Source organism: Capsicum annuum, chromosome 9 (genome assembly GCF_002878395.1).
Source record: "Capsicum annuum cultivar UCD-10X-F1 chromosome 9, UCD10Xv1.1, whole genome shotgun sequence".
In the NCBI taxonomy this organism is placed as follows: Eukaryota; Viridiplantae; Streptophyta; class Magnoliopsida; order Solanales; family Solanaceae; genus Capsicum; species Capsicum annuum.
Window position 1 is genome coordinate 143,805,999 of NC_061119.1, and position 72,089 is coordinate 143,878,087.

The 72,089-nt window shown below is 36.1% G+C and overlaps 2 protein-coding genes across 3 annotated transcripts; one reads left to right on the forward strand and one right to left on the reverse strand.

The window, feature by feature from the left end:
• The first annotated feature begins 4,144 nt into the window (after positions 1-4,144).
• LOC107842463 (UPF0690 protein C1orf52 homolog) lies at positions 4,145-6,526 on the forward strand. Its single transcript, XM_016686317.2, has 3 exons — positions 4,145-4,278; positions 4,358-4,498; positions 6,006-6,526. The coding sequence occupies exons 2-3, from the start codon at positions 4,375-4,377 to the stop codon at positions 6,386-6,388; spliced, it is 507 nt and encodes a 168-aa protein (XP_016541803.2). The 5' UTR covers positions 4,145-4,278; positions 4,358-4,374; the 3' UTR covers positions 6,389-6,526.
• A 4,276-nt stretch (positions 6,527-10,802) lies between these two features.
• On the reverse strand, positions 10,803-43,876 carry LOC107842464 (homocysteine S-methyltransferase 2). 2 transcript variants are annotated; one of them, XM_016686318.2, is made up of 7 exons: positions 43,405-43,876; positions 40,680-40,736; positions 40,317-40,546; positions 19,188-19,317; positions 18,726-18,929; positions 14,867-14,938; positions 10,803-11,278 (listed from the first exon to the last, which is right to left on the reverse strand). In XM_016686318.2, exons 1-7 carry the CDS (start codon positions 43,594-43,596, stop codon positions 11,129-11,131), a joined length of 1,035 nt encoding a protein of 344 aa, XP_016541804.1. In that variant the 5' UTR covers positions 43,597-43,876; the 3' UTR covers positions 10,803-11,128. The 2 variants fall into 2 exon arrangements, with proteins under 2 accessions (XP_016541804.1, XP_016541805.1); XM_016686319.2 differs by lacking the exon at positions 14,867-14,938 and having other exon boundaries at positions 43,405-43,856.
• Positions 43,877-72,089: the final 28,213 nt, after the last annotated feature.

The window sequence follows — 72,089 nt, forward strand, 5'->3', positions numbered from 1 at the left end:
TCACTTATACCCCTCAACTAAGTCATGTTCCTATCAGACACTTCAAGTACTAAAATTGGTACCTATCAAGCACAAAATGTTGATTTGGCAAGTAGAGTGTAACACACTTTGCTTGAGCGCGTGAATAGTAGAATAAATAATATTTTATTTTTTAATTAAAAATTAATATTTAAATTATTTTATTAATATAATTTTTAATTATTATAACTTTTTAATTTTTAGCCTTACTGTCCTCTAATTCATTCTTACTCGAAAAACTAAACTTTCTTGAAGCTAATTCAGATCTTACATCATTCAAAGCACTTCTTAACAGTCCATTTTCAGCTTGTATTGTCTCCAACTGCTGCTTCACATCCTAACAAGCTTATGCCAACTTGACATTTTCGAGCAAATTCTTCTTCCCTTTCTTCGACTCATCTCTCGATACGTGCCTGTTCATCAAAACAGGCCTTTCCAATGTGCACGTAAGGTATTTGATAAAATGAGTAAACCAGATGTGGTTTCTTGTCTTAGTCTTATAGTTGGAAAAAATTGAGAAAAGGCCTCGTGTTAATGGAGAAAAGGCCTCGTGTTATATGTATTAGAGGCCTTTTCTCCATTTTGAAGCATAAAATTAGGAAAATCATTTATGGGTTCATGCAATAGAACAATTTTAGAATTTTAGAGTTGATTTTTCGGCGAGTTTCGTCAGAAAATATCTACTGTGTTGCTGCTCTCGTGTGTGTGTGTGAACTGTGAAGGACGGCGACTCTCTGTGTGTGTGAACTGTGTGTGTGAGTGAACTCTGTGTGTCTGTGTGTGAACTGTGAAGACGCCGGGGGAGGGGGATGTGAAGATGACGACTGGGTGGGATAAGGGTGCTTTTCTTTTTTTTTTTTTAATTAAAAAATTATTATTAAATAAATAAATAAATGAAAAAATAGAAAAATCAGCAATTCCACATATAATTTTTTTTTCCACGTATTTTTTCTAATTGGTTAATTTTGCCACGTCAGGCGAGTGTATTACCCACACTCTATGCTTGTTGCTGATTAGGCAAAATATGCCTAAATGGATCAAAATTCGGGTGGGTTAAGTGTCTGATAAGTACAAGCCTTAGTTGAGGTGTCTAAGTGAATTTTCGGGATAACTTTAGGTGCCTAGTGATGACTTAAGCCTTTTACGTTTTATATTAAACTAGTCTAGATATACGCGCCTCGCCCGTGTACCTCAATTTAATGAGTTCAATTTTATAAAATCATTCAAAATATATAAAAAAAAAAAACATGATGGTCTTTCAAAATGTTTATTGTATTTTTTGTTTGTTTAGCATCTTGACATTAGGACAACTTTCAGTTATTATCTAATTCTATGAAAAAAATAAAAATTTACCATCACCTCTTCTCTCTTTCTTTAATCTTCACAACCTTTTCTTCCAGCAGCTTCAATCAGAGGCGGAGCTACAATGTAATACGGGGATTCGGGTGAACCCAATAATTTTTGCGTAGGCCGTATATTTGTACTGAAAAAGCACGAAATATATAGTTATATAGCTGGGAACACACATCAAAATGCAAGCAGATGGCTCAATGGTTACGTGCGCGCAACAAAAAGTCTTTTTCCCCAAGATTGTGGGTTTGAAACCCACCGTAACATATTTTTTTAATTACTTTTGTTTTTTGCTCTTTGCGCACTTTGTATCATTTTTCTCTTTCTCAATTTTTCCATTTTCTCAATATATAGATCTTTCGTATTTTGATGAAAAAACATAAACTAATATAATTGAAAGAAGTAAAAAAAAAAATGACGTCTTCTACCATTTTGTTAATCTTTTAAAAAAAAAAACAGAAAGCTTATAATTAAAAAAAGTAAAAAGAACGACGTCTTTAATCTAAAACAAAATTATGTAATTTTTTTTTTTAAAACATAAACACTTATATTTATGTAGTGTTTAGGTAGTTCGTGGCTTTCTAATTTTATCAAATATCAGTACTTGTTAGTTAGTTTGGAGGTTTATATATATTAGCTTGAAATCGTTGTTTTGTTTTATAATTTAGAACCCCCATACCTCAAATCTTGGCTACACTTCTGTCTTCAATTTCATATCAACACAATTATCATTTTGTTTGAATTAGTTTCTTCGGAAGCTTCCTCAATTTATTTGTTCAACCCAATTAATTTTTCAATAATATTCAATATATTGAGAAGATTCCTCAAAAGATATTTTTATCAACTAACATTTATAATCAGAATTTTATAATAGTAGGTAGATAGACTGAACTCAATTTACGATGAATGATGTACTTGATCTGCTTTCAAACTTAATTAGTAAGCCCAAAATTGAAATCTTAGACTATAATCCTAAATTTATATGTTCATCATTCAAACAAAAGTTATGCATCATCAAAAAAAAGTCATAGTTCAACAAAAGAAGAAAAAAAAAGAAAGAGATAAACCTTTTATATTTTTGACGACTTCATTCGGTGGCGATATGCTTATTTCTTCCAAATTTTGATAAAAAATCTTCCACTGAAAGAGAAACACGAGAAATTATCAAAAAAAGAAAATTCATTGTCTTGTTAATTATTTAATCATAATTTATACATAATCTTTAAAGTTATTAACTAAAAGGAATAACAAAAGATGAAGAAGATGATAATCATGAATACACATAAAAAAGATGACTTGACTTAATAATAAAATAAGACAAAAAAGCACAATTAGAGCTATGTTTTTCATAAATTTTGATTCAAAATATTAGTTAAATAGAATTGTAAAAATTCTTTTTCTATATAAGGTAAACTTCTAATTGATTTAGACGTGTTAATATTAAGAATTCTTACTTAGATTAAATAATCAAACCAAAAAAAAAGATATAACTAAAATTATTTGTGAACACAACTTTTATCCAAAAGCATACGTACGTGATTTAAGGAAAAAATGCCAAAACAGTACTATCAATTAATTAAAGGTTTTAAGGATTTTCTTAAGATACAATTTTAATTTATTTAAAATTCTTAAATTTTAGATATATAATTCAAATAAGGAAAAGTTTAAGAACTAAGTCTTAATGAATTTTTAAGAAATAATAAAAAAATGATTTTGTGAATTATTTAATGAAGGGCAAAAGTTCAAATCACTTTTTAAGGGTCTTCACACTTCTAATATATTATAGATATAAATTATAGATAAGTGCATAAAAAAACATATCATCCATTTCTAAATATTTAACATTCTTACCTAAAAATAAGTATTTTTTAATATTTATTATTTTAAAAATTAAAATAATATTAAGTATATTATGCTTTCTTTTATCCTTAACAAACTTTTTATTTATCAAAGAGATATTCAGTTTTCATTAATTAAAGAGCGATGATTAAAGAAATTAAATATGAATATTGTGATAAAAACACAATATTTTGTAAGGAATGTAAAAATAAAAAGTGTGACAAGTATTTAGAAATGGAGAGATTAGTAGTAAAATGTCGAATTTAGTTACTCCATATGTCCTAATTTATTGACATTCTTTCTTTTTTTAGTTCATCTAAAAAATGTTATATTTTTTTATTTAGCAATTACTCTATCCGTTTCATTTTACTCGTCCTAATTTGACATTACATATTGATTAAAAAATAATTAATAACATGACTACTTTATCATAACATTCGTATTAAATGATGTTTATATTTTAATTTGGAAAAAAAATAATTAATACTAAGGATAAAAATGAAAAAAAATTGTCTTGTCTTGATTAATGAAAAATTACAGGTAAAATGAGAAATCAAAATTAAGAAATTTAGGAAGAGTAAATAGAGCAGTGGAAATATTTAATGACATCATTTTTATTTTGTTTTTATTAAAGGTTAACTACTAAAAGGTAACATTAAAATGACCTTATTAAGAGTAATTTAATAAACATAACAAAATTTTCTCTTATTTCTTAAACATTATATTTGATTAAATGATGTCACATAAATTAGGATGAAGAGGGTATTTCCTTCGTTTCATTTTAGTTGCCCATTATTAAATAAATTATTTTATTTTACGTATCTAGTTTATAAATTCATAAGAAGTTTATTATGTTGGAAACTGAATAAAGTATTTAATAATATGAGTAAAGTAGATATAAAATGTTTTTTTTTTTTTTTTTTTTTTTTTTGAAATTAGACAAGTAGTAAAATTTATTTGAGTGAGAGCAAATATGACCGAGGCAAAACCCTCTTTTTGAACCATCCACATTATTTACCGGTCCTCTGAACGAACAAAAGCCTAGCCAATTTCGATTGACAACACTACAAGGTAATTTGTTTCTTTAAATACCCACTAGCTTGGACTAGGGCTGTTTTGTTAATCAATTTGCGTTTTGTGGGTTTTGTAGTTTAGTTGAGGCTGAGGATGAAGAGGGCAATGCCATGGAGTGATGAAGAAGAAGAAGAAGACGATACATCCTCCTCCTCCGATGATACTGACGACAATTTGGGGTCTGCCAACATCAATGCTAAACATAAATCTTCTCAAGGTACCAACTCTTTTCCTTCATTGACCACTAGACAAGTATGTTTTTGCTACCAAAAAAAGGAATACTACTTTGAAAGCAAACTACAGGTAACTGCTTGCATAGCTAGAAATGTAAAAGAGAGCAAGTAATCTGGAAAATATGATCATTTGTGTCCTACCGTGTTGTCGTTGATGTTGTTGATGTGGATAAAATACTGATACCCCAGTACGTTACTACTGCTTGTTTATTAATGTTCTTCGTTCCAATTAGAATTGCTCCCTATTCCTTCGCTGAGAATTCTAAAGAATTATTTATTTTTAAGGCTTTCTAGCATAGTTTAATCTGGTGATGGAGATCAGCATAGACGCATGAAATAAATCACCAAATCCTTGAATTTACTGAGTCTCAAATTCCACCAAGGATCTTAATTCAAGCCATTTTGTATTCTAGCATCAATATTGTTATAAGTCGGTGTGTATGGGATTCTACTGCACTTACTAGTTATTTGCTAAGTTACTCGGACTCTTCACTTTCGGTGCCGCACCCGTGTTGACACGATATGGGTGTGGGATCCGTACCCGATGTGGTCAACCGATTTTGGGTACTTTGACCAAAATCGATTGGGAAAGTCCGGACAGATTTAAGAAATTCTATAATCAAAATAAAAGCTAAGGTGAAATTGAAGAAAATGAAATACCTTGTATATAGAAATTTCTATGTTATTGCTTTTCTTTTTATCTCCTTTCAAGATTTTCTTCTTGAAAAATATTTTCTCCTTAAGTTTTTCACATAATATATCAAAATTTATGTTTTATAACTCTATTTTTAGATATTTAAATTATTTTTCACCGAATCCCCGCACCTGTATCCATCCCTAGATCCATATCCCCAAATCTTTAAATTGAGACCGTGAAGGATCCGACCTCTAGATCCGTGCCCGGACACCCGCACCCGAGTTCGAGCAACTTAGGTTATTTGTGACATTGGGTGCAAAGTTAGTATAAAAATATGTTCATTTAGGGTCTTTTGCTTTTGATAGCAAGTTTCTACAGCTTCTTCATGCTCTTAAAGTTATTTGGTGCATCCTTCTTTGGGAATTGTAGTGAATCTAGCACTTATTTATTCTAGTGATGGAGAACCACATAGATGCATAGAATAAATCACTAGAGACTCCATGATATCCATGAATTTACGAAGGCTCAAATACCTAGGATTCAGAAAAACTAATTTTAATTCTAGCCTCAATATAGTAGCTCTGGTCATATAACTTAACTGCTGTGCCTACTGGTAATTTGTGACGAATGACAAGGAGTGCAGAGTTGGTATGAACATGATATATTTTCAAAAGTAATTTCAATATGCATACACAGTTCAAGCCAAAGGCTATTGATGTGCTCCCACATACTACTGTAGGCTATAGCTACCACTATATAAATGACATAGGAGAGTAACTTTGTTGTTTCGTCCTATATGCCAGAAAAAAAGTGTCAATACTTGATGCGTAATGGTTAATATTGCCTATGTTCAGTTGAGTCTGCAAAGCGGAACAGAAAAGGTGTGGACATTGAAGCTCTAAGCCGCCACGGGTATAAAGGTGGATTATCTGTCCTGAAAGTTCCACCACCCAAGGAGCCAGAACAGGAACAAAATTGGTCTTGGTCAAGTGGGAAGGAAACTCGGGAAAAAGAGAAGGAAGAAACTTATGAGGAGCGTCAGAAGACGAGGGCTTCACTTGCGGAAGCAGAGGAACTGGTTCATGCACGAACTCAGAAAGAGAGGAAGAACTTTTCTTTCTCACAGAAGGAGAAGAGGAAGAGAGATCTTGGTCAGGCTAGCAGAGGGAAGAGTTACGTTGAAGAGGAAAAGAGGCTGCTAAGGGATAATGGCGTTTACTCTGGGTTTGATTCCTGATTCACGAGCTGTTCTTTTTAGCATTTTTATCATGTAAAGTGTTGTAACAGTTGGTTATGACTACCGTGCACTCCAGAATATTGTTGTCAACATGAAAATGAATTTATGATACCTCCATGGTCATTGCTTAAGTACCAACGGATAAATCTAGTCAAAGTTGATGGTCAAATATCCATCTGATGCGCTCAATATTGTAGTTCTGTCCAGTGGCTTTGTCTTTGCTTGTTAAGTGCTCAAGTCATAAGTTTTGAAAAAGGTGTTAATGCCAACTTCCTCAAGTTTTACATATTAATGCACCCAGGGACCTAGCTGCCCCTTGTGAAGGGAACTTGTTTACTTTCTTCTCTAGGACGGGAGAGTATATTGTGTTAGCTTAAAGTATTCTTCATAAATAGCTACCCCCTTGGCTCAGTTTATATAATATACTGCTCTTTTCATTTCGAAATTACTGTTTCCGCTAAGGCAGCCTTTCCTAACACTAGCATTTCTGGGACATCCTTATATTATTTGACAGTTAACATCATTCAAATTTTCACAAATGAAGTAAAAACTCTTTAAATCTGGTACGGTGACTTTCCGCCAAACTAGTTCTTTAATAAGGGAAAAGGTCCTCTATTTGAAAAATTAGCTGGGTCAAATTTACCCTCATTATCATATTTTGAGGTCAAATTTACCCTTGATATCATACTTTCGGGTCATATTTATCTTCAACGTTAACTTGCCCAATTTTTAAAAATAAATCATACCCTAATTGAATTCGCACGATTCGGCCCACAAAGAGTCACAAATAAATATACTCCTCCCTCAATTCTGCTGATCAAATCTTTTCAACGAACAAAATACTTCTATTTCAATGTGCAATAGGTTGTTTACAAATAAACAAAACGTAAAATGAAATGAGATAATGTAGAAGCATGGAACTACAGAAACTATCTATTACAAGCTCTACTTTTGTACGATCATGTTCAAATTTCAAAATTTGGCATGAAATTCTATGTGCATCTTGTGAATAAGTTTCTGAGCAAATGACATGATGAAAAATTTGTATAGATCTAAATTACATATAAAGATATATGAATGAGGAATGCCACAATTGATAGATAGGGAAACCTTTTAACTCAATGAATCATAGAAATATCCAATGGGCCTAATTTATTGCATTTGACCGTCAAATGCAATTTTTCTTGGGCTCTGCCTTGATGCAAATTCATGAACTGGGAGACAGATATATTTTTTTGTGTTTGCACTGATGCAGATCAATTTTTCATGAGATATGCACTGGTAAATATCCAATGGCTTAATCTCGTTGAAAAAATTTGACCAACAGAACTGAAGAGAGTATATTTATTTGTGTCTTTTTTGTGGCTAGAGTCGGATCGGAAGGGTTAAATTAAGGCATGTTTATTTTAAAAAAAAAAGAGCATTTAACGTTGATTTGAACTTTTTCTATTAAAGAAATGATACATATGAACAGTTTCTTATAACGAGGGTAAATTTAACTCAAAAGTATGACATCAAGGATAAATTTGACGCCAAAGTATGACGAAGGATTTATGTAACTAATTTTTCAAAGTAGAGGGATAAATTTGACCCCAAAATATGACAACATGGGTAAATTTAGCCCCAAAGTATAACGAAGGGTACATTTAGCCAATTTATCAAAATAAAGGAGTAAATTTGACCCTTTTCCCCTCTAATAATTATTTTAGGAAAAGAGTCAAATTTACCCTTCTACTTTAAAAAATTAGCTAAATATATCTTTTGTCATACTTTGGGATTAAATTTACACTCGTCATATTTTGGGGTCAAAATTATACTCGATATCATACTTTGGGTCAAATTTACCTTCGATGTTATACTTTGGGTCAAAAATACCCTCGTTGTTGAGAAACTTTTTACATGCACCCTTCCTATAACAAAATAATCCAAATCAATGTTAAATGACTCATTTTTAAAGATAAAACACATCCTAATCTAACTCGTCCGATCATACCACAAAAATACACAAATAAATATGTTTCTCTTGCAGTTCTGTTGGTCGAATTTTCTTTAGGAACAAATATACTTTTTTCCAATGTGTCGTGCTAATTGGTTATTTACAAATGAACAAAAAGTAAAATAGAATGAGATAATGCAGAAGCATGAAACAACAAAAATGTATATTACAAACTTTGCCTCTGTTCCAATTATGTTTAAATTTCAAAATTTGGTGTGCAATTCTATGTCATTTAGATTCTAGAATCCGTGGATAAATTTTCTAAACAAATGACATGATAAAAATTGTGTAGATCCAAATTATACATAAAAACATAAAAATGAAGAGATGTCATGATTGATACATAAGGAGACATCTTAACTCAATCATCTAGACTAATATCTAGTTGGTATACTCTGTTGCATTTGATTGCTAAGTTTCATTTTTCATGAGCCCTGAATTGATGCAGATCCATGAATTGACGGAGGGATATATTTATTTATGTTTGCACCAATACTAATTCATTTTCCATGAGCTATACACTGATAAATATCTAGTGGCTTGATCTTATCAAAAAATGTGATCAACAAAACTGAGGGGTTGTATTTGTTTGTATCCTTTTTGTGGCTCGAATCAGATCAGACAACTTAGATTAGAGTGTGTTTTATTTTTTTAAAAATGAGGCATTTAATGTGAATTTGACTTTTTCTATTAAAGTAATGGTACATGTGAAAAATTTCTTAATAAGGGTAAATATGACTCCAAAGTATTATATCAAGGGTAAATTTGACCCCAAAATATGATACCGAGGATAAATTTGACCTCAAAGTATGACGACAAATATATTTAGCTACTTTTTCAAAGTAGAGAGATAAATTTAGCCCCAAAGTATGACATTAATGATAAATTTGACCCCAAAATATGATGAGGACACATTTAACTAATTTTTCAAAATAGAATAATTAACCCTTTATCTATTATTTTAATATTTTCCCTTACTGTTACAATATAATAATAAAGTTGTAGTTTTGAATTTCATGCCAAGGCAAATCACATCAAACACAATCAGCTTTGGATCCCTTCACTGAATTATTACGTTATACAATCTATAAAGAAGGTACCGACTCCCCTTAACAAGAGCAAAAATTCTAATAAATCGGCTGAAAGACATTCTAAAATTGCTTCACCTCACAAGTTCAAATCCCAATGGTGATACTTTTGATTCCATTTGTATGAATTCCAGCTTCGCCATTGCATATGATGGAGCATTTAGTGTCACACGGATAGTAATTCAGGCAAATTAATTAAGGGTGACAAAAAAATTTTAAAACTAAAAAAAAGTTACACAAGTTTTAAATATTGAGTAGAGATGACAATTTTAAAATCAGTATTAATGACATTAATTTTAGAACTCTCAAGTTTTATTATTTACACAATGATCCTTACATCACCACCATTACTCCTCCTCCACACTTTTTTTTGTTGCTGCTACCATCGCCACTTTCTCTTCCTCCACCATCACCACCTCTTCCAGATCCACCATCATTTCCTCCTTCTACACAACTATCGCCTATTTTTCTTTTTTCTCTTCTACCACCATCAAAATCAACAACACAACAAATGCCATCTTCTCCTTCGGCGTCACCACCAGCACCACTCCTTTTTCTCATAAATACCACTTTTTCGTGGTCTCCTTCACCAACCACATCTTTTTTTTTTTTCAAAAATTAAGTAAATATCGTAATTGTTGCAACAACAATCGTCGAAGTTATTGCAACAATAGTCGAAGTTGCTACAACAATTTCGATAGTTGTTACAACAATTACAATAATTGTTGTAACACAATTAATAGTAGTTGTTGCAATAATTATCGAAGTTGTTGCACAAACTACAGCAATTACCGTAACTGCTGCAGCAACTATGATAGTTGCTGAAATTTCTAAATTATTTCTTTATTCATTTTTTAAAAACATCAAAAATTTTCTTTTCAAAGTTTTCAATTTTTTTTTAAAAATAATCCATGAAGATTAAAAAAAGAAGACCGAAATGAAAAAAGAGAAAAAAAAAAAAGAAGAGAAGACGGAGGAAGAGAAAAATCTTGAGAGGGGAAAAAAATGAGAAGAAAGGAAGAAAAGAAAAAAGACTCAAAAGATTTGGAGGTAGTGGTTCTAAAATTTGAAATTTGGAGTTGAAAACTTCTTAAAAAATTAATAAATTTGTAAAAATTGCACTTTACACCCCAATTAACTTAATGAGAATTTAAATGAAGCTTTCACTTTAGTTGGTAAAAATTGTCATCATTTTTAATTTAAAGACTTTTTTGTCACCTCCCACTTAATTTTCTCTAGTAACCCACAGTTGTCAGTGTGACTATCAATCATTAGGTAACTTCTGTTTTCACAGTTGGCAAGATCAACGTTCAAATCTCAGAACTTCCAATTTGGAAAATTGAAGGTCTAAATAAATAGTAAAATAGCTATGGTTACATTGTTGGTAGTAAAATAGGTGAATAGTACATTCATTGAGCAACCATAAACTACAATGTGGCATAATACTAGAAAGTTCTCCAACGTACCAAAATATGATACACCACCGACAAACAGCCTCGGTTGATCAGTGGACCTTCTCTTGCCCTGAACTCCAGTCAAGCAGAAACCTCTTCTGAGATGTAGGCCAACCAGGCTTACTAGATGGGGAAACAATTCTCTCAACATAGGCAAAATCTTTTCTCTTTTTAAGTTAGATGCCTGTATTGGTTCTCCAGATTAGACAGTACGCCTTCCGGAGAGTGCCTGGTGTATTGCTCTAATGGTATTAGGAGTAGTTCTGCAGCAACCTCCTACCAGAGATGCTCCTGCCTCACACCATTTATTAACGTAAGGGACAAAATCTTCATCTGTTATCCCAGTATTACTCTGCAACATAGAGGAAAAGAATATTATAAGGATAACTTTGAAGTAATTACAACCATAGATATCTGTAAGAACATCTTAAAACCACACGATTACGCAGCTGGTGATTAATATGTATATGTCTGGATTTAATTATTTACATACAAGGGCACAAGGTCCTTAATTCCTCATTGTGTTAAGCCTGAGGACCTAAACTGTTTGTTTCTTTCTTGTTTCCCCTTTTCTTGAAAGGAAAAAAACCAGAAACTGAAGTGGCTCTTCTCCAGATATTTCCTAATCAGGACATTAACTTTTGGTTTCAGGCTTTCAGCTTACTTCATAAAGCTTCAGTATTCAGATTTCTTTGTGTCTCGAAATGTGTTCTTTGGTTCAAGCAGCAATTTTAGCTACCTATTAAAGTAGAAATGAAAAATTGCTTGAATATTTTTTAAAAGCACATTAATGCTTGAATGTTGAGAATTACAAAGGTTGTAGACCATAATATCATCACTTAGCAAGTGTGGAGCCTAAAGGAGAAGATGAAAGTGCCCTTTCTTGAAGATATTGACCTATAATAACTCTGAACATTTACAGTAAAGAAAAAGAAACTGCCGCAGGGGTTAGCTCAACTTGCAAAGGTGGCGGGATTTGAGTCTTATGTCACATATTCGATCACTGTGTCAACCGAACTAAGTCCAATATTTAAGTGAAGTAAGGTAGAGGGGCTGGCCCATCATCCCCGAGTTCTGACGGTCACCCAAAGGGTTGGCTCCACATGAATTTCTTGGTCACCAAAAGAAAAAACTCATCAAGGTTTCTATTCATCATCTCATGCAAGAAAGGAAAAGACATAGTTTCTTTCCTACAAACCACTGACTACAGATAAGCACATAAGGGGTCATTTGGTACAGTGTATAAGAATAATGCTTGTATTAGTTATGTTGGCATTATTTATTAAGGAAAAGGGTCAAATTTACCCCTCTACTTCTAAAAATTGGCTAGATTTATCCTTTGTCATACTTTTGAACTAAATATGCCCTCGCTGTTAACAAAGTTTTCATCCATGCCCTTTAATTTAACGGAAAAACAAAATCAATCTAAATAACCTGTATCCTAATCTAACCCCGACCCGACCCTAATTAACACTGACCCACAAACAAAATTTCTTCACAATTGGACACCGGACACCTTGAGAGATCAGCTATAGAATTTAAGAGGAAATAGAGGCGCTTTAATGAAGTTTTGAGAGAGACGAGAGTGTTCTGATAGGGATTAGTCCAGTTTCGATGAAGATTCTGATGAGCTTGCCGGAGGTAGCGGTGGTGGAGTTGTGTTAGGTGGCTGGTGGTAGTATAGGTAATATGATAAAATTGACGCTGATGGTAATTTTTTCTCCATTAGATGAAAACTTTGAAATTGACCACACTGAGGCTGGGTCTTCTCTCAATCGCAAATATTGATCCTAATACAAATGGATCCCAATTCGTCATTACATTTAAGCGAACTCCCCATGGCTGAGAACTGACTGAGTACAACGGCGGAGAAGCCACAGGAAAATGATGTTTTGAGATTTGGGTGGTGGTGATGGGTTTCCATGGTGATGATGAGAAAATATATATTGTAATGTTCCCTATCAGAACTCTTCTTTCTCGAAACTCCATTAATGCACCTCTATTTTCTCTCAAATTCTGTAGCTCTCTCAAAGTGTCCAATTGTAGAGAAATTTTGTTTGTGGGTCGGTGTTAATTAGGGTCGGGTCGGGGTTAGATTAGGATACGGGTTATTTAGATTGATTTTGTTTTTCCGTTAAATTAAAAGGCATGGATGAAAACTTTCTTAACAGCAGGGGTATATTTAGCCCAAAAGTATGACAAAGGATAAATATAGTCAATTTTTAGAAGTAGAGGGGTAAATTTGACCCTTTACCCTATTTATTATACATTGTTTGGTTTGATGTATAAAAAATAAAGGGAAAAGGGTCCATAATATACCCAAACTTTGATGAAATTTGTTGTAATACGCCTGAGCTTTGCAGGGTCCTATGAACCGCTGAACTATTTATTTGTGTATTTTAGTGATGTTTATAAGCTAATAAATAGATAAAATTTATTAATAAAAAATTAAATAAATAAAAGAATTTAGTGCAAATAAATATCAATAAAATCGCTAAAAAATAATCTAGGGGGGTCATAATACGCTAATAAATAGTCTAAGGTTTCATAGGACCTCTACAAAGTTCATACGTGTTACAACAAATTTTATCAAAGTTTGGGTATATTTCAGACCATTCCCCAAAAATAAATTGTCTTGTATAATTTTTATAAAAATATGTTAACTTACAAAAATATCCTCCACAATATAAAACTTCATTGATTGGTAAGGTTCAGGGTTTCCTGCTGCAGGAAGCTACTTCGAGGAAAATTGAATTTACTCAACAAAAATTAGTCTCTTTTTCTTAATTCTATCGATTTTCCCATTCCCTCAATGGCCAGATCAGAACAAAAATTCAAAGTGAAAGCAGAGTCGCCAACTTAAGAATTTTAATATGAAGTGAAAGCAAGTGATAAAATTGGGGTGTGCAAAAACCGAACCGATTGATAAACCGAACCAATAAAAATGTTATCGGTTTATTGTTATTGGGTTACGGTTTTTTAATGGTTTTATAAAAAAAAATTATTGGGTTATTGGTTCGGTTCGGTTTTTTCTTATTAGGTTATTGGGTTAAACCGATAACCCAATAAGAATATATATATATATGTGTGTGTGTGTGTAAGAGAGAGCGAGAGACTTATTATATATTTCTCTTTAATTTCTACAAATTAACAAACCTATTATTTCAATTATACAAACTCTTAATTTCTCCTAGCAACATTTAGTTCAAACTTGAAGATTCTTGTAAATTAAAACACATTATATAGGATTTTGATTACAACTAAGATTCATTTTTTTTCATGTTAGTTAATACTATTTCTATTTTATGAGTATTTTCTTATCAGTTAAACTGAAAACCAAACCTTTAAGGACTAAAAATCGATAAACCAAAAACCGATAAAAAATATCTTATTGGTTTGATTATTGGTTTAACATATTTAAAAATCGAAAATCGATAAACCGAACAGATAGTGTATAAAACCGAACCGAACCAAACCGATAGTGTATAAAACCGAACCGAACCGACCGATGCACACCCCTATGATAAAATTAAAGATTTGATCAAAATTGTGGAAAAAGTATGGGGAGCCACTGTACACAAAGTCAAGTGAGTACTGATGGAGTCTATCAATTCATTCGGTGCGAGATCAAATATTGAGGGGATGGAGAAGAGGGATTTGAGGGGTAATAATGTCATTAATCACTTTAATGCATGCTGAGACCCTTTGTATTACTAATATGTGGAAAAGCATGGTATTAGTTATACATAGGGTAAAAGTGTACCAAACAAGGTATTAATAGTATATCAAAATTAATGCATGCATTACTTTTTAATACACACTACCAAATGACCCCTAAGTGTGTTGTAAATCAAAGAGAATCAACAAGCCTTTTCAGTGTCACTCAATTGGTACAATTGGTACAGTTAAAAGCAGAATGTCAATGAGGAGAAGTACTCACCACCCACTCCTTTCGAATGCCATCGTAACTCTCACCACTGTTGGGATATATAAGGATTGGTTTTGTTGTTACCTGAGAAATGCAAGTGAAAAGTAACAAACTATATCATAACAATAGATCTATACAAGAAACCTAAAGCTTAAATTGAGAATTTTCCATTTGCTTGTCTGGACCCACTAAACATTTCTCCCTTATGAGGGAGGAGAGAGTTAAAAAGGGCAGCCCGGTGCAGTGTGCACTAAAGCTCCTGCTAGGGGGCATCTGCAATTACCCCAAGCACCAAGACTAGTTCTCTAACCGCATGTATTCATAGATAAAAAATGAGAAGCAATCCTAGTGCAGATCTTCAACAAGGACAAACAAATGGCTCCATGAACCCTGAATATGAAGGCATTATACCCAAGACAAGTAGGTTTTGTAGGCCCACAACAGCTGAATATGTTATCACCACAAGTGCAATATGACAGAAACTTGTGTCTGCACGAGTACGTAAAACCAGTTCCTTCTTGCTTCCTGCTTATGGCTCTTGGTGGTCTATGAAACTAAGTATAAGAGTCAAATAATGAAACTTGTGGATAGATGGGTCCGTAAGACAATGATGAGCCATTTGCCATCAACCTGATAAGTACTTTCTTGATTTGGAGACATAGTAAGGAAGAAACTAAAGACATAATGTTTGAAGTTTGACAAATATAAGCTTCCTAAAGTAAGGTTTAACTTGTTTTAATTATTTCACTTGTCTGGAAGGTTCAGCTTGTAGCAAAGATTGGAAGACGTTCCTGGTTGACCAGGTGCTCCAGTTTGAGTTTTAAAAAAGCCATTGGAACAAGAAACAATCAACTCATTTATTCTTACAATATCCATCTTCTCAAGTAAGCACAATAGTGAGGAAGAGCCCGTGCACCCAATATTTATTTTAAGTACTGTTGGTTAAATACCTTCAGCTATTTTTTATTTAAATTAAGTTATATATATTTGTGTAATAGTAAATCACTTCATTAAATGTAAAATTATACTCGATAAATATTATTAATATTGTTTAAGTGGTGTAAATTAAATAATTTTCAATTTTTAATTAAAAATAAGTTAGTTGTGTTAGTAAATCATCTCACTCTTCTTTCTCGAAAACCTGATGTGAGTAGGGCCACTGATACATAAACATAAATAACTTAGTAGGTTTGGCATGAAAATTAATTTATTTTGGAGTTGGGAATTAAAGTTGGAGTTGTGTTTGGTCATGTCTTCTTGGAATTTTTTTAGACTTGAAAAGTCTTTTTTAAATATAATTTTATACCCCAAATTTTTAAAAACTATCAAAATCACACAACTTAACTAATTTACCTATACAACCAAATGTGAGAGGAGATAATAATGTTGCCTTGTTGTTGGTGTTGCATAAAGAGTTGCAAGAATGAACAGATTAAGGTTCCGTTGTATCATGAGGAGATTTTAAGGAAGAAGAAAAAATTTGAAGACGCCTTCAATTTTGAGGTCTTTTATCAATGGAAGTGGGAAGAAGTGGAAAATGTGGTAGTTAGACATTTAACTCTGGTTGTTGGATGAAATTAATAGGGTGTTTTTATGTCATTTGTAACAATAAATAAAGTTGAAATTGTAGTTGAAAAAAAATGAACTTTTTCAAAAACAATTTGGAATTGGATTTGGAATTCTCAAGGCCAAACACCCCAATTTTCACTAAAGTGAAATAATTTTTTGGAAAAAAGTGAAAAATTCTTATGGCCAAATGGGTGGTAATTACCTCCTAACCCGCTACCAAATTTTATTATTATTTATGCACGATTTAATACTTGCATAACTCACCATTAAACCAATTACCAAACAAACCCTAACTGGTATATGGTACATATGTTTGTATTTCTCGAATAGTGATGCTTTTTTACAATTTGTATAACTTTTCAAAAATTTAATGTTGTTGGTCAATCCTTCATTAACTTTGTATATTTTACGTTTGATTACAGAACGTTTTAATGTGACAAAGTTATCATAATTTTTATTGTTGTAAGAATTGATTTTCACAGCTTTGATCAGACGGGTCTTGTCTATTCCTTTACACTTTCTTTTTCTTTTTTAATTTATTATCCTAAATCCCTAACCTAATTCTATTCCCCCAACCCCCGGCGCCATATTCTCCTCCTTTCATCTCTATTCTAACAACCGTCTATTTTATTCCAACATCGAGATATCCAACCGCCATATTTTCTCATCTCTTATTTTATCCTAACATCGACTGTCGCCCGTATTTCCCGTGTTCTCTCTCCCCTCACCAGTCACACCGATGGAACCGTCTTCGCCCCTCCATTGTGACATTACTCCGGCCAACGAAACCACCAAAACTCACATTGAATGAGTTCTGCACGCCCATCCCTTCGATTCATCCACTCAAAATTCAAAACATTACAAGGCGACCCATATAAGAACTCAAACGATCAAATGAACTGGCACAAGAAAATTACACTTGCACACCAACACCAAGAACGCTATTAAGTATCAATTTATTGCTACACGTGTCTAACAACTATCAATTTAAGCAGTGATTGAAATGACCAAATTACCCCCCGTCAACAAGCAGACATGTTGACAAAGAGGTATATACATATATACTAGGGGGATATATGGCCCGTGTTAGCACGGGCTTAACGTGAAGAACCATTTTAGGTTAATTATTGTGATTTATAATACTTTTTATGTAATTTTCAAATAATATATGTTACACCCTCTGTCTCAATTTATGTGGTATTAACACAATTTTGAGAGTTAACTAAATTTTTAACATATTTTTTAAATATTTTAACTTATTGATTATTGTGATTTATAGTACTTTCTTCTGTCCCAATTTATGTGGCAGTAATAAAATTTAGAGAGTTAGCTAAATTTTTTAAAGTTTTTTTAAAATTATTTTAAACTGTTATTTATTATGATTTATAATACTTTTACGTAATTCTCAAATATATAACATATTAAAAAGAAAAATAAAATAAACATATATAAACGAAAATATTTAAGCAAGCAACACAAACAAACATGTCAATCCGTTGCCTGCTTATCATCCTTTACAAGTGAGGTAATAAATCACAAATGCCAATTTAAGTGGTAGAATGCTTAGATGACCATCATAAGTAATTAAAGGTGATATAGTAAAATCACGATTGAAGCAACGAAACAAACATGTTTTAAATGACTTGCAACAACTAATTAGAAGTGATACAACAAAATTACTATAAAAATATTTGTGAAAAAAAATAAAGTGGGTCTCATATAAGACATCAAATTAATTTAAAATATTAAAAATTAATTTATCATTTTATGTTTATTTAACTTTTTTATTAAATATTATTATTTTTTTCATACTTAAATGAATTATAATAATTAATTAGGGGTGATAGTAAAAAGTGATATAGCAAAGTTACTATCAACAATATTTGTGAAAAAAATTTAAGTGGACCTTACATAAGATGTCAAGTTAATTTAAAACATCAAGGTTACTTTATTATTTTTATGTTTATTTTACCTTTTTTTATTAAATTATTAATTTTTAATACTTGGAAGACTTATAATAATTAATTAATTAGGGGTGATATTTAGTAAGATTACGGTTGAAGCAGCTAAAGCAGACATGTCATAAATATCTATTTTTCTTTTTTAATTAAAATTTATTAAATTTCTAATACATAAATGAGTTATAATAATTAATTAAGAGTGATATAGTAAAATCACGATTGAAGCAGCTGAAGCAGGCATGGCGAAACCGCCACTAAAAGTGTCACTTAAAATCCTGAATTGATGAACAACTAGTGAAGGAAAAACAGAAAGAAGTCAGGAAAATGAAATTAAAACGTACCGGCTTGATGGATAGAATAAGATCCAGAATGAATCTAGGAGGGGTACAATTGATTCCAACAGCTAAAACTTTTTCACATGATTCACCAATTGCAGCACATTCTAATAAAGAATCACCACTGACCACATTAACACCATCTTTAGAGTTGAAGGCTAACCAGGCAGGAGTCTTTATGTCTTCTTCCTTAAGTAGCTCAACGAAAGCCTGGACAGAGGTGCTAATAGCTGTCAATCTCCAGATCCCAAGAAAAAAATACAAGCTACTACTGCACAATAGGCTTCACCACATTATACAGTCGTACTAACTTTTTGTCTTGTCACAAACAGCATTCCAAATAATTATTGTCCATAGCATTTCATAAAGAATGATATCAGAAGCATACCACTAATTTCTCTGCTAGAGGCAAAGGTAATAAATAGTATCAACGATCTCCTCAAAACTTATAACCAACGACGACTATACCTGAGCTTCCAGCTTATTAGGCACCGTCTCAAAAGCTATTAGATCAGCACCAGAGTCCGCAAGAAGCTGAACCCTTCTTCTATGAAAATCCTTTAGAAACTTGAGATCAACTGCATCCCCATATTCCCCACTGCAAATTGACAAACAAGTCAGCTTCACATGCATGAGAAGCTTCTAGTGGTTTTGCTTAAGAGGCAAAGAAAATGTTAAAGAGTTGACTACAAACTAATGAGTAGCTTTGCAAATGTTTGGGGCATGTATTTCTAAAATGCACTTTTTGAGAAAGGTAACATATTTTCCAGAATGCTCACTAATGCACAATACGCAAAATTACATAAAATATCAAAAGTTAACAAGGATGACACGGAGCTTAGCAACAACAATATACAACAACAACAAACCCAGTGTAATCCCACCAAGTGGGGTCTGGGGGTAGAATGTATGCAGTCCATACCTCTACCTCCGAAGAAGTAGAGAGGTTGTTTCCGATAGACCCCCGGCTCAAGATAAAGAAAATTTTCAAGGTCATAGTAATACATAAAACCGAAAGAGTGGCATAACCGAAATAATAAATAAGAATTAGTAAAATATAGAAATAAGAGACACAAAAAAAAACAAGCAATACGAAAATAAAAGATAGGAAATAAGGAGTAAGAAAAGGACACCCACCTAGCAATAGCATACACTAGCGGCTCCTACCAAAGGTCAGTCCTAGGATTACTAACTCGGCGGCACCAGAGCTCCCTAACTACTAGTTACAACCCACACATGCACTAGCCCTCTACCCTTATCCGCGGCCTCCACACCTTCCTATTTAGGGTCATGTCCTCAGTAAGCTGTAACAGCTCCAAGTCAAATCTAATCACCTCTCTCCAGTATTTCTTCGGCCTACCCAGTGTTTTGGACGGCGAAAGGCGACAAGGTCCCGCCTCGCCACGCGGTGAGGCGATCATTTTTTGAATGTACGACGACAATTAATATAAAAAAAATTAAAATAATATAAATATGATCAAATTTCAATAACACTAATATATTAAGAAATATTTCAAGTCAAGAATTAAAAATAGATAGTAGATAGATACTAAAGTCTGGAACTTGAATGACTCAACAACCCAATATCCATAAAACAAGCAATACTAAAACAAACAATCCTTGTATACCATAATTCCATCCTATGTCCCTTTGTTTGCTACTAGTAGATTGAGATGCCATTGAAATTGAAATAGCTGTTAATGATCAAGACATCACGTCATTTAATTTAATTAGTATATTACTATCATACTATGTTCATTGAATTTTATATAAGTTATTAAAAAAGAAATTACATAATAAGGCTACAAGGCACAAGCTTACTGTTACAGTAACAGTGTTTAAGACAAATTCACTGTTACAGAATACAGTGGAAGGAAAATAGAAGAAAAAAAAACAGCACCAACGTACAAGTCCAATTGCTGGATTAAGAAGAAGAAGAAGAAAAAAAAATAGAAATCAATAGTTCATTGCTTACCGGGTCGCCGGAGTACGTCGCCCGAATCAAATTTTTGAGATGAATGGTAGCAGCCGCAGTCACCACTGAGTAAGTTGGTAGAGCCAAAATGTGTAAATAAGCTCTAAAATTAGCTTATATACCGAAAACCCTAATTTCTTTTTTAAAAAATAAAAGGCGACGCCATTGTCGCCTCGCCTCGCCATGTCACCTTTCTCGTAAAGGCGACGCCTTTTGATTTTCGCAATGCCACGACCTGAAGAGGCGACCAGGCCTCGCCTCGCCTCGCCATTCGTCATTGGCGATGTGGCGAGTGCCTTTTACAACACTGAGACTACCTTTACTCCTCCTGAAACCATCCAAAGCTAGCCTCTCACACCTACGAACTAGGGTATCCGTGCCCCTCCTCATCACATGCCCAAACCATCTCAGCCTTCCTTCCTTAGCAACAACAATATTCCTAATGTATTTCCACAGAGACGTTTTCGATAAAGCTAAAACAATAGAAATCAACAAAACTCCAAGAACAAGTCCGGGCTGGTCCACGTGCATTAAGCTTGACGGGCTTCAATGTGAATCGAGAAGATGCTTAAATAGAAGAAGAGCCGAAGAATGAATCCAAGAATTATAGAAAAGCATGGGCTAAGTGCTACACATATTTCAGGATTCAAGTCCAAGCCCAAACGGAAGAAGATTTGGGCCCTTACGGGTTTTGGTAAAATTTGAAAACTTTTCCTTATTTTCTTATGGGAGAACTTCTTACATTATTTTTACATGCTTTCTTAGTTTAAAAGTGTCCTAGTTTAAACTTTCCTAGTTTAAAGTTTCCTAGATTTATTAATTCCATAAAAATAGGATTCGAATCTTATGTTATTTGGGATAGATTTTTCCTATATATAAGGATGAATTTTGTTTTTTTCAAAAAGAACATGATGATTAATATTATTTGAGAGGTTTCCTTCTTTACACCTTTGTGTGTGGCTACTTGAATTTTTCTTGCAACCTTATAAGAACGATTCTTTAAAAGGTTTAATTCTTACTTTGATTTCTATTACAGTTAATTAAAGAAGGCGATTAGTCTTATACTAATTGTTGTCTTTAGTTTCTTTAAAATAGGGGTCTAGATCACTTTTGATCTAAGTTTTGAATTGACTATTAGTATCATAATTAGTTTTAATTCGCTAAGTGGAATACTAAGAGTAATTAGGGTTCTTAGCACTTAATCTTGAAATTAGGAATTTTATTCTCTAATTTTGTGTATCTTTAACCATAAAATTTTTGCTTCCGCGTTATTTTCTTGTTTATTCATGTAACCCGATTCTTATCAAGTAGTATCAGAGCAGTTCTATCAAGTTTGTTCTTGATAATCTTGGGAGTTTAAAAAAATATTTTTTTTTAATTATTAAGCTAAATAGCCCAAAAAAAAAGTCTAAAGAAAAAAGGAAATCGAAAAATAAAAGGGGAGGAAAAATTCAAGTTTGCTTGCAAATTAAGAAACTCAATTTATTGTGTTTCTTGTTTTTCCAACATCAAGAAAAAAAAAACAAAAAGGGAAAATTTAGGATTTTTTTTTTTTTTTTGCATAAATTGGTCTTTTTCTCGTCTCACTAAACAATCGGTCTGGGAGTTGGTAAATTTCTTTTTCTCTCTACATCTTACGTCTAACGGGATTGTTAGTAGCAGGGTTCAGGAATGCGTGATGCGTAAAAAATTGGATCACGCATTAAGCGACGCGACCGCATCATTGACGTGAAGTGCAATTTAAAAGAAAAAAGACCTAATAGAGCATCCAAGACAGTAAATCATAATTGAAAAGAAAGAAAACAGAACAGCAGAACTTTAAAAGTAAAACAGAGAAAATGAGTGAGAAAAAACAGAGTTGCGGTAAAAATAAAAACAGAGAAACAGAAAACTAAAACTAAAACAGATTTAAAAAAGGGAAAAAACAGAGTTGCACAAAGAATAAAAACAGAGCAGCAGTAAAGAAGAAGAAAGAAGACCAGAGGTTTAAAAAAGGAAAAAAACGAATAGAAACAGTGAAACAAAGGAGGAGACTAAGGAAGAAGAAAAAAGAAGAAGGAAGAAAAGTTACCATATAGAAGAGAAGTCACAGCAACAATGGAGATTGGAGAAGAAGAGAAGTCGCACTCGCAGCAGCTAGAAAAACTGAAAAAGAAAAGTCGCGATAGCTAAACCTACAAAATCACGACTCTTTTCTTTCATTAAATTTATCCGATTCTTTTTTTATTTAAAAATGACCCAATAATTAAAATAAACATGATACGAGCGCATTAATATGCATCATGCAATGCATCAGCTTTCATCATGCATTAGAGGGTGATGCACCCGCTTTCTGCAAATTTCCTCGCATCAAATACTCGAAGTGCAAGCACCACGCATCGCAACGCATTGGTAAATTATGCGCTGATGCGCCCACATCCAATCCAAAAACATTGGTTAGTAGTAGGGTAAATATATATATCCTAAAAGAAGCAGCCAGAGGTTGTAATTTGAGTGGAAAAAGGCAAGCGAGGTGAGATCAATGGAGGAAAAAAAGGCCAAATTGAGAGATTTTTTCTTCAATTTTTGGAGATGTCTCTAACAGGAAAGGATACTAATGTTGAGACTCAAAGCAACGACATAGCCAAGGCACTTAGAAGAATCTCTACTCAACTCGATGCGTTAGATGTAACCCAAAATCCACATAACTTTGTTGAAGTGCCAATCACACAATTGGATGACATAAATGTCACCGTAGCTAATTTAAAGAGCAAAAACATTTTTCATACAAGGCGTGGAATAAAAGATAATATTTTTTCTGTGATTATTGATTTTGAAAGTGGTGCTAATATGATAAATTCATATGTGGTGGAGAAGTTGGAACTTACATACAACAAACACACTACTCCTTATAAATGGCAATGGTTGAATGATTTTGGTGAACTTAAGGTGACAGAGCAACACATGATTTCTTTCTCCATTAGGAGGTATTCCGATAATGTTCTTTGTGATGTAATTTCAATGCAAGATTGTCATATCATGCCTGAACGTCCCTGACAGGTTGATAGGAATGCAATTTATGATGGGGGAAAAAATAAAGTTTTTCTTAAGCTAAATCAAAAAAGATATGTCCTTTCTTGCCCCTTTAACTTCATCCCAAATTTATGAAGATCAGAAACATGTGAAAGAAGCAAGGAAAAATTTTGAAAGAGAAAAGATAAGAGTAAGTAAGGAGTGCATGCTAATATTCCAAGAGAAGAAAAAGAAGAGCTTGTATTGTGTGACGAGAATGGGATGTCAAGTGAGAAAAAAAGTGAGATCGAGAGAAAAGAAAAAAGAGATGTTCATAAGAGTAAAACGAAGATGGATGATCATGAGGTACAGAGAGAAAAGGAAGAGAGTTTGAGTGAGGTTATTTCTTATTCTAACTCTAAAATTCCTACTTCTTCTAGTTACTTTGACTCTCTTGTAGGTACTCATGGAAAAGTTTGCATTGAAAAGCCATCATTGGATGAGCATAATACTAAAATGGTTGAAACTACATGTCCCATTGAGCAAGAGCTTGATCATGAGATGAGATGGATTTAGGTAAAGAGAATTATTTTGAATCTATTCAAGATAAGCCTCGTGACAAAAGGTCCAACAATGCAATTGTGAATCTAACGCTCATGCAAAAGGAACGAGGTGTGTTCTTTTGTCATATAAAACCAAGTACCGTATGTATGATTGGCTTATCCACGTTCTTGGGATTCTTGGAACACCTAAGGTCTTTTTGGAGGTCATGAACTACACTCTTAATTGTTATGCTGGTGACTTTGTTAAGTTTGAGGATGATGATATTTTGCTCTATAATTAAGTCGCTGATTGCAACCTCTAAGTTCAACTATATGAGTAATTCGTTGTCATTTGAAATTTAGTATGATGAAGTTGCATATGGATTCCCACTTGTTGAGAAGAGGTGTGGTGTTTGTAGGAAGAAGCTTGTGAATGAGTTAGATGATTCTTCCTTTCTTATTCTTGTGGCAAATAAGTTTTTGTAAGATGACTTGTTGGAATATGATTCTTTTTGTGTGATGAGTCATAATTCTTCACGTCTTAGTGATTGTAAGGTTAAAAAGGTGTTTGCTACTAGTGATGAGGTATAAGAAACTAGTGATCAAATACCCTTTGTTGAACCTATTTATGATTTCTTGTTGAAGAATTTGAGCAATTACTATGTTATCAAAAAAAAATTTGAGCAATAACTTGGAATTTAATGGAGATTTTATTTTAATATTTAAAGGTTCTTTTGACCTTCTTGAAAACCCCTATGCTAATGTGAATAGGCTTGTGAAAAATCTTTGGGAAGTGTAATTAAGGATGCTTGGCTATATCAAAGAAGTGTTCAATTCGATACATATTACACGAAGCTTACGTCGTCTTTGATAAGTCCATTAGAGTACTTTATTGATAAAGCTAAATTGGAGAGGCACATTTCATTTCCTACGCCGTCTATACATGAATTTTGTTGTGCTCATACAAGGAAGAGAATTTTCTATTGGGATGAAGACATTCACATGCTTTATAAAGGTGTATTTATACATGCAAGGATTCATTGGGTTAAGTGGACACATGGCCACTATCTTGTTTTATTCCTACCATTGTTATTTTTAGGTAATGAATGTTGTTTACTATTACATATCGTCTTGATTTTACAAGATTCAAATTCAAGGACGAATTGTTTTTAAGAAGACGAGAATGATAGCATCCAGGCTAGCCCACTTGCGTAAAGGTTGACGGGCTTCAACGTGAATCAAGAAGACCTTATGATGAAAGAAGAGCCGAAGAACGAGTCCAAGAATTAGGGAGAAGCATGGGCTAAGTGCTACACATATTTCATGATTCAAGTCCAAACCCAAATAGAAGAAGATTGAACCATATGAGTTTTGATTAAATTTGAAAACTTTTTCTTATTATTTTAACATGTTTACCAAGTTTAAAAGTTTCCTAGTTTAACCTCGTTTAAAAGTTTCCTAGTTTAAATTTTCCTAGTTTAAAGTTCCTAGATTTATTATTTCCATAAAAGTAGGATTCGAATTTAATATGTTTACAGGAAACCAAGTTACAGGGGAATATTCAAGACTTAGTAAAGCAAATTTGGGGAGGAAGATGGGTCAGATATGCTTGTCTTGAGGCAAGTGAAACAAGAGGTGGTATTATTATGTTATGGGATTGTAGAGTCTGGAAGGGTGAAATATTCCAAATAGGTGATTACACCTTAACTAGCAGTTTTGAGGCTCTATTTCAAAATTTCAATTGCCAAATTTCAGGGGTCTATGCACTAAAGTGTAAGATGGAAAGGAGAGAGGTGTGGGATGAGTTAAGAGATGTCAGGGGTCTAATGGAGGGACCTTAGGCAATTTGTGGTGATTTTGATATATGTAGGTTCCCCGCTGAGAAAAGAGACTCTGCCAAAGAAGATCTTCAGCAATAGTAGAATTCTCAAATTCTCAGATATCATAGAAGACCTGGAACTTATTGACATGACACTAAAAGGAGGTCAGTACACATGGTTTAAAGGAGACACATAAAACAACATCAAGAATAGACAGAATATTGTTTACTTCTAAATGGAGTGAACAGTTTAATAAGATGAAGCAGACCACTCTTTAGAGACTGACTTCCGATCATGTCCCAGTAGCTCTACTTTGTGGTCCTTGGAATCGCAACAAATCTTATTTCAAGTTTGTAAATTAGTGGTTAAACACAGAAGGCTTTGTTGACAGGGTCAATTCATGGTGGAGCTCTTTTGCATTCTACGGGAGACCCGACTACATCTTAGCCTGCAAATTAAATGCTCTAAAAGGTTGCCTCAAGGAGTGGAGAAAAAATGAAAAGGGAAGCTTACATATCCAGAGATCCAACCTGCTAAGCAAAATGGCAGAGTTGGGACTCTTTGATTGATGGTAGAGCGCTAACAGAGGAAGAGGCTACCATGAAGGCAGAAACTTTCTTGGAATATGAAGAATTTCTTAAGAAGGAGGAGTCTGCATGGAGACAAAGGTCCAGGACCTTATGGTTAAAAGGAGATAACACGAGATTTTTTCATAACTCGGCCAATGCACACAAGAGGAATAATCAAATTGACCACTTAGAAGTACAGGGGGAAACCTTTATGGAGCCGGACAGAGTGAGAAAAGAAATCTTACATTTCTACAAGAACCTATATACTGAAACAGAAAGATGGAGACCAACTGGGAATCTGGTAAATTGCCCCACAATAACAGAGACAGAAAAGACACAGTTGCAGGCCAAATTAGAAGAACAGGAAGTTTACAACTATTTGAAATTGTGTTCCATTGATAAATCCCCCAATCCTGATGGATTTACCATGGGTTTCTTCATCAAATATTGGGAAGTTTTGAAACAAGATATCATGGAGGCTTCCCATAACTTCTATGAGCAGGAGATGTTCGAGAAGAGCTTCAATGCCACCTATATTGTTGTGATTCCGAAGAAAAAAGGTGCAAAAGAATTGAAAGATTTTAGACCAATAAGCTTGATAGGCAGTATCTATAAGCTATTGTCTAAAGTTTTGACTGAGAGAATTAAAGGAGTGATAAATAAATTGGTAGACTCAGAACAAATGGCCTTTATCAGAGGCAGCCAGATCATGGATGTTGTGCTAATAGCAAATGAAGCTGTAGATTCAAGATTGACCCTAAAAAAGCCTGGAATTTTGTGCAAACTGGACATTGAAAAAGCGTACGATCATGTTAACTGGGAGTTCCTTCTAAATATCCTCAGGAAAATGGGATTTGGGGATAAGTGGAACAGATGGATCAGCTTCTGTATCTCAATTGTGAAATTTTCTATTCTTATTAACGGAGCCCCAGAAGTTTTTTTGAAGCACAAAGAGGACTCAAACAACGGGATCCTTTATCCCCATTCCTTTTCATCTTAGCCATGGAGGGTCTAAACAACATGCTCAAGATAGCAAAAGCAAATAGATGGATCACTGATTTCAAGGTATCCACAAACAATGAGAGGAGTCTAGAAGTGACACATCTCTAATATGCAGATACAACAACAACAACAAACCCAGTGTATTCCCACCTAGTGGGGTCTGGGGGGGTTAAGATGTACGCAGTCCATACCTCTACCTCTAGAGAAGTAGAAAGGTTGTTTCCGATAGACCCCCGGCTCAAGTCACGAGATACCACACAAACTCATAGTAAAGCACAGAACTAGATTACATAACATAAATACGACACCCATAAGTATTAGAAAACAGAGGAAAGCACACAGATTCGTAATAAAACACGGAACACGGAATCATAACAAGAATAAAACCCCCACCAAGTAATTCCCTACACTAGCGACCCAAATTTCCATCTAATATGCAGATGACACTTTAATTTTCTCTGATGCAAATAAGGAGCAACTAAAATACAAAGGCCATTTTGGTACTATTTGAAGGTATTTTAGGTCTTCATATCAATTGGGAAAAGAGCCACCTATATCCTATAAACTCAATTCCTAACATGAATGAGTTGGCATTTGTGTTGGGCGGTAACGTGGGAGTATTGCCCTCTGTTTATCTTGGGATGCCTTTGGGGGCAAAGTCAAATTCTAAACATATCCGGGACTCGTTTTTGGAGAAATGTGAGAAGAAGTTGACTAGATGGAAGGCACAATACTTGTCCATGGGGGCAGGCTTACACTGATCAATGCAGTCCTGGATGCCCTCCCCACTTACATGCTAACTTCGTTTCCAATTCCTCTAGGTGTAATACAAAGACTGGACAAGCTCAGAAGGGATTTTTTTTCTCAAGGTAACAAGAAAAAAAAAGGTTTTCACTTGGTAAAGTGGAAAGTATTGATTACTGGGAAAAACAAGGAGGGCTAGGCATTAAAAATTTGAAAAATCAAAGCAAGGCACTAAAATTGAAGTGGTTGTGTAGATATGCTCAAGAACCACAATCATTGTGGCGCAAGGTGATCAGCATGAAGTATGTAGAAATGGATTCTTGGGTTACTAAAGAAGTACACAACCCATATGATGTAACAGTATGGAGATCAATCAGGAATTGGTGGCCATTTCTAAATAGTCACACTATCATCAGAGTCCATGATGGCAACAAAACAAGCTTTTGGAAAGATAGTTGCTTGGGCAACAAAAGCTTATTCGAAATCTTCCCAGAGATGTTTGACTTAGCACTTCATAAAGGAAGATCAGTGGCAGAAATGTGGTCTCCGCAAGGTTGGAATATATAAAGGAAGATCAGTGGCAGAAATGTGGTCTCCGCAAGGTTGGAATATATCTCTCAGAAGAAATCTTAACGACTGGAAGTACATAGGTTAGTTGAGCTTTAAAATCTGCTAGAAACATTCCAAGGGACGAAGGAAAGGGTGGATTGCTTACGGTGGACTAAACATAGCAAGGGGGTTTATAAAGTGAGCTCAGGGTACAAGATCATGAACTTGGACATGTCACAGAACCTCAACTGGCCTTGGTTGCAGATCTGGAAAGCCAAGATACCACTCAAGGTGGCATGTTTCACTTGACTGTTAGCAAAAGAGGCTATTTTGACGCACGAGAACTTGAGGAAAAGAGACATTATTTTAGTGACACATTGCTGCCTTTGTGGGGAAACAACTGAGACAACCATTTGTTCCTTCATCGCAAAATCACCGATCAATTATGGAGGATTTTCATCAATATCAAAGGCATCCAATGGACATTGGACAATGCCTAGTAAGATGGTTGACACTCTTTCTAGCTGGGAAGAAGTGGGGAAAGGAGCAAAGAACATAGGCTATTGGAGGATTATTCCCGCATGCATTTGGTTGACCATTTGGAAAGAAAGGAATTCTAAGAGCTTTGAGGATAAGAGTAGATCCTTATTTAAAATAGATTGTATTTTTGGTGTACAGAGTTTTGTTGTAGATGCAGAAGTAATCCTGTCACACCCCTATTTTTTACCGCATCCAACCCCGCTAGGGAGCTGGTTTTGAGAAAAATGAGTTTTTCCAAATAAAGTGACGTTTTGACTAGGGATTATTTTATTTACAGTCGCCACTTGGAATTGAGTTTGGGTGTTCCAAGTCACCTTATTGAATCCCCAATCAAAAGGAAATGACTCTTTGTTTTATTGGTCTGCGAACTAGAAATCCAGATAAGGAATTCTGTTGACCGAGGGGAAGGTGTGAGGCACCCCTCGAGTCCCATGGTTCTAGCATGGTCGCTTTAATGACTTACGTCTGACTTAAAATTAATCTTTTGATATATAATATTTGTTAGCCTAAAGTTACTTATCCCTCTTTATTTATTTGTGAATATATTTAAAACTGTATTGATGTGTGGCTTACCGATAGTAGTACTTTTCGGCCTTACCACGAGTTTTGATGTATTCCTCACGCCTTTGCGGCATTTATGGATCGTCCCCATATTCCAAGCCTAAATAAGCACCTAATAGGTTTAAAATCTACCCAACCCAATTTTATTATAACGAATGGTCGGTAGCACAGCTTTCCAACTTCATCGTTAATTTTCACTTGTATATTGAATTCTTAATTTTCTAAAGATCAATGTCCTAAATCATTCTTTTTCGAATTCGCTCCCTTGCAAATGAGTTTTTCCTCGAGTTTTTCTCTTTTTTATTTTTCGACCATTTTTATGTAGTCACTTTTCGGAATCTTTTTGAAGTAGGAAGTTGACTTCAAGAATAAGAAATACCAAGCAAATCTTAATGGTGGATGTATACAATTTTACATGAATATTTTTTCAAGAAATCTCTAAAGACCATTTCCATCTCACACCGAAAGAGAACACATAGTGAAAACACATAGTAACTAAGTACATTGAAACTTGAAAGACAAGAAATACTAAGATAATCAACATTTCCGCCACAAGCATTTTCAATGCACCTTTCCTGTTGCTAACTGTTCATCACCCATTATCCATTGAAATTCATAACAGAAAAATCATGCCTCTTAATTTTGTCTTTGAACTTTGCCTACTATTTTTTTCTTTACATTAAAAAAAAAATGGCTATTAATAGAACACCACCATAACTTACACAGATACAAGACGAACCTAATCATTTTAGCAAAACCCCAAAAAGTATTTTGAGCCTACCCTACAATACAACATGACAGAAAGTAAAGCTTCATTTTACCTATTCACATAACTTCAACTTGTAAGGCTAGTCTTATATCTAGTTAGTAGTATAAGAGACAATTTAACTTATAGGTATCACATGCATTATATTCTTTGACATTAAAATAATAATACTATGCACACATGGGGAGTAGTAGATACTGTGAAATAATAATATACTCTTTTGGTATTAGCAAGACATAATGGTAACCTGCATGATATTCTCTATTGTAATAATATTACTATGATCGCATACAAGGAGATTGCAGGTATAGACAATGGAATAAGGTGTCGTATTTTATTTTTAATTATTCACATGCACACTTCATTTATATTTGACTAAGAATAATTAACTAAGAATAATTAATTAATATTAGTAAGTATATAAAAGGTAATCTTCCGAGTGAAGTGAATAACTTATCTTTTCTTTTTTATTATTAGTAACTAGAACGTCAAGTAAAATACATAATATATAGATCCTTAACTTCTTCAATTTGAATAATAACTAAATATGGACATTCAGGTTGACGAAATATATTCAAAGGAAAATACATCGCGTAACATGAACACATTTAGTTAATAACAAATATCCACATCAATTACACTATATAAAAGATAGTCACAGGTAATTGGCGAACAACAATAAAAGAGACTTTTGATACTAAACAAGTGCATGGAGTCATTTAAACATTGTTCATGCATTGGTTCACAATAGCTTTATAAAATAATATTACAGGATTGGGTAAAAACCTTCATGATGAATTACACCGAGTAAGGAAGACACCGTCACCGGAAAACTCAAAACGGAACCCAAACTCTAAATCCTTCGATTGTGCGTGTTTCTTCTTCCTTTTCTTTGTTCCCTATTTTTTTTTTACTATTGTTTTTCTCTTGTTTTCTTTCTTTTCTTTTCCTTCTATTTTTTTTCTTTTGTTTTTCAAACTTCTTCTGCTTCTTTTTCTATAATCTCCCTTACTCCCTTTTCTGTTTCTGGTTTTTTCTTTTCTATTGTAGGTTGTTCTTTTTCTTCTCTTAAGAAAATACAACCTTCATTTTTTAGGATCACCGAACCCGTGGAGGGCTGTTACGTATCTCGCGGAGATGAGAATCAGGTGTGCATAGTTCATCCAGATTGCGGCAAACTCGATAATTTATAAAATTATTTTTTTGTCTTTTATTGTGAAAGAAAATCTCGCACCTTATTCGAGTTTCGGTAAAGGATAGGTTTTGGAGAGCAATTTTCAGCCTCTCTTACGCTAATGGATTCCAAAGCCGAACAACATTCAAAACAGCCTACCAGTTAATGCAACTAGTGACACAAAAAATGAATAGTCTTAAAATAGGGTAATTTTAGACATTCAAAACTTTGTCGAGCCTCCACTAAGTTAAAAATGCACGTTATGCAAATAAAGTGGAGCCTAACAAGGATAATCATCTCTAAGTTTCAGTTCTACTAGGTTTAACCTAGCGGAGTTAGGTATCTAGACTGGCTGTAAAACGAGAGGACAACTCGAGTCGGGCAGGGACAGCTTTACCGGTAGTACGGCTTTCCGGCCTCACTGTTGGTCCCTTCCTGTCCTAAATCATGGGTGACACATAATTCTTCCCAGGAGCGTTGCCACATCTCTGGTATCTCAAGCTCGGGAGCGTATATCACATCTTCGAGTATAAAGTATCTCAGAAGACTCAGAGGGTGCGCGAGAGAAGACAGTTTATTTTGCAATTCAAATAATATCAAAGCAGTTAAACATGTGGGCAAATAACACATTTAAGCCAACAATATATAATATCAAAATTAAGTAAAGCCAAACAAGCCAATATAAAAGCTCGAATTTTGATTACATCCCCATCAGAGTCGCCATCTGTCACACCCCTATTTTTTACCGCATCCAACCCCGCTAGGTAGCTGGTTTTGAGAAAAATAGAGTCATTTCCTTTTGAATAAGGATTCAATAAGGTGACTTGGAACACTCAAACTCAATTCCAAGTGGCGACTCTGTAAATAAAATAATCCCTAATCAAAACGTCACTTTATTTGAAAAAACTCATTTTTCTCAAAACCAGCTCCCTAGCGGGGTTGGATGCGGTAAAAAATAGGGGTGTGACAAATCATAGAAGTTTTAGATTCATTATAGGACTGATATTGTGTTTTTATGATTCACTACTTTCTTGTAATGGGTTTTCAGTACTACCTAAGTGCTGGTTTATACTACAAAATTGTTACCTTTTCAAAAAAAAAAAAAAGTAGGATTCGAATTCCATGCGATTTGGGATAGGTTTTCCCTATGTATAGGAATAAACTTTGTTTTTTCAAAAAGAACATGATGACTACTATTATTTGAGAGGTTTCTCTTCTTTACACCTTTGTGAGTGGCTGCTTGAATTTTGTTGCAGCCTTATAAGAACGACTCTTAAGAGGTAAGATCAATTCTTAATTTGATATCTTTCGTTTCTATTAAAGTTAATTAAAGGCGTTGATTAGACTTATACTAATTGTTGTCTTTAGTTTTTGCGAAATAGGGGTCTAGATCACTTTTGATCTAAGTTCTTAAATTGACTCTATTATTATCATAATTAGTTTTGATCCGCTAATTTTGAATATTAAAAAACAATTAAGATTCTTAGCACTTAATCTCGAAATTAGATATTTTATTCTCAAATTTTGTCTATCTTTAATTTTTTGTCTTGGAAGAGGTGGCAGTCCTATTTTCATGAACTTTTGAACGACGAGGGAGTCAAAGATTTCGTGTTGGGAGACTTGGAGAAATCTGAGTGTCGCGATCATAGTTATTGTAAGTGTATCAAGGTTGAGGAGGTCAAAGGGGCTATTCGTAGGATGCGTCGAAGTAGGGAGAGGAGGCCAGATGAGATTTCAGTGAATTTTTGAAAGAGCACCGACGAGGCAGGTTTAGAGTGGTTGACAAGGTTGTTTAACATTATTTTTAGGGCGGCGAAGATGCTTGAAGCATGGAGGTGGAGTACGATGATTTCATTATATAAGAATAAAGGAGACATCCAGAGTTACAACTATAGATTTATTAAGTTGTTGAGTCATACTATGAAGGTTTGAGAAAGGGTGATAAAGTTGAGGCTGAGAAGGATCGTGAATATCTCTGAGAATTAGTTCGGTTTCATGCCAGGTCGCTCGACTACTGAAGCTATTCACCTTGTGAGAAGATTAGTGAAGCAGTTTCCGGAGAGGAAGAAAGACTTGGACATGGTGTTTATTGATCTTAAGAAGGCATATGACAGAGTTCCCACGGAGATTCTGTGGAGGTGCTTGGAGGCTAAAGGGGTGCCCGTGGCGTACACTAGGTCGATTCAGGACTTGTATGATGGCGCGAAGACTTGTGTAAGGACGGTAGGTGGAGATTCGGAGCACTTTCTGATTTTGATAGGGTTGCATTAGGGTTCAACTCTTAGCCCTTTTTTATTTGCCTTGGTGATGAATGTTTTGACGCGACATATTTAAGGGGAGGTGTCTTGGTGTACGTTATTTGCTGATGATGTGATACTGATTGACGAGACTCAGGGAGGAGTAGGGAGGAGTTAATGATAAGTTGGAGATTTGGAGACAGACTCATACAAGCACAACGAGCACCAAGAGCACAAGCTATTATCCAAGGTTCAAACTTCAAAATTGGCAAGCAATTGAAGACCTTTTTGGAGCATTTTGAAGTCTTGGTCAAGAGAAGAAAGCAAGAGGACTAATACACTCCAGAGGCGCCTCAAGTGAAGGGCAAATTTGACTTTATACCCTACATTTCAACACTCAAGAGGCGCCCTTTTGCCTAGCCCTCATTAAGGGCATTTTTGTCAATTGTTATGTAATAGTATAAATAGACATTTTAGCTTCCATTCTTATTAGCTTTGATGAATATTGAAAGATTACTCTTTAGAGTGTAGTTCTTAGTCTTAGTTTAGTGTTATCTTAGTGTAGAAACCGAAATTTGGAGTGTTTGAATGCATTTGAAGGGTTCTTCATTTGTGTTGAACATTTAGCAAAAAAAGTATGATTGAGGGAGTGTGAATTCCTTTGGTTCACCTAAGAATGAAGTGTTATCCATCCATGGTGAAGTGTGTCTAGTTGTTTGATACACAATTAGGTGCTAATTATTAAAGGTGGTGTATGTTTCATTATCTATCTTTACATTTATGCAATCTTCTTCTTCATCTCCTTTCGATGTGTTGTTTTCTTTGTCTTGTGGTTGCTGATTTTTGTGTCATTAGTCCTTAATCTCGGTTTTAGGCTATCATTTGGTATCAAAGCCTTGGTTAGGGTTGTTCCTACATCTCTAAATCTTGGTTTTAGTGTCCTTATTAAGAAAATCTCACAACAAAAAGGTCAAAAATCCGAAAATCTCTAAAAAAATTGTGTTGTCTTGTGTTGTGTTGTAGATCCGAACCTAAAAACTTAGATCTACGCGATTTTACTTTGTTTTGGAAGTTTCTTGTGTTAGATTTGTGTTCTCTAACGCCTAGGGAGTCTAGATCTACACTTGGAACAAGATTTGGTTGAATTTGAGCTAAGACCTCCATGGATATGGCATTTTGAAGCTTTTAAGCTCTAGATCCGTGTGGTCTTTTTACATTTTGGACGTGGTTTGTTGCTGATTTTTAGATATTTGAGCTCATCTTGGCCTAAGGAACTTAGATCTAAAAGAAAATCCAAATTTGGGGTTCATTTGATAGAGGGCCAAACTTTGGTCAACTCTTAAATATTCATTTTGTTCTTCAATCTTCTTCATCATATCTTGTTGGAGAAGAATATTCAAGAGGTGCTTTTGATCCAAAAAGAAGGAGGAAAGAGGGTGTATTTGGTGTTTGTGAAGGAATATTCCTTGGTATATTCATAGTCATCCAAAAGAAAGAAGAGACAAAGGAATAATCAAAGTACAATTCCAAGTACAAAGGGGGAGACTATTGTTTTTTGAATTCATTTGAAGCTCCAAAAAGACTTTCAAACCTTCAATTTTTCCCTCTCAAATGAAATTCTTCTTCTCCTAAAGAGTGTTTGGCCGAAACATGAAGTTTGGGAAATGAAAAATTAGAAAATTTAACATCCAATCAAAGAATGCCACGTCATCAAGGTAACAAAGCCAAGTGAAGAACACATTTCCCATAATCTACAAGGTAACAAAGCAAACTTCTACACTCCTAGAAACTTGAATTGTTGTGATGTGACTAGTAGTGGCCAAAGTGGTGTAGTTTCGAATTTCCTTAGTGAAGAAGTGTATGAATCTTTCTTTTGTGATACTCTAGGTGTTGTTAGGTTGCATAAGGACCAAACCCTTGTTGTAAGTACGCAAGCACTAGTTGATCCATTAGATGACAAAATCAATTCTTTTCGTAAGAATGATTTGTGTCCATCTAGTGCTAGCACTTATAACTTGAATAAGGTTCCATTACCAAGTGACAAGAGTATTCACACACTAGTTGACCCTTGTGAAAACCAAGGTGAGTCTACGTTGGTAGTTGAATTGCCAACAACTAGTGAGGGTGTGAAAAATGATCAATCAGGTGGAGTTGACCTAGATTTGCTAGAATGTTTAAGAGACCCGAATTGTGATTATACTTGTGCAATTAGTTTTGATTGTGGTCCCTTTGCTGCCCGTTATGGTTTGAATATGTGTGTGGGCTACTCTCTTGAAAAAGAAGGTGGTTTCATGATTGAGGACCCTAAGGCAAATGTGTCATTGCCTCTTTGGGGTGTTGCTTATACATGTGCATCCTTGTTTGACACTTGTGCTTAAGTTACTTGAATCTCAACTTGTGGATGCCAAGTTTATGTTTCTTTTGAAAGGAAGGAGCCGTATGACTTTAAATGACTTGACTCCATCCTTATATGCTAAGTCTTTTGAATCCATTGGCATTCTTATAGATGATAGCACCTTGGGTGATTTCTTTACACTCGATGCCTTCCTATACTATCTCTTTGCTTATGATGATATCTATGATAGTCTTGGATTTGTTTTATGTAGGGGTAGGACATTTGTTTATTGGTCCACTTGGAGTTACAATGCAACATGGCTTTTGTGGACCTTTGTAGTCGCCTTATCTCGTGATGTGTATAATGAACCATGAGCTCCTAAGATTAGCTCATTACTTGAACATGAGAATAGTGTGATTGAAAACTTTCAAGTTACTGTTGTTGCTTGTAATGATGATCTTGATTTGGAGCATAGTCCTTTGAACTTGTGTAATAAGATCCATGATATTAGTCCTGTTCATAGTGACCTTGTTTATGTCAAAATTGTGAGTAATGCCTTGAATGATTGTGAGCTTGGTAGCCTAGAGAAAGGAGTGGGTCATCTCGGCTTAACCCCTTGTCTTTTACTCCTATTTGACCCCGGAATAGTTTTGAGATGTGAAAGTTGTAGTTTCGGGTCATGCTCAATTACTTTTGATAATGATGCTATTCATGTCTTTGGTATCCTTTATGCTAAGCTTTTCATGTCGAATACCAAGGATATGTGGGTGTATGTCAAGTGTGAGCAACCATGGGTTGGTGATATGAGTGTGGTACTAATACTACCACTCCTACCAAGAGGATTGTGTGTATGTTTTGCTCTCTTTGGTTTTGCAAGATCTGAATTTGAGGACAAATTCCTTTCAAGATGGAGAGGTTGATACAAGCACAAGGAGCACCAAGAGCACAAGCTATTGTCCAAGGTTCAAGCTTCGGAATTGGCAAGCAACTGAAGACCTTTTTGGAGCATTTTGAAGCCTTGGTCAAGAGAAGAAAAGAGGACTTATACACTCAAGAGGCGCCTCAAGTGAAGGGCAAAGTTGACTTTATACCCTACATTTCAACACTCAAGAGGCGCCCTTTTGCCTAGCCCTCCTTAGGGCATTTTTGACAATTGTTATGTAATAGTATAATAGCTTCCATTCTCATTAGCTTTGATGAATATTGAAAGATTACTATTTAGAGTGTAGTTCTTAGTCTTAGTTTAGTGTTATCTTAGTGTAGAAACCGAAATTTGGAGTGTTGAATGCATTTAAAGGGTTCTTTATTTGTGTTGAACATTTGGCAAGAAAAGTGTGATTGAGGGAGTGTGAATTCCTTTGGTTCACCTAAGAATGAAGTGTTATCCATCCATGGTGAAGTATGTCCAGTTGTTTGATATACAATTAGGTGCTAATCATTAAAGGTGGTGTATGTTTCATTATCTATCTTTACATTTATGCAATCTTCTTCTTCATCTCCTTTCTATGTGTTGTTTTCTTTGTCTTGTGGTTGCTGATTTTTGTGTCATTAGTCCTTAATCTCGGTTTTAGGCTATCACAGACCCTTTGAGTCTAAAGGATTTCAGTTGAGCAGGACCAAGACGGAGTACTTAGAGTGTAAGGTCAGTGATGTGTCGCAGGAGGCTGACGTGGTTGTGAAGCTGGACTCTCAGGCCATTCAGAAGAGGAAGAGCTTCAAGTATCTGGGGTCTATGATTCAGGACAATGGTGAGATTTGACGAGGATGTCACACATCGTATTGGGGCAGGGTGGTTGAAATGGAGGCTCACTTTGGGAGTTCTATGTGATAAGAAGGTGCTCCCAAAGCTTAAAGGTAAGTTTTACAGAGTGGTAGTCTGACCGGCTATGTTGTATGGAGCAGAGTGTTGGCCAGTTAAGAACTCCCACATCCAAAAGTTTAAGGTGGCAGAGATGAGGATGTTATGATGGATGTGTTGCCATACCAGGAAAGATAGGGTGAGGAATGAGATTATTCGGAAGAAGATAGGAGTAGCTTCGGTGGAGGACAAGATGCGAGAAGTGAGATTATGATGGTTCAGGCACGTGATGAGGAGGGGCTCTGATACTCCAGTGCGGAGGTGTGAGACACTGGCTATGGATGGTTTTAGGCGGGGTAGAGGTAGGTCGAAGAAATATGGAGGGAGGTGATTAGGTATGATATGAAGCAATTACAGCTTACGAAAGACATGACCCCTGATAGAAATAAGTGAAGGACGTGAATTACGGTAGAAGGTTAGGGGGTGGCAGTGCGTCGGCAATAGTAGGTGAGCGTTCTTTACGAGGAAGTGCGTCGGCAACAGTAGGTGAGCATTCTTTATTTGTGTCTGAAGTTTCTTGTTCGTGGTGTTGAATTATGTCTATGGTTTCGGATAGATAGTTTTTAATATTATCTTGTTGCTAGCGGTGTTCGTTTATTTTGCATACTGTACTAGTTTATATGCATTTATGTTTTGGGTTTGTTACACTATTATCGGTCCTAAGCCGGGGGTCTATTGGAAACAGCCTCTCTATTTCACCTGAGGTAGTGGTATGATCTGCGTACACTCTACCCTCCCCGGACCCCTTATGTGGGAATACACTGAGTATGTTGTTGTTTAATTTCTTGTCTTTGATCTTAGTATTTTCGCTTCGACATTATTTTCATATTTATTCAAGTAATCCGATTCTTATCAACGAAGACAATACGCCTACTTACTAGCATGGACACACTCCTAATTACTAGCATGGACACACTCCTATCCACTAACCTTCTATCCTGATTCGCGCCTGTCTAAGCACATACATAGAGCTTTACAACACGCAAGATAAATAAGGGAGCAAATTCTCAGAAAATGCCTACAAGGAATAGGCAGCTAAGCATCCTCACAATCCATGAAAAATCCTTAGATTCATTTATTTTGGCCAAGAAAATCATTAATCGAAAAACTTCCGCATATATCAAAAAAATCCTTACACTGTTTGGACGGTGGTTTGCCATGATTTCATAATGTACGGTACAGTATGATATGGTATGGTACTGTATAGTATAGTACAATATAATGTTTGGATGGACTGTATCGTTCACGGCTGTTTGATAACAATTTTGTTGTTTGGTTTGATGGTATGGTACTGCATCGTAATGGGTAAGTTTACAAAAATGTCCCTAATTATTTTCTTTTCGATCTCTTACAGCTTGCTTATACATGTGTTTAAGCCCGCTAAATGCATTGTATTTCTTCCAGAATCCTAGTGGGAATGCTGAACTAAATGCTGGATCATCTGCAGAAAGGCCGGGAAAGGCGTCAGGTATTATTGTTGAAGTTGTAGATATTCTCAAATAAGGCATGATGTCTATGTTTAGCAGTTCGTTATAGGGATTACTTAACAACGCAGAAGAGAGATTGAGCAGAAAAACGTAAAAATAAAAATAAATTAGGGTTGGAAATAATATAGGATAAAGGGTAAAATGGGATTAAATAATATTATATAAGGGCATAATTGAAAAAAAATAACAAAACCATGGGATACCACCAAATCGGTGGTCCTGTAAATTGAGGGATTTCATGGTTATCAAACCATGAAAAGATACCATATCATACCATGCCTTTTAGAAAACAATCAAAACAAACATGGTTCCCTTGTTAACCATCCCATACCATGGGAAACCACCATCCAAACAGGGGGTTAGGTTCCTGGCATGGAAATCACATCATGGAAATCACATCAGACCAGAGAAAGAAGAGGAATAAAGTTCTAATTTTCTTAAAACTACCTGTATTCAGAACCATCAGCTAAATATGCCCCGTAACTCCCAACAGATGCTGCAACTAAGATAGGACGCTGCTTGAGAATCTTTCCATCGGTGCTATGATCAGACGAAGATTCACGACATCTATTATAGTAGACATCCCGTGCTTCACATGCAATCTCGACGCTCCTTTTGAGCAATGATTCACTTTCTTCTACAGAATATCCTTTGGCTTTAAACCCTTGGATGGTTGCCTGTCCAAAAATGAGAAACCATGAAACCAGTCGCAAGGATATAGATGATAGAACTTGAGGTGCATTCATGCACAATTGATCATGCATAAGACATAGAGAGAGGAACAATAGTTACGAATGAAAAAAGTGGTACCTGATAAGATGAACTAAGTATTATATCCGCACCAGCTTCAAGGTAATCCAAGTGTACCTGCTCTATTTAGTACACCAATGAGCCATGTAATAGTGCAGAGAAAAAACTTCATGCACAGCAAATAATTAAGAAAGGTCATATCGCACTATGTTCTCAAGCTATTCCAGCAAAGCTTTTGATATGTGATGAAATTCATAGTCTAAACCCAACAACAAAAGCCACAAAGGATACCGGAAAGGGAAAGAATCAAAGTGAAGATTGGCAGTTGCCAAATGTTGAGATCAACAGATTCGTTTAACTTAGTTATGCCAAGAGCCAAGAGCTTTTAACTATTTAAGATGCGGCCATCACATCCAAAATTATATCAGGGATTGTAGACATGGTAACACTTAACGGTCAACAATCCACTGAATCACAGTGCTTCTATTGAAATTTCGTCTCTGTACCACATAAATATTTTCATCAAACAAATTCAAGGGTATATCAACAATGCCAACCATATTACAGATATTCATAATGGCACTACATAGGATGTTTGCGATGTTGCATTCCACTATTCCAGATACTGTTCTTATTTTTTCATTCCTCTAAATACATATAAATAACAGTTCCAGTATTTTTAAAAATAATGCTTCCTTCATTGTATGTTTTGCGGAAAAATGCAGATATTCAAAATTATCAAAGTATTTTCTCTAATCCAGTGCCTTTATTTCTCGATAAAGAACCCAAATTGGAAAAAGGTGAAATCCATAAATGAAAATAGGAACTTCTCCAGCAGCATGCATTTGCTGAAAGGTTTCAACTTCTATAAAGAAGAGATAAGTCATTGTTTTACAGCAATTTTGTAACAAACGGAGCAATGAGAAGCAAAAGAGTAAAAAGAAAAAAGAACAAGACGAGGAGGAAGTGTTATGCTTTTATATTAGGTCTGCTGAATGGTTGAAAGGGATTGCCAGACTTAAAAGATATAAAGGGAATAAGGAAGCTGAATAAATGGAAAAAACTACTGGTAAGTTTGTTTAAGTATCTTATCTTTTTTTTGATAAGGAAGTACCACATAGGATTAATGATTTACCAGAGAAATTACAGCCTATATTATATTTAATCATCTATCTGTTTTAGTCACTAACCATTACTTCTTATAGGATTTGCCTTAGTGATACAGCAGATGGAGGAGAATTACTAGTATTTCCTGCCCCTCCTCCGTGGTTTCCCCGAGAAATTCTTTGCAAATAATTTCTTGGTGTTGAGGCGTAATTGTTGTTAAAAGAACTATAATTGTTAGTTGTTTCATTAGCAAAATATAGTTTAAGACTCAAATCTCGCATTAGTCATAGTATTACTTTTGTAGTTTCTTGTCCTTGGATTTCGGTTACTATTTGTTTTTTAACAAAGAGTTTGGTTATTATTTATTGTATTCTGTACTTCGATTATCGTACTATCTTGCTGTGATTACTATTCAGGATGATTTGGCATCTTGTCTATAGTATTTTCCGTGGCTTCTTCATTTCCGTTTATTTTCTGTGCTGCTTTGAACTTTTTTTTCCCCTTGACTTGAGGGTCTACCAGAAATAGCCTCTCTACCTCCAAGGCAGGGGTAACATCTATGTACACTCTACCCTTCCCAGATCCTACTTTGAGGGACTACAATGGTTATGTTGTTGTTGGGTATTCCTGGAAAAATTTGATTTTCTAAAGAAGCTCAAAGGATCTTTCGAAGCTGACATCTTTGCTAATTGAAGAAATATGAAATAGGTCAATCTCTCCTACCGAGTCACGTGAAGATGGAGAATCAAAAAGAAGCGAGAGTTCTCAAAGGATCAGTGGTCCACAAAGTAAGGTACTTCTCATGCATTTGTTTAACAATGGAACCAAACAACTTGTATGGGATAGTTCCTATAAAAGACAAAATCCCTGAGACATTATCAGAAACTCTACCAGTGTGCAAGACCAAAATGCTGCCTACATCCCCCCACCCACCCCACCCCACCCTTGCAGTATAGGGAATCCTAATAAAAAATCCAGATGGTGGTCCAACTTATCCACATAACCACACTGTAAAGAACTGATCTGAAAGGATAATCCTTTTTCTCTATATCCACTTCATTGCGTAAGCTAATCAATTAATTATCATTTGGCCATGGAAATATTTTACTTTTTTTTCTCAGAGTTTAACTCCAGAAACGAAAATTTTCAGCAACTTGAAGAACAACCAAAAGCTAGTTGTTTTCACTTTCTTCACTCCAAATAACTCACAAAAATTCAAAAACAACTCCAATTTGAATTAATGGCCAAACACAACTATAATTTTCAAATAGTAGCATTTTTCAATTTGAAAACAAAAACTTTTTTTATAACCATGGTGTCCAGGTAACTTGTGTGAACCTCAACTAATTCCCTGCCACCCACCAACAGCAGTTTCAGGTAAATCTGTCCACCGAGGCTAGAACAAATGGGAAGAAATCACCTAGTATTTTTCTCTATGTTTGGAATTGAACCTCATAGTGCCCAATCCACATCATTAACCACTAGGCCTTGGTCCCAAAAACTTTCTTTTTTCAAATACAATTTTCATGGCCAAACATGACAAGTGAAATTCCATTAGAATACAAAAAGGTTATTGAACTAATTTTTTTTGAAATAAAATAAAATAAAATCAATTCAGCTTAGTATAATAATAATAATAATAATACAGTACTTTAAGGAGAAAGTTGAAGAACCGTACAGCGCGGACAAGGTGAGGATCAGTGAACAGACATTTAGCGCTCCAAAGAGGGTCATTAAGGTCGGCTCCATGACGTTCAAGCTCCGTCGCAAAGCCGCCGTCGATCACGGCAACGCCGCCGCATTTGCGGAGGAAATCTTTGACAAGGGAGGAGGAGGACGACGACTTGCCATTGACGTCGGAAGTACCCATTTATTGCGGTGCCGGGAATCTGTGGAGTTTTTTTGAGTTGGCTGGGATGGTAATGTGAAATGTAATGGGTTGGTGCAATGGGAAAATGACTACTAGGACAAATAATAGATTTGGGAAGATCTGAGAAGTGTGTTTAAAACTTTGGAATCATTTTTTTATTTTGGACTTTGGACCAAACCTATTGGGTGTGTTCGGTATTGGAAGAAAAACGTGTTTGAGGAAAATTCGGTGGAGAACAGCTATGGCTCGGTTCAATTCAGTTTCATGTATTAATGATGATACAATTTATCGAGTCTTGATGTGCAAATACACTAAATCTAATAATTAAATTAATAAAATATTTATTAAACCATTAGCATTTAGTTAATCAATTTGAGGTCCTTTAACTATTTAATTTTTTGTTTAATCGATAAGAAAATATTCCTCTAATTTTTTTTTTTTTACTTTCTCTTATTTTTATTTATTCATATATACATTACATTCATGTATAAAAGTTTACACAAATTATAAGCAGATACAAACTTAATTGCATGCTACTAGTATCATTATGTCAATCTTTTCAAAAAGAAAAAAACGAGAAAATGCATTATTTTCACCCTGAACTATAAACGAAAACACTCAAACTTAAAGAGGGTCCTATTATCCCTGAACTAATTAAAATCATATTTTTGGCAACCTTAAGGCCTACGTGGCACACTGCGTGAATCACCATACTGAAGGTCCACGTAGGCACACGTATGTGCCACGTAGGCACTTAAGGTTGTCAAAAATACATTTTAATTAGTGCAGGGGTAATAGGCCCCTCTTTAAGTTGGGGTATGTCTCAGCAATTTCATTTATAATTCAGGGTGGAAATAGTGCATTTACTAAAAAAAAAAGACGAGAAAATGCATTAAAAAAAAATTCTAAACTTGTCATGACAACTTACTTTAGTAGTTAAACGTAACGGGCATTTATATACCCCTTTAACAATTTTAAAGTGAATTATTTTTAACCATTCATGCCTCCGATCAAGTCAAGGCTAAGTGTTGTAGCACCATACTCTTGTTAATTCTTCCACACATTAATGAAGCTGTTCTCAAATTAAATCCACCAGTTTCTAATTAAAAAATTGCCCCACTTCAAATCTCAAATAAATACCCTAAATCTAATCGATATCCATCATTTCTCTTACCTAAAATACCTTAAAAGAAAATTTTAATTGCTAAATTATTGAAAATCAAATACTGAAATCGTTGAGGGGTTTTTCATTGAATCACGAGGTGTTTTTCTTTCAAGTGTTTGTAGATAAAACTAAAGTCGTGAAGGTACTTTTCGTTTACATAGTCTAGGATTTTTCAATTTTTGATTTTTGCTAAAGTTCGTGTCTTTTTTTTTTTTTTTTTTTTTATTTTTTTACTTTTGGCAATGAATTTTGTGTACATTACCTTAAGGTTTCGCCATGGAGGAATATTACAACAAAAACCTCGTATTAAATACGTCGGATATTGGAATACCCCGTATTTCTCAAGCTTAACTTAACTCTCAGTTCATGAGTTATCTGATAGAAAAAATTTTAAATACTCAGTATGTTTTTAGTTTAGATCCTGCCATTGAGTAAGAAATTGAATTAGCTTTCCAACGATATAAAATTCGCCTAAATCCGATAACCAAGTGAGAAGTTATGGCTATTTTAAGTTTCAGTCGTTAAACACCATTATTCAGGCCAGTAACGCATCGTGAAGTATGTCAAAATGACAATTGTCAGTTTCCAGTGAGGTACCATGATACCGGTGTGTCGCGCCACCAGCTAGTTTTCCAATTGTCAAAATACAATGTTGCTCCACGATATTGGCGTATCACGCCAAGGACCCAATCCACAATTGTCAATTTCCAGTAAAGCAATGCGATTGTACTGCGTCGCGCCAAGCTTCCAGGTCCCATCCAGTATTGCAATGCAATTCCACCACGTCGCGCCACTAGCCACATTCCCAGTTGTCATTTTCCAGTGGCGCGTCCCAAATCGAGAATTTTTCAGTAACAATTTAAATCATTCCCAGGGGTAATTGGGTATTTTTCCATGACCCAAGTCATCCTTTAACACGTAAATTACCCCAAATTAACCTAGTTACATCATTATTATTCAATTTTCCCCAAATCAAAGGCATTCTGTCTCAAGAAAACAAACCTTAACTTCAAAAATCAAGATCAAAACTCAAGAATTTCTTTAAGCACCTTCAAGAATTAACTTTCCAAGGTATGTTAGGTGTTCATCTATGGGTCTCTTTCACATATAGAGTCCAAGAATCCATTTTTAAAACTTCAAGAGTTATGATTTATGATTTGCATGCTTAGAATTGAATGTATTCGTGATTATGATAGTTATTGAGATCCAATGCATGTTTAATTATAAGTTTCCATGAAATTAAGATAGTTATATGGTGAATTATATGAATTGCATGCTTAACCCTTGAATTTGAAATTGAGTGTTGTATTCATGATTACATGTGTTGACCAACATCATGTGAAATACTCCATGTTCCCCAAGTGTTTGCTAAAATGTCTATGTGAAGTAGATAGTGAAATCTTGACATGTCATTATGTGGTCCCAATCATGTACAAGCTTATGCCTTACAAGTGTTTGATGAAATACCTTTATGAATGAATTATGGACAAGTGTACATTATTGTGTATCTCAAGATCATGCTGTGCTTTATTTTTCATGTTATCAAGTCCTGGGGGTATTTAATACCCGATAATTTAGCTGTTTACCTAGAGCCAGTGTTAGTTATAGAATAGTCTAAGTCCTGTCACGATTAGTATTACTCTCAGTCAGTTACAGAACTCAGTAGAACTCAGTTAGTTACAAAACTCGATAGAACTTAGTTAGTTACAGAACTCAGGAAAATTCATTAAACTCAATATCAATTCAGTCCAGTTCAGTATACTCAGTTCAGTGTCTTTCAGTTGGGAGTAAGATTCAGCATCGAGTGAACCCAGAGATGGGGGCTCACCTGTCAGAAGAGGCTATGATCCTTAAAAACAATCCTTTCATTCCAGAACTACGTAGCCAGTGTAGGTTGAGACATCAAACCTGCCAGTTGAGGGTTGATGAGGTGTTTTAACTTGTCAGATGATGGTTCCACCGTTCTCATTAAAGTACCTGCCAGATAAGGGTAACTCTTCAGTGTCTTTACCCATGGCATGGTACTGACACCCTTCCAACTAGGGTCACAGGTTAGACCCCAACTCAGTTATCTTATTTGGGGCATGTTGGTTAGGTGATTACTTCCCACAGTCTCAGTTTCAGTCTTCAGAATAAAACTCAGTTCAGTTCTACAAAATCAGGACTGTCAGATACAATCAACCAGTTTCAGTAACTTCAGATATTAGTTAATCAGTATCAGAACTCAAGACTTAGTTTCAGATAATCTTAGTCACAGTATTTATTTATATGCACAGTAGTGTATACTCAATTTTTACAGTAGTATCAGTTATCCATGTACTCTCATGTTCAGTTACTCTATATCATGCAGTCAGTTATTGTTCATGCATATGAACCCTTGCATTCAGCCTTACCACATCTAGCATATGAATATATTCCACGTATTGAAACATACTCTTTCTTTGCGCTATGATATCTTATATCATAAGTTCGGATGCTCAGGTTCCTGACCGCACATAAATAGATCTAGATTTAGTGAGCAGTAGATTTCGCAATGAGTCCTCATCATTCGAGGATATTTTTTAATTTCATTATTACAGTAGACTCAGTATTCCAGTTGATGGAGTTAGTTGGGGGATTATCCCATCAACTCCACTTTTAGACAGTTCTAGATTTGAGGCTTTTCAAACTAGTTTTTAGACAATGTTCAATTTTATAGATTATTATTTCAGTTGATACACGTTATCAGTATTTACAGATTTTGAACCTTATGGCATTTCAGCCTATTTTTCTGCATTTATTATAGTATCATATTTTAGTGCTTACAGCAGATATCAGTCATGGGTTAGTTTGTGGTCCTTCGAGGTTATAAGCAGTATGTAGCATCCGGGGTATAGACTCGGGGCATTACAAACTTGGTATCAGAGCCTAAGGTTCAACAGAGTCCTAGGAAGTCTGAAAGCCGCATCTAGTAGAGTCTTATGCATGGGTGTGTAGCATGCTACACTTATGGACAGGAGGCTATGAGATGTTTTAGGAAAAGTTTCCCTTTTTTCAGTATTCATGTCATGCAAGTGAACATGAGCTTAAGTTAAACTATCAGTCTAATCCATTTTTTTCTTTTGTTTACAAAACATGCCTCCCCAAAAGACTAATGAAAGAAGAACCGGAAATCAGTCAGCACCTCAGTCTGTTCAGGCAGATCCCTTGGACGAGCATGTCTTCCATGCATAATTCAGAGCCACATTCACTACTCTAGCCAATTCCATAGCAGCTCAGAATGAACGGCCAGCTTCTGTTCAGGCCAACCCAGTGGCCAATACTTCTGCAGCTAGGATTTGGGACTTCACCCAAATGAATCCTCTCCTATTCTCAGGATCTAAGTTAGAAAAGGATCCACAAGAGTTTCTCGATCAGGTTCAAAAAGTCACAGACATTATGGGAGTAACTTCCAGTGAAAGTGCTGATTTAGCTGCCTATCAGCTACAAGATGTAGCTCATACGTGGTTTAAGCAGTAGAAGGTATACAGGGGCACAGATGCAAAGCCCATAGTGTGGTAAGAGTTTGCTACTGCTTTCCTAAAGAGATTCTTTCCTTAGAGCTGAGAGAAGCGAAGATGTTAGAGTTTATCAATCTCAGGAAGGGTAGTATGAGTGTGAAAGAGTATTCCCTCAAGTTTACTCAGTTAGCCAGGTATGCTCCCTATGTAGTAGCAGACAGTAGGTACAAAATAAGCAAGTTCATATCTGGGGTGTTAGATATCATTAGTTCACCCAGTATTTTACGTCTCCTTGCTAAAGAAATACATTGGTGACCCAACAACCATAGTTCCTTTAGAGGGCGTAGATATTCAGAAGGATCTTTCTTTCGAAGAGGTTCCAGTCCAGACCCAACAGATATGCTGACCAAGTACCCTCACATCTTCTCCACAAACTCAGATCCAACTTAAGGTAACAGTCTTCCTTAGCTTCACTCAGTTTTATGTTCAACTATAATTATTACTTGGTATCCATTACCGTTGCATATTCAGTCATGCATTTATGAATTAGTTCAGTCATGTACTCATACGTTCGGTAAGAAAACCCAGCTTATTAGTAGCTTCAGTCATGTATTCCATGCATCAGATATGTATGTTTAGTGTAAAAACTCAATTTGTCAGTAGCTTAGTCATATAGTCATGCATCAGATATGCATGTTCAGTGTGTAAACTTGGTCTATCAGTGTCTCAGCTTAATCAGTCTCATTCGAGAACGAATGTTCCCAAGGGGGAAATATTGTAATACCCCGTATTTCTCAAGCTTAACTTAACTCTCAGTTCATGAGTTATCCGATATTAAAATTTTGAAATACTAAGTATTTTTTCCAGTTTAGAGCTTGTCATTGAATAGGAAATTGAATTAGATTTCCAACGATATAAAATTTGCCTAAATCTGATAACGAGGTGAGAAGTTATGACTATTTTAAATTTTAATCGTTAAACACCATCATTCATGAAAGTAGGGCATCGCGAAGTATGTCAAAATGGAAATTGTTAGTTTTCAGTGAGGTACCGTGATACCGGCATATCGCGCCACCATCTAATTTTCCAATTGTCAAAATACAGTGTTGCTCCGCGATATTGGCGCGTTGCGCCAAGGACCCAATCCATAATTGTCAATTTCCTGTAAAGCAATGCGATTGTACCATGTTGTGTTAAGATTTTAGGTCCCATACAGTATTGCAACACGATTCCACCGCGTTGCGCCACCAGCCACATTTCCAGTTGTTATTTTCCAGTGGCTTGGCACGATAGTGGCACATCGCGCCAAGTGCCCAAATTGTGAATTTTTCAGTAATGATTTTAAATTATTCCCAGGGGTAATTGGGTATTTTTCCATGACCCAAGTCAGCCTTTAACACATAAATTACCCCAAATTAACCTAGTTACATTATTATTATTCAATTTTCCCCAAATCAAAGGCATTCTCTCTTAAGAAAACAAACCCTAACTTCAAAAATCAAGTTAAAAACTCAAGAATTTCTTCAAGAACCTTCAAGAATTAACTTTTCAAGATATGTTAGATATTCATCTATGGGTCCCTTTCACCCATAGAGTCCAAGAATCCATTTTTAAAACTTCAAGAGTTATGATTTATAATTTTGATGCTTGGAATTGAATGTATTCATGATTATGATAGTAATTGGGATCCAATGCATATTTAATTATAAGTTTCCATGAAATTAAGATAGTTATGTAGTGAATTATATGAATTGCATGCTTAACCCTTGAATTTGAAAGTGAGTGTTGTATTCATGATTACATGTGTTGACCAACATTATATGAAATACTCCATGTTCCCCAAATGTTTGCTAAAATGCCTATGTGAAGTAGATAGTGGAATCTTGACATGTCATTATGTGGTCCCAATTATGTACAAGCTTATGCCTTACAAGTGTTTTAATAAATGCCTTTATGAATGAATTATGGACAAGTGTACATTGTTGTGTATCTTAAGATCATGCTATGCTTTATTTTTCATGCTATCGAGTCCTGGGGGTATTTAATACCCGAAAATTTAGCTGGTTACTTAGAGCTAGTGTCAGTTACAAAATAGTTTTAGTCCTGTCACAATCAGTAGTACTCTCAATCAGTTACAAAACTCAGTAGAACTCAGTTAGTTACAAAACTCAGTGGAACACAGCCAGTTATAGAACTTAGGAAAATTCATAAAATTCAGTAAAATCAGTATCAGTTCAACCCAGTTCAGTATACTTAGTTCAGTGTCTTTCAGTTTGGAGTAGGATTCAGCACCGAGTAAACCCAAGGATGGGATCTCACCTGCCAGAAGAGGGTGTGATCCTTAGAAGCAATCCTTGCATTCCAGAACTACCTAGCCAACGTAGGTTAAGACATCAAATCTGCTATTTGAGGGTTGATAAGGTATTTTAATCTGTCAGATGACAGTTCCACAGTTCTCATTAGAGTACCTGCTAGATGAGGGTAACTCTTCAGTGTCTTTACCCATGGTGTGGTACTGATTCCCTTTCAACTGGGGTCACAGGTTGGGGCATATCGGTTAGGTTATTACCTCCCACAATCTCAGTTCCAGTCTTCAGAATAGAACTCAGTCTAGTTTTACAAATTAGGACTGTCAGATATAGTCAACCAGTATTAGTAACTTCAAATATTAGTTAATCAGTATTAGAAACTCGACTCTTTAGTCAGTTCCAGTAGTAAATAAATTCTCAGATATATTTTCTGAAGATCTTTCTGGAGTTCCTCTCATTAGGGAAATAGACTTTAGAATAGACCTTCTTCCAAAAACTCAGCCTCTATCTATTCCGCCATATAGAATGGCTCCAGCAGAGCTTAGAGAATTAAAAGAACAGTTGAGAGATCTCCTAGATAAGGGATTCATCAGACCCAACATTTCCCCATGAGGTACACCAGTCTTATTCATGCGTAAGAAAGATGGTTCTTTCAGAATGTGTATAGACTACCGTTAGTTGAACAAAGTCACAGTCAAGAATAAGTAACCACTTCCCATAATCGATGAAGTTTTTGACCAATTTAAGGGTGCTAATTACTTTTCTAAGAGAGACCTCAGATCAAGCTATCATCAGCTCAGAGTCAAAGAATGTAACATTCCAAAAACAACTTTCAAAACCCAGTATGGTCACTTCGAGTTTCTAGTCATGTACTTTGGTTTTACTAATGCCCCAACAGCTTTCATGGACTTAATAAATCACGTGTTCAAGAATTACTTGGACATGTTCATTATAGTCTTCATCGATGACATTCTTGTCTATTACCGTAGTGAGAATGATCATGCAGATTACCTCAAAATTGTATTTCAGACTCTCAGAACTCATCAGCTATTCACCAAATTTAGTAAGTTTGAATTTTGGCTAAGGTCTGTAGCATTCCTTAGTCATATTATTTCCTGTGATGGTATTAGAGTTGATCCTTAAAATATCGAAGCAGTGAGAAACTGGCTTAGACCCATCTCTCCATCAAATTTTAGGAGTTTCTTAGGTTTATCTAGCTATTACCATCGATTTGTTGAAGGGTTCTCATCTATTACATTCCCTTTGTCCAAATTAACTCAGAAGAAAGTCCAGTTTTAGTGGTCAGATTCCTACAAGAAGAGTTTTCAAGAGCTGAAGACTCGACTTTTCTCAGCCCCAGTTTTGACTCTACTAGATAGTATAGATAAGTTTGTTGTGTATTGTGATGCATCTAGAGTAGGTTTGGGTTGTGTCCTCATGCAGAGAGGTAAGGTCATAGCCTACGCCTTCAAACAGCTTAAGCCCCAAGAGAAAATTATCTGACTCATGATCTTGAGCTAGCAGCTATAGTATTTGACTTAAAGATTTGGAGGCACTATTTATATGAGGTGCATTTAGATGTGTTCACAGATCACAAGAGCTTGTATTATGTCTTTTATTAAAAAGATTTAAATTTACGTCAGAGATGGTGGTTAGAGTTATTGAAAGATTATGACATGAGTATTCTGTACCATCCTAGCAAAGCCAATATAGTGGCTGATGCTCTCTGTAGACTGTCTATGAGTAGTGTTTCTCATGTTGAGGATAGGAAAAAGAAGTTAGCTAAAGAAGTTCATCAGCTTACCTGACTAGGTGTTCACTTAGTTGATTCAGTAGAAGGTAGTGTATGGGTGCAAAACAGTTCTGAATTATCTCTAGTTTCCAAAGAATAGGAAAAGCAAGATAGAGATCCCAGTCTTGTTGAGTTGAAAGACTCAGTCAGAGATCAGAAAGTAGAGATTTTCTCCTAAGGGAGAGATAGTGTTTTACGTTACTAGAGTTGGCTATGTGTGCTAGGTATAGATAACTTGAGGCAACGTATTCTTTTAGAAGTACATGGTGCGCAATTCTATATTCATCCCGAGGACACTAAAATGTACCGTGATATGCGGGAGATCTATTGGTGGAGTGGGATAGAGAGTGATATTGCAGAATTTATAGCTAAATGCTCTATGTGTTAGCAGGTTAAGATTGAGCACCAAAAGCCTAGTAGGTATATGTAGGAGTTTAGTATTCCTACATGGAAATGGGAATAAGTAAACATGGACTTTGTGATGGGTTTGCCTTGTACTCATCATCAGCATGATTCCATATGGGTTATCGTAGAAAGGATGACCAAATCAGCTCATTTCTTACTAGTACATACTTCCTATTCATCCGAGGACTACACCAAACTCTATATTAGAGAGTTGGTTAAGTTATACGGAGTCCCAGTATCCACTATCTTAGATAGAGGTACCCAGTTTACTTCTTATTTCTGGAAAGCATTCCAAAAGGGTCTTGGTACCCAAGTTTATCTCAGTATAGCCTTCCACCCTCAGACAGATAGCAGAAAGGACCATTCAAACTCTAGAAGATATTCTAAAAGCATGCATTGTTGTTTTTAAGGGTAGTTAGGATGACCACTTACCTTTGATCGAGTTCGCATATAATAACAACTATCATTTTAGTATTCAGATGGCTCCGTTTGAGGCTCTCTATGGTAGGATATACAGATCTCTCATTGGTTGGTTCGAGGTAGGTGCGGCCACAGTAGTAGGGCCTAACTTAGTATTCGATGCCTTAGAGAAGGTTTAGTTAATCAGAGAAAGACTTAGGGATGCCTAGAGTCGACAGAGTACACACATATGCGGAGAAAGAATCTCAAGTCTAAGATCGGTGATTTTGGGTTCTTGAAAATCTCTCCTATTAGGGGGTAGAGAGGTTCAACAAGAAAGGAAAGCTCGGTCCCCGATATGTCATCCCTTACATAATTCTCAGTCATTTCAGAAAGGCAGCTTATGAGCTTGAGTTTTCTTCAGACTTAGCTTCAGTACACCTAGTATTCCACGTCTCCTTGCTAAAGAAATGCATTGGTGACCCAGCAGTCATAGTTCCCTTAGAGGGCGTAGATATTCAAAAGGATCTCTTTTTCAAAGAGGCTCTAGTCCAGATCCTCGATCATCAGATTCGCAGAATGAGGAATAAAGAAGTTCCCTTAGTCAAAGTCCTTTGGTGGAATCAGTCAGTATAGGGAGCTACTTAGGAAACAGAAGCAGATATGCGGACCAAGTACCCTCACATGTTCTCTGCAAACTCAGATCCAGCTTAAGGTAACAGTCTTCCTTAGCTTTACTCAGTTTTATATTCAGCTATAATTATAACTTTCTCTCCATTACCGTTGTATATTCAGTCATGCATTCATGAATCAGTTCAGTCATATACTCATATGCTCAGCAGGAAAACCCAGCTTATCAGTAGCTTCAGTCATGTATTCGATGCATCAGATATGTATGTTCAGTGTAAAAGCTTATTTTGTTAGTAGCTTAGTCGGATTGATTGGAACTAACACTAGTAACTAATTAGAGATTTCTGATTTCTCCCTTTGTACGCTCCCTTCCTCTTTTACTTTTAACGTATATTTTTAAATGGTCTTGACTGATCAGACGATGCCAGCAAAGGCATAGTAACACCAGAAATAGGTAAGGTCACTATCTCTCCCTCTCCCTCTCTCCCCCTAAGCCCTTCTCTTATCCCAAGCCCTTCTTTCTCCCCATTTCATTGCCAGTTATTGCCGGCGGATTTAGGGCTTCTGCTTGCTCAGATCTGGTGACGGTAGAAGAGTGAAGCACTGGCCAAAACTAGTTTAAAATTGTTAAAATAGTGGGTAAGATGTTAGCTTGCGATAAGGTCCCGACAATGTCAAGAAGAAGCTCCGGCGATACTCTGGTGATGAACAACTGGCCTCTCTCCGGTGACTATATTTCTAGCGACCAATTTCGACAGCAAAATTTTTGTGACCAGCATACGCAGAACCCCGGTGACATCTAAACTTTACTATTTAGTTGCCCTTCACAGTTTAGTTCCTTGGTAATTTTAGTTTTGGTTTCTTATGATTTTAAGTTAAGCCTGATTTTGTGTATTGGTAGATATTGTGTGTATTTTATGCGTGCCTTCTATCTGTTCTTTATTTTTTTATATCTTTATTCTGCTAGCATTTGTTGTGCTGGAATTTTGGTTATATTTTGTGCTTGTGCTTGTGCATGTGCCTTTTGTTGTTATTGGCTTATTGTTGTTTGTAGCCTTCACTTTAATTTGTCTTGAGCAGTAGCTTAGGTAGCACATGGTGGAATAGATTCATTTCCTAAAGGGCTGGGGGTGGGCTCGAGGAATGGTGTTGGGTTAGGTATGAGATGCAAAGTACGAGATATTAAAGGAAAGGATAAGAGAGTTGATAGTTTGATGGTAGGGTCGTGGAATATTGGGACCCTGCAGGGTAAGTTGATAGAACTGGTTAAGATTCTTAGGAAGAGAAAGATTAATATTGCATACGTCCAGAAGATCAAGTGGCTAGGTTCCAAAGAGAGGGATGTAGATGGATACAAGTTGTGGTTTTCAGGTAGTGAAAGATGTAGGAATGATGTAGGCATCTTAGTGGACGAGGAGCTTGGGGGCAGGTAGTATAGGTTAAAAGGGTGTATGATAGGGTTATGACTATCAAGTTGATCTTGGGGGGGGTTTACTTTGAACATCTGTAGTGCGTATGTGCCACAGGTGGACCTGGACGTGGAAGAGAAGAATTTTTAGAAGGTTTTGGACGAGGTGGTTAGAGGCGTGCCTAGTTCGGAGAAGATATTCATAGGTGGGGATTTTAATGGGCACATCAGGTCTTTACCATCTGGGTACGATGATGTGCATGGGGGTTTTGGGTTCGGGGTTAGAAATGATGAGGGAGCTGCTCTTTTGAATTTTGTGAGGGCCTTTGGGTTGGTGGTAGTGAATTCCAACTTTTTGAAGAAGGAAGAGCACTTGGTTACTTTTCGTAGTACGATATCCAAGACTCAGATTGACTTTTTGCTGGTTAAGAAGGGGGATAGAGCATTATAAGGTAATTTTAAGTGAGAATCTTATGACTCAGCATAGACTCCTAGTGATGGACTTGGTTATCAAGAAGGACAAGATGAGGCGAGGTGGGAAGGTCAGCCTAGGTTTAGGTGGGGCAGTCTAACTCTGGTTAGTACTATGAAGATAGGGGTAAAGTTGGAGAGGATGGGGGTGTAGAAGTGCAGAGGGACGTGGACAGTATGTGGGATAGGGCTGCTAGTTGCATTAGGGAGTCGGCTAGAGAGGTGTTAGGTGTTTTGAGGGGCTGGTCTAGCCGGTATCAGGGGGATTGGTGATGGAATAGAGATGTTAAGAAGAAGGTTGAGACAAAGAAGGCGGTTTATGCTAAGTTAGTTGAGAGAAAGGATGAAGAAGAGAAATGGGTAAGCAGTGAGGAGTACAAGTTAGCTAAAAAGGAGGCTAAGTTAGCAGTCATGACTGCTAAGTCAGCAGAGTTTTAGAGTTTGTATAAGGTGTTAGACGAGAAGGACGGGGAGAAGAGGTTGTTTAGACTTACCAAGATTAGGGAGCGGAAGGTCGTGATCTGGACCAGGTAAAGTGCATTAAGGGAGAGGATGGCAGAGTTTTGATGGAAGACACCTTTATTAAGAAAAGATGGCAGTTTTAATCTCATAAGTTCTTGAATGATGAGGGGTATAGAAGTCTTGTGTTAGGGGAATTAGAGAATTTTGGGGAGTGTCGTATTTGGATTTTGTTAGCGTTTTAAGGTAGAAGAGGTCAGTGAGGCTATTCACAAGATGCGAAGGGACAGGGCGATAGGGCCCAACGAGATTCCAGTAGATTTTTGGAAGTCCTCTAGCGGATCAGGGTTGAGGTGGCTGACCAACTTGTTTAACAATATTTTTAAGTCAGCAAAGATTCCTGAGGCATGGAGATAGAGCGCGATGATTCCTTTATATAAGAACAAGGGTGACATTCAGAGTTGCAACAACTACTGAGGTATTAAGTTGTAGAGTCACACAATGAAGATTTGGGAGAGGGTGGTGGAGCGGAGATTGAGGAAGATTGTGTCTATTTTGGAGAATCAATTTGGTTTCATGCTTGGTTGCTCCACGATTGAGGCATTCACCTTGTGCGGAGACTGGTAGAGCAGTATAGAGAAAGGAAGAGGGACCTTCATATGGTGTTTATTAACTTGGAAAAGACATATGACAAGGTACCTAGGGAGGTTCTTTGGAGATGCTTGGAGGTGACGGGGGTTCTGGTAGCGTACATTATAGCGATTAAAGACATGTATAAGGGATTAAAGACTTGGGTAAGGGAAGTGAAAGGAGATTCGGAGCATTTTTCGGTCTTAACAGGGTTGCATCAGGGATCAACTCTTAGTCCATTTTTATTTACTTTGGTGATGGATGTGCTGACATGAAATATATAAGGCAGGGTGCTTTGGTGTATGCTTTTCGTTGATGATATAGTTTTGCTTGATGTGTCGTGATAAGGAGTTAATGATAAGCTGGAGGTTTTGAGACAAACCCTGAAGGCTAAAGGTTTCAGGTTGAGTAGGACCAAGAAAGAGTACTTGGAATACAAGTTTAGTGACTCGAGGTAAGAGGAGGAGGTGGTAGTGAAGTTGGATTCTCAGGTGGTTTACAAGAGGGAGAGTTTTAAGTATCTCGGGTCTACGATTTAGGGAAATAGGGAGATAGATGAGGATGTCTCTCACCGTATTAGGGTAGGTTGGATGAAATAGAAGCTCGCTTCAGGAATTTTATGCGATAAGAAGGTGCCCCCAAGTTGAAAGGCAAATTCTTTAGAGTTGCAGTCCAACCTGCTATGTTGTATGGATCGGAGTGTTGGCCGTTTAAGAATTCTCATATCTAAAAACTGAAGGTGACGGAAATTGCATGTTGCGTTGGATGTGCGGATTCATAAGGGCTGACAAGGTTAGGAATGAAATTATTCGGGAGAAGGTGGGAGTGATGTTAGTGGAGGATAAAATGTGGGAAGTGAGGTTGAGATGGTTTAGTCAAGTGATGAGGAGGGGCACGGATGCCCCAGTTCGTAGGTGTGAGAGGTTGGCCTTGGATGGTTTCAAGTGGGGTAGAGTAGACCAAAGAAATACTGGAGAGAAGTGATTAAACATGAAATGGAGCAGTTACAGCTGACCGAGGACATGACCCTAGATAGGAAGATATGGAGAAAAAACATTAGGATAGAGGGCTAAGGGTGTGGATGAGTAGCAGTTAGTAATAAGGTGGACTTCGGTGTCCTTTGTATGGCAATGTAAATTTTTTTTGTGGATGTCGTACCTATGTTATTTTATCATGTTCTATGCTTTGGATGCTTTTGTATACAATCTTTTATCTTGAGCTGGGAGTCTATCGGAAACAACCTCTCTACCTCTTTTGAGGTGGTGGTATGGGCTGCGTACACTATACCCTCCCCAAACCCTACTATATGGGAATATACTGGGTTTGTTGTTGTTGTTGTTAGTAACTCAGTTATGTAGTCATGCATCAGATATGCATGTTCAGTGAGTAAACTTAGTCTATCAGTGTCTCAGCTTAATCAATCTCATTCGAGGACGAATGTCCCAAGGGGGAGATATTGTAATACTCCATATTTCTCAAGCTTAACTTAACTCTCAGTTCATGAGTTATCTGATATAAAATTTTTGTAATACTAAGTAATATTTCCATTTTAGAGCCTGCCATTGAGTAGGAAATTGAATTAGCTTTCCAACGATATAAAATTTGCCTAAATCCGATAATGAGGTAAGAAGTTATGGCTATTTTAAGTTTCAGTCATTAAACACCGTTATTCATGCGAGCAGCGCATCGCGGAGTATGTCAAAATGGCAATTGTAAGTTTCCAGTGAGGTACCATGATACTGGTATGTCACGCCACCAGCTAATTTTCTAATTGTTAAAATACAGTGTTGCTCCACGATTTTGGTGCATCACGCCAAGGACCAATTCCACAATTGTCAATTTTCAGTAAAGCAACGTAATTGTATAGAGTCGCACCAATCTTTTAAGTCCCATCCAGTATTGCAACACGATTCCAGCACATCGCGCTACCAGCCACATTTCCAGTTGTTATTTTTCGGTGGCTTGGCGCGATAGTAACGCGTCGCGCCAGGTGCCCAAATCAGGAATTTTTCAGTAATGATTTTAAATCATTCCTAGGGGTAATTGGGTATTCTTTCATTACCCAAGTCAGCCTTTAACACGTAAATTACCCCAAATTAACCTAGTTACATTATTATTCTTCAATTGTTCCCAAATCAAAGGCATCTCTCTCAAGAAAACAAACCCTAACTTCAAGAATCAAGCTCAAAACTCAAGAATTTCTTCAAGCACCTTCAAGAATTAACTTTCCAAGGTATGTTAGGTGTTCATCTGTGGGTCTTTTTCACCCATAGTGTCCAAGAATCCATTTTTAAAACTTCAAGTGTTATGATTTATAATTTCCATGCTTGGAATTGAATGTATTTGTAATTATGATAGTATTTAGGATCCAATGCATATTTAATTATAAGTTTCCATGAAATTAAGATAGTTATGTGGTGAATTATATGAATTGTATGCTTAACCCTTGAATTTGAAATTGAGTATTGTATTCATGATTACATGTGTTGACCAACATCATGTGAAATACTCCATGTTCCCCAAGTGTTTGCTAAAATGCCTATGTGAAGTAGATAGTGGAATCTTGACATGTCATTATGTGGTCCCAATCATGTACAAGCTTAAGCCTTACAAGTGTTTGATGAAATACCTTTATTAATGAATTATGGACAAGTGTACATTATTGTGTATCTCAAGATCATGCTGTGCTTTATTTTTCATGTTATCGAGTCCTGGGGGTATTTAATACCCGATAATTTAGCTGTTGACCTAGAGCCAGTGTTAGTTATAGAATAGTCTAAGTCCTGTCACGATTAGTATTACTCTCAGTCAGTTACAGAACTCAGTAGAACTCAGTTAGTTACAAAACTCGATAGAACTTAGTTAGTTATAGAACTCAGGAAAATTCATTAAACTCAATATCAATTCAGTCCAGTTCAGTATACTCAGTTTAGTGTCTTTCAGTTGGGAGTAAGATTCAACACCGAGTGAACCCAGAGATGGGGGCTCACCTGTCAGAAGAGGCTATGATCCTTAGAAACAATCCTTTCATTCCAGAACTACGTAGCCAGTGTAGGTTGAGACATCAAACCTGCCAGTTGAGGGTTGATGAGGTGTTTTAACTTGTCAGATGATGGTTCCACCGTTCTCATTAAAGTACCTGCCAGATGAGGGTAACTCTTCAGTGTCTTTACCCGTGGCATGGTACTGACACCCTTCCAACTGGGGTCACAGGTTAGACCCCAACTCAGTTATCTTATTTGGGGCATGTTGGTTAGGTGATTACTTCCCATAGTCTTAGTTTCAGTCTTCAGAATAAAACTCAGTTCAGTTCTACAGAATCAGGACTATCAGATACAGTCAACCAGTTTCAGTAACTTCAGATATTAGTTAATCAGTATCAGAACTCAGGACTTAGCTTTAGATAAGCTTAGTCACAATATTTATTTATATGTACTGTAGCGCTTACTCAGTATTTACAGTAGTATCAGTTATTCATGTAGTCTCATGTTCAGTTACTCTATATCATGCAATCAGTTATTGTTCATGCATATGAACCCTTGTATTCAACCTTACCCCATCTAGCGTACTAGTACATTCCACGTACTGATGCATACTCTTTATTTATGCTATGAAGTCTTATATCATAGGTTCGAATGCTCAGGTTCCTGACCACTTATAGATTGATCCAAATTAGCCAGCAGTAGATTTAGCAGTGAGTCCTCATTATTTGAGGATATTCTTTCATTTCATTATTACAGTAGACTCAATATTTTAGTAGATGTAGTTAGTTGGGGGATTGTCTCATCAACTCCACTTTCAGATAGTTTCATCTTTTCAGACTAATTTTCAGACAGTGTTTAGTTTTACAGATTGTTATTTCAGTTGATACACTTTATCAGTATTTATTGATTTTGAACCTTATAGCGTTTCAGCCTATTTTTCTGTATTTATTATAATATCATGTTTTAGTGCTCACAACAGATATCAATTATGGGTTAACTCATTATTCTTCGTGGTCGTAAGCACTGTGTAGCATTTGGCTTACAGACTCGTAGCGTTACAGATATACTGTCATACATTGTTTTGATGTAGATGTTGTTAAGTTCTCTTACTTTGAGTTTGTAGGATATGTTAAGCAAATTGGATATAGCTATTCATCTTGTATGGTTTATATTAGACCACCTAAGTCAGCTCATTTGATTAAAGTTCAAATATATAAATATTTTGGGTATTGTACCCCTACTAAAAAATAAAGATATTATTGAACTATTTGTGTCATATTTTATTAATGAGCCTCTTGTGGTGCCCTCTACCCTTTAAATATGTAACCCATATAGGTGGTGAATCTGGTGCTTCTTTTGATAAAGTGTTTGCCCAACCATGTGTGAGTAGTTAGAATTTAGGATTTGAAGCAGCTACACAAACTTAAGAACGTAATATAGATGGACCTTCTTCTAGTGTTGGGATAATTTGAGTGGTACTTATACTGGTGATGAGAGGAGTTAGATGGGGCTTCTACTAGTGTTGAGGAAGAGTTCGGTAGAGTTTTTGCTGGTGTTAAGGAGGAGTTGAGTGGGGCTTCTTCTACTACTGCATCAAATGTTCCAATACTTGTAATTGATTGGAAAAGTGCAAGTGAAGATTCAGGTTATGGAAATTTGTTTGATGAAATTGATAATGAATATAGTTTTGATGTTGAAGAGGAGGTTAGGATTTTGAGGGAAGAAAGAAGTGCTTTTAAAATAAAAAAGTTAAAAGAAAGAGGTCCTAGAACTGAATGGGTTCAATTAGGCAAAAATGGAGTTGATATTAGATGTGATGAATATTTACCTAACAAAAAATACTCTAGAATAAGATAGGCATTGATGAGTTATACGTTGATTCTAATGAAGAGTATAGTTTTGAAATAGATACCAATATAGATGTTGATGATGAAGATGAGGTTCAACAACCTGTAAGAAGTGGGGAAAAAAGCAAGGAGAGCAAAAAGACCTAAAAAAATTGTGTTTGATCCTACTTGTAGGTTAATTGTTTGCGAAACTGATCTAATTTTTGCAAATGTTAAGCAATTCAAAGAAGCTATTACTAGGTATGCAATTCAACAATATATAGAGTTGCACAAGTTTGTTATTAAACCAACTAGGGTGAGGGTAAAATGTGTAGATAGTTGTCCATGGTTATTGTTTGGTAGCTATGATTCAAGAACGGGGAATTTTTGTAGTGAAAAAGTATATTCCAGTGCATAAATACACTACCACAATAAAAAATAAATTCGTCACTTCAAAGTATTTAGTAGAGAGGTACAAGAATAAAATTATTTCTGAGCCTAGTAATAAAGTTTTTAAATTGTAAAATCTAGTGAAAAATGGAGCTGGAGGTGTGTGTTGGGAGAACTGTGGTAAGAAAAGCTAGAAATACTGTATTGCAAGATATTATGGGTGATCGTATGGAGGATTTTAAAAAAATATTGAATTGTAGTGATGGGTTTTTGAAGACTAATCAAAGAAGCACATGTAATGACCTGATTTGTGAAATCTTGCTTTTAAGTGTTTTGATCACTTTGTTCTTATCCGTAGTTACTACATGTTGATTTTGGGGAGTGGGTATGGTTGAAATGATTTTTAATGCAATCATTGAATGAGCGAGTTTGTAATTTTTAGTAGCTTTAAAAGCTATATAGTTACTCGATCAAAATTTGTTGTTTTAAGTGTTAAATGGCGATTTGGATAGTCCCATTAAGTCCATAATGTCAAATATGGGTTAGTATTGAGGTTGACTCAGGTTCAAAATCTTTACTTTGCATTTTGATTCTTCATTTAAAACATAGTAAAAAAGGGGTCCCAGGGTTCATTTATTGAGTATTTTTTATTAAAAAATTTGACGTTGCTATTGAGTTTAGAACATAAAAAATAGCTTGTTAGCATATATGATTTGTTTCTATCAGGTGAACGAATCTCGAGGGTCTGTTTAGAGGATTAGAAATTGTAATGCCCCAGATCTGGTAATCAGAATGCTACATGGTGCTCATGACCCCGAAGGATCACAAGCTAACCCATGACTGATATTTGTACCTGTACACTGCATAATATGACATAATAATGCAGAAACATGCACTGAATGGTCATAAGGTTCAATACTGAACATAATCTGAATGATATAACATCTGTGTGGGGTAACAGAATACCCAAAATAAGATTAAAAATACTGAAGTCTGGAACATGATAGTCTAGAAAGCCTCTAACTGACCTAACTGTCTGAGTAAGGAGTTGATGGGACATGTCCCCAACTAACTTCAACTAATAAATTGATTAATGAGATAATAGGAAAATATTCATATCTTCGAAAGATGAGGACTCACTTCTAACTCTGTCTGTGGCTATTTGGAATCTACTATTGCTCTAGAGCTCATGTCTTTGAACCTATGGTATAAGACACCATAGCGTAAATGCGTCAGTACTTTGAATGTACTGGTATGCATGTGAGGTAGGCTGAATGCATGGGGTTCATATGCATGAACAACAATAATAACTGACTAACTATCATGAGCGTGAGAATACATGCATGAGACATAACAACTAACACTAATACTGTGATAACATGATTACTGAATCTGAATATAACTGATAACATGAGTGACTGTATTTGACAGTCTTGAATATGATGGAACTATTTGAGTTTCGTACTGTATCTGAGTTGACTGTATCTGACAGTCCTAAATTCTGAAGAACTATCTGAGTTCTTTTACTGAGACTGATACTGAGACTGTGGGAGGTAGTCATCTAATCGACTTGCCCCAAATAATGCATTATAGCTAAATTGGGGTCTAATTTATGCCCTGATTGGAAGGGTGTCAATACCGCGCCACTGGTAAGGACAACATGTGAATGACCCTAATATAACAGGTAACTCTAGTGAGAATGGTGGGAACCCTCACATAGCAGGCTAAGCCACCTCAGCTACCCCCATATAGCAGGCTATGATGTCTCAACCTATGCTGGCTATATAGTTCTGGAATGCAAGGATTGCTTCTAAGAATCACACCTTCACATAATAGGTGAGTTCCCATCCTTGGGTTCACTCGGTGCTAATTTCTACTCCCATCTAAATAGACACTAAACATAATTTACTGAACTAAACATGGACTGAGTTATTGAATTCCGTTGACTGATGAAATATTACTAATATCTGACAACTGACTGAGTTCATGAGATCATGGAGATTTCCTGAGTCATAAGAATGTCTGAAGTCTAAGGATTCATAGCTTGACTGAGAGTATCATGGAAACATGACATGGCTCTAGGCACACAACTAATATTTCGGGTACAAGTACCCCCAGGACTCGATGGAACGAAAACTGACCAAGCTTAACTTACTTGAACACATAGCTAATATCATAATCCATAATACATTTATGGAAGCACTCCATCAAAACATATGATAGGCATAACTTGTACATACATGGGGATTTCATAGTATCATGCTAGTTAGGAACTTTTCCTTCATCTAGGAATTTAATCAAACACATGATAGACATAGCACATGTAGACAATATTATACAACAATTAATCATCATGATTCATCTTTAATTTCATCATCTAGGGTTTATTCATAGGTTCACATGAATATACATCTATACAAATCAATTCCACATAAAATTGATCACCCAACATGGATTTAAATTCAATTGATCATTCTCAACATACACAAAACAAACCCAACATGAAGTTCATACAGAAAATCTAAAATCTTGACTTTAGAAAAGAGATTCTTGGGCTTCATGGATGAAAGGAGTCCATGAATAAACACTATGCATACCTTAGTTTGTGATTTCATAAAGATTGACGGAGGAAATTCTTGATTCTAAATCTTCTATGAAAAGCCCTAGGTTGTTCTTGAGAGGTTTTTGAGAGAAGAAAGTGTATTTTGGGTGAAAAGTGGTTGAATCACGTGTTAAAGGCCTTAAATAGGGGTGGGAAGTTGACTCTTTTAACCCTGGTCGCGTCATTTACTTTCAGTAAAATTTTCCTGAACTGAACCCCTGGCGCGACGTAGCGCTATCGCACCGTGTCACTAGAATTTGTCAATTGGGAAACTGAGGGATGGCACGATGCAGAGCCATCGCATTGTCCTTTCTTTTGCGACCTGTAACTTTGGCGCGATGCATAGGAAATCGCACTAAGACACTAGAAAAAGGATAATTCTAAAGGATAATTCTAAATTTGGACCCTGGCGTGATGCGCCATATTCGCGGACCCCTACTGGAATTTTCCAAATGCCATTTCCTCTTGTTGCGCGGCGCGCCACTGACTAATATGGTACTGTTTTACGATGGGAACTTGAAATAGTTGTAACTTCTGATCCGGTTATCAGATTTGGGCGAATCTTATATCGATGGAAAGCTTATTGAATTTACCACATGATAAAAAGTTAAAATATTAAAAATTCCTTATGAAATAACCATAATTCAATTTATAAGCTAATACGAGACATTCTTGAGATAAAATTAGCTAGGAAAAGTATGGGGTATTACAATATCTCCCCCTTCAGAACATTCATCCTCGAATGAGACCGACTAAGAGGGGATAAAAGACAACTGATGTACATGCTGAACATGAATAACTAGAACATGATCTCATGGCTGACATGACTAACAAGCTGAACATATAATACTGACCATGCATATCTGATGCATGTGTAATTGATTCATGAATGCATGACTGAGTATTCTGAAGAACTAAGTTTCTCATAATGAGAATGCATGTCTGATGCATAATTACATTACTAAACTAATATAGGCGTGCATGACTGAATATGCAATGGTACTTGATACCAATTTTCTAATGGAAACATGAGCATGAAGCTGCATACCAAGTTTGTGATGAACACCAAACATGTAACTGAGTAAGCTTTAGGAGAATTATTACCTTGAGCTTGATCTGAGTTGAATAAGAAGAGGTGAGGATACTTGGTACGCATGACTACCTCAGCTTCCCAAGTAGCTCCCTCAACGGACTAATTTTGCTAAAGAACCTTAGCTAGAGGGACTTCTTTGTTCCTCAATCTACGAGTCTGATAGTCTAAGATTTCGACTGGAATCTCTTCATAAGAGAGAGTGTTCTGAACATCAATGCTCTACATAGGGACTACAACTGATGGGTCACCTATGCACTTCTTGAGCAAAGAGACATGAAAGACTGGATGAACTGAGGCTAGATCTGAAGGCAATTTGAGCTCATAAGCTACCTTGCCGAATCAACTGAGAATCTTGAAGGGACCGACATATCAGGGATTGAGTTTCCCTTTCTTGAAAAACTGCTTCACTTCGTTCATAGGAGAGATCTTTAGATAGACATAGTCACAAATCTCAAACTTGAGATCTTTTCTATGAACATCTGCATAAGACTTTTGTTGGCTCTGAGCAACCTGGAGTCTTTCTCTAATCAACTGGACTTTTTCTAAGGCGTCAAATACTAAGTCAGGCCCTATAACTGAGGCCTCACTAACTTCTTACCAACCAATTAGAGATGTACACCCCTACCATAGAGAGCTTCGAATGGAGCCATCCAAATACTGGAATGATAGCTGGTGTTGTATGCAAACTCAATCAAAGGTAAGTGGTCATCCTAACATCCCTTGAAATCGATTGCACACTCTCTTAGCATATCTTTTAACATCTAAATGGTCCTTTTTGCTTGACCATCTATCTGAGGATGAAAGACTGTACTAAGATGAACTTGGGCACCAAGACCCTTTTGGAATGATTTTCAGAAATGAGAGGTGAACTGGGTACCTCTGTCTGAGATAATAGATAACGGAACACCGTGCAATCTAACCAACTCCTTGATGTAGAGTTGGCGTAATCCTCGATTGAATAAGAGGTATGAACTGGAAGGAAATGAGCTGATTTGGTCATTCTGTCTACAATGACCCAGACTGAATTATGTTGATTACGAGTTCGAGGAAAACCCTTCATGAAGTCCATGTTCACAACTTCCCACTTTCAAGTAGGAATACTGAACTCCTGCATAGACCCACTAGGCTTCTGATACTCTATCTTAACCTACTGACATGTAGAGCACTTAGCCACAAACTCCGCAATATCTCTCTTCATCCTACTCCACAATAGATTTCTTGAAAGTCGCGGTACATCTTTGTGGCCCTTGGATGAATAGAGTAACGCGCATCATGCGCTTCTGTAAAAATTTTGCTGCCATAAGTTATCTATACCTAGAACACAGAGACGGCCCTGAAAACGAAGAACACTATCTCCCCTCTTGGGAGAAAACCTCTATTTTCTGATCCTTAACTAACTCTTTCAACTTGACATGGCTGGGATCTCTTTCTTGCTTTTCTTTCACCTCAAAAACTAGAGATGATTCTGAACTACTCTGAACCCATATATCACCCTCATCTATATCAAATAAGTGAATGCTTAGTTTGGCAAGCTAATGGACTTCCTGAGCTAACTTCTTCTTACTGTCCTTAACATGAGAAACACTGCCCATAGATAGTCTACTGAGAGTGTCGGCCACTACGTTGGCCTTGCCCGGATGATAAAGAACACTCATATCATAATCTTTCAAGAGCTCTAACCACCTTCTCTGATAAAGATTGAGATCTTTCTGAGAAAAGATATACTGAAGACTCTTATGATCTGTGAAGACAACTACATGAAGACCGTATAGATAACACCTCTAAATCTTCAAGGCAAAGACTACGAATGCTAACTCAAGATCATGAGTAGGATAATTCCTCTCGTGGGACTTAAGCTGTTTGGAGGCGTAGGTTATGAACTTACCATGCTGTATGAGGACACAACCCAAACCTACTCTGGATGCATCATAATACACTACGAAACCATCTAGACCATCTGGAGGAGATAATACTGGAGCTGAGGTGATTCGAGTCTTCAACTCCTAAAAACTCTTCTTGCAAGGATATGACCACTGAAACTTAACTTTCTTCTGAGTCAATCTAGACATAGGGGATGCAATAGAAGAAAATCCCTCAACAAACCATCTGTAATAGCTCGCCAAACCTAAGAAACTCTTGATATCTAATGGAGAGACAGGTCTGGGCCAGTTTCTTACTGCTTTGGTCTTTTGAAAATCCACTCTAATGCCATCACCGGAAATGATATAACCAAGAAATGTTACTGACTTTTTCCAAAATTTGTACTTACTAAATTTGGCAAACAACTGATGATCTTTGAGAGTCTGAAGTACTGTTCTGAGATAGTCTGCATGATCACGCTCACTGCGGGAATAGACTAAAATATCATCTATGAAGACTATGACGAACATGTCTAAGGACTGCTTGAACCCATGGTTTATCTAGTCCATGAAAGTGGTTGGGGCATTGGTAAGACCAAATGACATAACTAGGAATTCGAAGTGATCATACCGGGTACGAAAAGCTATTTTCAGAATGTCATCTTCTCTGACTCTGAGCTGATGATAGCCAGATCTGAGGTCTATCTTAGAGAAATAACTAGCACCCTAAAGTTGGTCAAAAAAGTCATTGATTCTGGAAAGATGATACTTGTTCTTGACCATGACCTTATTGAGTTGACAGTAGTCTATACACATTTTGAGAGAACCGTCTTTCTTGCACACGAATAATATTGGAGCACCCCATGGGGAAATGCTGGGCCTAATGAATCCCTTATCTAAGAGCTCTTTCAATTGTTCTTTTAGTTTTCTAAGTTCTACTGGTGCCATTCTGTATGGAAAAATAGATATAAGCTGAGTATCTGGAAGAAGATCAATGCCAAAGTCTATTTTCCTTAAGATCTTGGGGAAAGACATATGAATATTCATTCACTACTAGGATTGATTCAAGACTGGGAGTTTCGGAACTAGTGTCCTTGACCCGAACAAGATGATAGACACATCCTTTAGATATCATTTTCCATGCCTGAAGGTAGGAAATAAGTTGACCCCTAAAAGCAGATACACTACCCTTCCACTCAAGGATAGGTTCATTTGGGAACTGAAACTGGACTATTCTGTTTCTGTAGTCGACTGTGGCATAGCAGGAATAAAGCCAATATATATCGAGAATGACATCAAAATTAGTCATCTCTAATTTGACTAAGTCTGTTGAAGTGACTTTCTATAATATCATAACCGAGCAGTTCCTGTATACCCATCGGGCTATGATGGTTTTACCCACTGGGGTAGAGACTGAAAAAGGCTCTATTAGAATTTTGGGACTGACTCCGAAATTGACTGCTATATAAGGAGTAACAAAAGACAAAGAAACTCCTAGATCTATCAAAGCATAAACATGCACATAAAAGATCTGTAATGTACCAGTAACTACATCAGGAGAATTTTCCTTATTTTGTCGGGACTGAAGAACGTAGAGACGATTTCGGTGTTGCCCACTAGTAGCACTGGTGGTGGCACCCTACTGATTTGGGCGACCAAACTGAGCTGAGAAGTGGAGATAAATTTGATAACCTGACTGAGGGCAACCTCTATCTCTGTGGCCTGGCTTGCCACAACAAAAATAGATATCGCTACCATCTCTACAAGCACCCTTGTGGTTCTTACTACAAGTTTGACAAAGCGGATTAGTTCGGGTATTGCTAACACTTTTCTGAGACTTGGATCCTGGTGCTATATCTCTGTTACCCTCCCTGAACTTAGGAACTAGAGAACTGGTTGAAGAAGAAGCTGGAACTGATGACTTAGGATAAAACTGGAAATGGTTTCCTCCTTCTTATTTAGGCTGAGCGAAGTTGAAACTACCTATCTTCGTCCTCTTATTCTGCTTCTCCCTCTGCTTAATCTTCTACTCCTTTATCTATTGAGCATGAGTTATAAGCCTGGCTAAAGTCATGTCACTGTTCATCATGGTAGATCTGCACTCGTTTACCACACTATCATTTACCCCTGAAGCAAACTTACTCATCTTGGCTTTGCTGTCTGCAACCACATGAAGGGCATATCTAGCTAATTAAGTAAACTTAAGAGATAATATTTCACCATCATATTTTCCTGCCTGAGGTTGATGAATTCTAGCACCTTAGCCTCTCTAAGCTCTTGGGGAAAGAATCTGTCTAAGAATACAGTGACAAACTCCTCCCACTCTAAAGGACCTACATCATTTGACCTCTTTGACTTTCACTGTTTGAACCAAGTATGAGCCACATCCTGAAAATAATATGCATCTAGCTCAGGACTCTCAACAGTAGTCATCCCCATGGTGTGTGTCACCTTCTAAACTTGATCAATGAATTTTTGAGGGTTTTTATCTATCTTAGACCCGAGAAAGGACAAAAGATTCATTCGGCTGAAGTCCCAAATCCTAGATGTAGCTGAATTGGTCACTGGGTTGGCTAAAATAACTACTGGCCATTCATTTTCAGCGGCAAATGACTGAGAAAGAGTAGTGAATGCGGCCCTGAACTCCGCATGAGAAACATGATCGGCCAAAGGATCTTCGGGTTGAGGGGCTGACTAATTTCCGTTTCTTCTTTTAAGAGGCATGTTCTGTAAGAGAAAGGGAAAAATAGATTAGACTGAGAGATTAACTTAAGATTATGCTCACTGGCACAACATAAATACTAAAAGAGGGGAAACTATTCCTAAAACATCTTATAGCCTACTACACATAAATGTGGCGCGCAACACACCCATGTACAAGACTCTACTAGATATGACTTTCAGACTTCTTAGGACACTATTAAACCTTAGGCTCTGATACTAAGTTTGTAATGCCCCGGATCTGGTACCCGAAATGCTACACGGTGCTCATAACCCCGAAGGACCACAAGCTAACCCATGATTGATATCTGTACCTATATACTGCCTAATATGACATAATAATGCGGAAACATGCACTGAAAAGCCATAAGGATCAATACTAAACATAATCTGAATGATATAACATCTGTGTGGGGTAACAGAATACCCAAAATAAGATTAAAAATACTGAAGTCTGAAACATGATAGTCTAGAAAGCCTCTAACTGACCTAACTGTCTGAGTAAGGAGTTGATGGGATATGTCCCCAACTAACTCTAACTAATAAACTGATTAATGAGATAATATGGAAATATTCATATCCTCGAAAGATGAGGAATCACTTCTAACTCAGTCTGTGGATATCTAGAATCTAACTTTGGAGCTCGTATCTCTGAACCTATGGTATAAGACACCATAGCATAAATGCGTCAGTACTTTGATTGTACTGGTATGCATGTGAGGTAGGCTGAATGCATAGGGTTCATATGCATGAACAATAATAATAACTGACTAACTATCATGAGCGTGAGAATACATGCATGAGACATAATAACTAACACTAATACTGTGATAACATGATTACTGAATCTAAATATAACTGATAACATGAGTGACTGTATCTGACAGTCCTGAATCTGATAGAACTATCTGAGTTCTATACTGTATCTGAGTTGACTGTATCTAACAGTTCTAAATTTTGAAGAACTATCTGAGTTCTTTTACTGAGATTGATACTGAGACTGTGGGAGGTAGTCATCTAACTAACATACCCCAAATGATGCATTATAGCTTAATTGGGGTCCAATCTATGCCCTGATTGGAAGGGTGTCAATACTGCATCACTGGTAAGGAAAACATATTAGTGACCCTAATATAACAAGTAACTCTAGTAAGAATGGTGGGAACCCTCGTATAGCAGGCTAAGCCATCTCATTTACCCTCATATAGCAGGCTATGATGTCTCAACCTATGCTGGCTACATAGTTCTGGAACGCGAGGATTGCTCCTAAGAATCACACCCTCACATAACAGGTGAGTTCCCATCCTTGGGTTCACTCGGTGCTAATTTCTACTCCCATCTGAATAGACACTGAACATAATTTACTGAACTAACATGGAATGAGTTACGAAATTTCGTTGACTTATGGAATATTACTCATATCTGACAACTGACTGAGTTCATGAGATCATCAAGATTTCCTGAGTCATAAGACTATCTGAAGTCTAAGGATTCATCGCTTGACTGAGAATATCATAGAAACATAACACGGCTTTAGGCACACACCTAATATTTTGGGTACAAGTATCCTCAGAACTCGATGAAACGAAAACTGACCAAGCTTAACTTACTTGAACACATAGCTAATATCATAATCCATAATACATTTATGGAAGCACTCCATCAAAACATATGATAGGCATAACTTGTACATACATGGGGATTTCATGGTATCATGCTAGTTAGGAACTTTTCCTTCATCTAGGAATTTAATCAAACACATGATAGACATAGCACATGTAGACAATATTATACAACAATTAATCATCATGATTCATCTCTAATTTCATCATCTAGGGTTTATTCATAGGTTCACATGAATATACATCTAT

Coding starts and splice junctions, on each gene's coding strand:
- LOC107842463 (XM_016686317.2), top strand. CDS start 4,375: ATGAAGAGGGCAATGCCATGGAGTGATGAAGAAGAAGAAGAAGACGAT. Junction 4,499..6,005: donor TAAACATAAATCTTCTCAAG/GTACCAACTCTT, acceptor GCCTATGTTCAG/TTGAGTCTGCAAAGCGGAAC.
- LOC107842464 (XM_016686318.2), bottom strand. CDS start 43,596: ATGGGTACTTCCGACGTCAATGGCAAGTCGTCGTCCTCCTCCTCCCTT. Junction 14,939..18,725: donor TTATTCTATCCATCAAGCCG/GTACGTTTTAAT, acceptor TGCATTTCTCAG/GTAACAACAAAACCAATCCT. Junction 11,279..14,866: donor GCATTCGAAAGGAGTGGGTG/GTGAGTACTTCT, acceptor TCTATGTTGCAG/AGTAATACTGGGATAACAGA.